This window comes from Monodelphis domestica, chromosome 2 (genome assembly GCF_027887165.1).
Source record: "Monodelphis domestica isolate mMonDom1 chromosome 2, mMonDom1.pri, whole genome shotgun sequence".
In the NCBI taxonomy this organism is placed as follows: Eukaryota; Metazoa; Chordata; class Mammalia; order Didelphimorphia; family Didelphidae; genus Monodelphis; species Monodelphis domestica.
In genome coordinates, this window is record NC_077228.1 from 65323724 (window position 1) to 65395812 (window position 72089).

Below are 72089 nucleotides of genomic sequence, written 5' to 3' on the forward strand. Positions count from 1 at the left end.
GAACTCCCAGACTAAACTTTCTTTGTCTTAAGCTGAACCAAGAACCATTAAGCATTCATTAAGCACCCAGAATAGGAGTGATAGAAACAATCAAGCCTTAAGTGCCCCTCTTGCCTTCCTAGACTCTCCTAGGCCACTCCCTGGTACCCCAACCTCTGGCTACAACCTCTTTCTCAAGTCTACATGTAACCAATCAGTGTATGTTTCCTTTCCTTCATTTTCCCAGAGGACTCCAAGTTCTTCAGTTTATTGGAAAATCCCCTTCGAGGTACATTTTCCCAGAGAGTGTTCCCAGTCGCAGTTTGTCTCTGTGTGGTATTTTGCACATGACTCTTTGTGTGATGTCCATTAAAGCATGGTCTTCCTTGTTTTGATTAAAGACTTGTTTGTTCTGACAACTTTGGTGGTTCTGTGTTTTTCAAGGTTGACACTCTAAACCACTAATAATGAGAAAAATACAAATTGAAACTACTCAGGTTATGCTGCACAACCATAAAATTAACATAGATTGAAAAAAGGAAAATGACAGATGGTACAGAAATTATAGAAAAACAGGCACATTAATGAACTTAGAATTGGGAATTATGAAAAAGCAATTCTGAATTATACTCCAAAAGTCACTCAACTGTGCTTACCCTTTGACCCAACGATACCACTACTAGGCCAATAGCCCCCCCAAAAAGCTTTAAAAGGAAGAGAAACAATATGTACAAAAGTATTTATAGCAGCTTTTTTTGTGTTAACAAAAAAACTAGAAACTAAAGTGGTATGCATCAATTAGAGAGTGGCTGACCAAATAATTATATAGGAATACTGTTGAGCTATAAGAAATGACTAAAATAATGATTGGAGAAGCCTGTGAAGATTTGTATGAACTGAATTAGGTGGAAACACACAATGCTAGAATAATTTATACAATAATAATATTGTACAAACAAATAACTTTGAAAAATCTAACTATTCTGAAAATGACCAATCATAGGTCAAGAGAATGGATTTTTGGAGCATGTTCCCTACCTCCCTTCAGAATGATGATAAATTGAAAATGCAGAATAAGACATATTTTTGGACATGACCAATGTGAGGATTTGTTTCACTTGACTATGCATTTACAAGGGTTCTGTTTTCCTTTTTCAGACTCTTGACACCCTTATTATGCTTCTACAACAAGTTTCAATCATAAACGATGGTTCCAATAAAGCCAGTTCTATGGGCTTCCTTATATTCTTCAAGTTATCCTCAGAGCCATATTCTTGAGGCATTCTAACATCAATTTGCAGTAGAGAGTAGAAGTTATTTAGTGTTCTAACTCCCTAGCATAGACCTTCATATTTAAGAACTAGTAGCTATAACCAATAGGACGGTAAGGAAGGTTCTGAATGTTTTGAATGTACAGTAAAATTATTAAAGGGTCATATTTCAAAATAGTCATTAATGACTCAATTTTAATTTGAAAGGAAGACTCAAATGTCAAACTCCAAGGTCTATGCATGGGACATAGCTTCATATGCAACTTCTAAGGCTTACTACTTATGTGATCTTGGGGAAGTCCCAGCCTTACTAGTTCTGTTTCCCTATCTGTAAAATGAGTGTGTTGAACCCGATGATTTCTTAAAAAGAAGAGATGACATGCTGATCAAATTTACAGATGAAACAAACTGGGAGCAATGGTTAATATGGCAGATGACAATAGTTTGGAGTAAAAAACATAGAAAGGATTAATCTAATAAAATAATAACAGTAAAAATAGCTAACATTTATATAATGCCTATTACATGATAGGCACAATGCTGAATGCTTTACAAATATCTCATTTGATTCTCATAACAACTGTAGGAGTTAGGTGTTATTATCTGCATTTGATGGTTGAGGAAACTGAGGCAAATAGAGGTTAAATAACTTGCCCAAAGTCACAGAATTAGTTAACGTCTGAGGCCAGAGACAGAGGTGAAGAGGGAAAGCATCCTAGGCATAAAAGAAATATTGTGCAGAGGCATGAAGCTAAGAGGAGGAGTGTCTTGTATGTAAAAACAGCAAGAATATCACTTTGGCTGGACCATAGACCATGTGAGATTGTGTGGAGGGCAGTAACATGTAATAATGGAAATAAAGGCTGGGGCCTGGTTCTGAAGGACTGTCAAATAGAGATATTTACAATATGGGGTTCCTGGAGATGTTTGATTAGATAAAGTTTTACCCAGGGCTCTTCATATATTATTTGATTTGATCTTGACAATGATCACGGGGGATACTTCCATTTTACATAAGAGAAAATTGAGGCTCAGAGATGGTGACTCATCCAGAGTCACAGAGTTAGTTTCTGAGGTGGGTTTTGAATTCAAGGTATACTGAATAGTCCAAATCTGTATTCAATATGAATGGAAAGGAAAAATGGAAGACTGATGAAAGCAATAATACAAGGTTCACTTTATTCAGTAGATAATTAAGAGTCCATTAGTAAGTTCTGAACAAGAGTGAGATCAGCATAAGGAAGATTAATTAGGTAATAGATTTAAGAATGAAAAGGGGAGAGAATAGAAGTTAGAAGACTGAGTAAAAGGCTTTTTGATAATCTAGATAAATTATAAGAAAACCTCTTAGTAGGGCAGCAGAAGTAGGAATAAAGGTGAGGATGCATGCAAGAAAATATTACAGTTGAACTTTACAGTCCCTAGGAAATTATTGGCTATTCAAAGAGAGAGGAATGAGTAAAAATTTAAAAAAAAAAAGAACTCTGAGGTTTTAAACTTTGGGAGATTGGGTAAATGGTGATACAATCATCAGTGATCATCTCCATCAGAAGGAGAGAACAAATTGAGGAGAGAAGGGGAAATTTTTTGGACATGCCTGTTTGAGCTGTTAATATTACCTTTTCCTTAAAGCCTTCTCTAATCACTTCTTCCATGCCACCTGGGAGTAACCAAAATGACCTTGCTTATCCATCTGTGCACAGGTTTTAATTCTCTGTCTCCCCATTGCAATCCACCTTCTGGTAACTCCTTCAGAACTACTAAATTCCCATGTTTAGCACCATGCTGCCCCAGATGTTTGCCAAAGGGGATTTAATTGAATGGAACTGATGATAGATTAGGCAAGACCTCTTGAATTTACCCTTTAAGCCCATAGTACTACTTTGTATGACTTGCTCTCTGTGGGAAGCATAGGGAGCTAAAGTCATCAAGTTCAAATGCCTATTGACATTTGCTGAGCAAATGGGTGGTGGTATACCATCCCCTTCCCCCCCACTCCCCAAAAAACTTTTCTTTATAGCCTAGTGCCATGGAAATGTACCAAGCCTATCTGGAAGTAGGGCCATGTAAATAGCTGACAGGTTATTAAAGGAATTTCTGTATTGGTACCAGGCCTTTTTATTATCTTACTCCAGGCAGTTGACAAATGCCATTATCTTTAACATTTGGTATTTATTGACTTTTAGTGAGATTTCCTAATTCTATAACTGAAGTGATTTTAAAACCTAACTTACATGAATGTCTTTATCCAGTATTTATCAGATGTTTATTTTTTATAAAATGCCATCCTTGTTAGTTATGTCCTTCAAAGATTATCCAAAATCCTACTCTGGGTTCTCATTACACCATATATGTGGCTACAGTTTCTTAAAGGCCATACCAGTGTCACTAATTAGTTCTCACAAGGGTCACAAGCTCAAAATCTCCCAGAGGAAGACAGAAAATGATCAGAAGAAGCTGGTCTATTACTCCACAATAAATACGCTACTATTAAGTCATCCACTACCATCTAAACCAAAGCCTAATTTCTCATCTCTAAGAGTCATTTCAGGAAATGCTATCTCTGAATATAATAAGGGAATAAGACTTTCACAGAAATTTCTTCAGCAGATGTCATTCATTGTCATGTCAATTGCCTGAAAGTTACAAAATACAAGATTCTGTATTGGATTAAAAAAAAATTGATCCAATAAAACATTCTTCTACCTAGAATTCTTCTGCTTAGATCTCTTCAGATTTTTTTATGGCTTTTCCATTGAATATCTTAGCTACTCTTTTCAAGTTTTTACCTTGATAAACATACCATAATTGCCTTTCAATTTTTCTGAAATGATTTGGAGGACAGAAAAGTACCTGTGGAATGCTGGTAGATAACATTTTCTCCAAGGGAAAAAATTATGACATTTCCATTTATTGATCCAAAAGATCCTCAGTGAGTAGAGCTCATCCACTAGAATTTTAGGATTTTGCTAATAAGTCTTTTTTTGGCAAGGCAAATAGCCAAGTATCATGTTCTCTTAACTCTTGGAATAAGTATTGGCATTTATATTGTTGGCATTTATATCTTAAACATGATTCTCTGGAAATTCTAGTTCATCAGTGTTCTAAACACATCAAAGAAATTAAGATGTTATATGATTCTGACTTTGGTTTGACCCCAAAGGGATTATTCTGGCATACAAATACTTAAATATTGTCTTTTGGTAGCTCCTTTGGCATTAGTAGAAACTATGTTCTAGAGGTCCCTGGAATAAGGAAATCCTTGTTGTAAAGTCCAAATAGGATAATGATTATAATGTGCTTAGCACAATGCCTAGCAAATAAGTGCTATAAATGTTACCTATTATTATGATTATAATTTATTATTATTAAAGACAGATAAAGAAGGGAGGTTTAATTGGGAAACAAGTAGAAATAGGAAACTGATTTGTTTCCTACCCCTCACCACACTCAACTGTGTTGTAGAGTTCCATTCATTCTTTGCTTTCTCATTTCTCCCAAGGAAGATGGGGACCAAAATAGGAAGGCATGTAATAAAAATTAACTTATCTACAGTTTTCCAAGCTATTCTTTAATGAAGTAATCAATTTTCAGGTGCCCCCTGAAAATTTCTCAGTCAGCACTAGAACCCTAAAGGAGATTGGAGAGTAGGAAGAATCTTCCCACACAAGTCAACTTCTCTTCCTTACTTGCTCTTTCCACATATCACTCTTATACACTAACATCCACTAGTTCAAATTCTCCTCCTCAAATCTGCTCTTATCTCAAAATGCCTGAAAAGTTATTCCTTTTGTACTCTTTCCCCATCAATAAAAATTATTACATCCAGTAGATTGTTAGCTCTTTGAAGTAGGAACTATTTTATTTTTCTTTGTGTACCTCCATGGCAATCAGTATAATAATTGACACAGAAGTTGGTTATAAATGATAAAATTGAATTGATCTTAGCTAGTTTTCCAACCTATCTTTTAAAATTACCACCAGTAAGATAAAAAATAACTGATTGGCTTATATCCCTTGAAGGGTATTTCAGGTTCACCAAAAAAAAAAAGATAGCTTTCAATGAGGGGATGCCCTTCAATTGGGGAATGGCTGAACAAATTATGGTATATGTTGGTGATGGAATACTATTGTGCTCAAAGGAATAATAAAGAGGAGGAATTCCATGTGAACTGGAATGACCTCCAGGAACTGATGCAGAGTGAAAGGAGCAGAACCAGGAAAATATTGTACACAGAGACTGATACATTGTGGTACAATAGAATGTAATGGACTTCTCCATTAGTGGCAAAGCAGTGATCCTGAGCAACTTGGAGAAATCTATGAGAAAAACCACTATCCACATTCAGAGGAAAAACTGTGGGAGTAGAAACACAGAAGAAAAACAACTGCTTGAATGCATGGGTCAAGGGGATATGACTGGGGAGGTAGACTCTAAGTGAACATCCTAATGCAAACACCAACAACATGGAAATAGGTTCTGATCAAGGACAAAAGTAATACCCAATGAAATTGCGTGTCGGCTGCAAGAAGGATGGGCGGAGGGAAGGGAGGGAAATAATGTGATTATTGTAACCAAGGAATAAAGTTCTAAATTGACTAAATAAATTAATTTTTTTAAATAAAAAAAATAAAAAGGTAGCTTTCAGGCAGCTTTTCTCCCTATATCCAGCTATCCATGCCTACTTCTCTTCCATTCCAACAAGGAAAGAAATAAATGATATTATCAATTTAGGTGCATGTAGTCCCTTATATCATTCTCTTATTCCAATGTATCTTTATAAATGATGCTTTACAACTTTGGGATCAATAAAGTCATAAGATGGTAATACATTTTAAAATACATATGCTTTCTTAAGTATGGTTTGCTGTGTGATAGAGAATGCTAGAGCTAGGAGGGACCTTTTAATAATTCTCTTAAGGTCTTCTTCATTTCACAAATGAAGAGATGAGGGTATACAAGGAAGATGAATGCTTTGTCCAAAGTGACATGGCAAGTTACTAGAACCCAGGTCTACTGGCTCAAAGTTCATTGCTCTTTTCCTATACAGATGGCCAATCACTGTCCATACATTTGGGCCTCAGATCAACATTAATTCCTTACTTGTTTCCAATTTAACAACCCTAAGTAAACCTAAAATGGCCTTAAAGACCTCAAATGTATATTTTTAAAATCTCTTTACATCTCTTCCTTCTCCAGTTTTTCTGAACTAGTGACTATGAGCAAATATGTTAGGCTCCAAATAGCAAGTCTGCAATGCCAGGCTAGCCTCAGCCATTTACAAGCCAAAAGGGAATTGATAGCCTCCCCTTCACACATCTAGTGTTTGTAAGGATACCGTGAAATGACTTCATACAGTCAATTATTTCTGGAGTGCATTGGCAGAATAAAGTCATAATTAAACAGTTACTCAACGGTAAATTCCAACAAACTAATGGAAACCATTTTAAAAAGGGTTATTTTGCCCAGCAATGTGCTCTAGTTAATTTTATCTTCATGCTTTTTCATAAACTTATGAACTTCATGTCTATTATTATTTAAATTGTGCTTTTGTAGGATAGTGCATGTTCAGAAGTTCAGAAAGTAGAATGGGGCAAAAAAATGATTTAAATAGGGAAGAAAAACCTAACAGAGTGTTTGCTGGTTCTCCTGTGCTAGGGTAGCTTCAATATTTGAAGCATTTATGATTTCCCAGATTAGGTACACCCATATTCAAATATATGTAGAAAAACATTCCCAAAGCCAAAATATCGTCCATTAAATTCTACTATTTGTGTGACATTTCACCACTATGTAGATTATCTGTGGCATTTTTATTCCCACATCAGCCTTCCCCCACTGGCCACCCAGTAAGATCTCCCAGCAGTCTGATCAGCGCACACTAGGGAGGACAAACTTGTTCCAATAAAGTAAATCAATAAGGATTACTCCAAAGATCATGATTCATTTCAAAGGACAAACTCAGGCAATTACCTACTTACAAAAGCACCCACAGACAATTCTTACTCTCCCCTCCCAGAGTTGCCAGAAGGCCTCACTCTGAATTTATTCTCACTGTATAATAGCCTCTTAAGCTTCCCAGAGGTTTTAAAATTTTTTAAAGACTATGCTTGTTAATCCAAATGAACCAATTATTGGTGGAATTTCAGGCAGCATTAGCAAGGTAATGTCAAAAATATTCTGACAGTTTCCTGAACACATTTTTTGAGTTAGATGGTACCCTAGACAGGGCTCTTTTGCCTCCCAGATCAGCTTGTGCAAGTTGTTCTGCATCATTTCTTTTCTTACTTCATTGACAAATGCTTCAAATTCTCTCCCCCCCAATCTGATTATTTTTCCTCCTACCCCCTCATCACCTGAATTCAATTCAATAACAAAAAACCCAAGTCCCATGGGGCCTAAGATACTTAGAGACTGAGTATAGCCAAATGACAATCCCTGCCCTCAAACAGTTTATGGAGTATGGGGGGAAATAGGGACAAGTTATAATTAAAGACATGTGTAAGGCATAGCAGGGAGAAAATGGAATAAAGAAGGCCAAAGTATTGCAGGACAATCTAAGGAGGAAGATTTAGGGGAAACTGAGCAGCTAGATAGTAAAGTTTATATAATGATGTCAGGAAGACATATTCCTGAATTCAAATTTGGCCTCATCATATATTTGCTAGTTGTGAGATCCTGGACAAGTCACTGAACCCTATTTGCCTCAGTTTCTTCCTTGGAGAAATGAGCTGGAGAACCACTCTAGTATCTTTGCCAAGAAAATCCCAAATGGGGTCAAGAAGAATTGGACATGACTGGAAATATCTGAACAACAAAAATCAGGAGAACACCCAGGAAGAAATTACAGAATATTGTATACACATGAAGAAGAATAACTGAATTGAGCTTTAAAAGAAGGAATAAATTCTGCAAAGCAGAGCTGAGATGAAGAGGGAATACATTCTAGGCAGAGATGCTAGTTTGCATAAATGCTCAAATACCTAAGATGGCATGGGTATAATACAAACTTTAGAAGTAAAGATGATATGAGATAAGTAAGATTGCAGAGATAAACAGAATCCAGAATGATCCTTAAATGACAGTAGTAAGAATATTAAAGTAATAGGCAAGCAGTGGATGGGCAGAGAGGAGTTTGCAGAAAAGGGAGGTAGGTTAAATCCAAAACAAAAACAAAACAGGTTCAATAACTCTGATGTTTCACTTCTCATCTAGAATTTTGGCAAAGATAAAAAAAGATGAAAATAGTTACTGCTGGGGGAGTTGAAGAAAGGCAGGCACACTTTTACACTGTTTTAGTTGTAAATTAGTCCAACTATTCTGGAAAGTAATTTGAGATTATACTAAGCAAGTGATGAAAAGTTCCATATCCATAGATCTAGCTACTAGTCAAATACACCAAAGATATCAAAGACAGAAAAGACTCAAATATACCAAATACAGTATATTTATAATGACCCTTTTATGGTAGCACAAAACTAGAAATAAAACAGATACCTATTGATTGGGGAATAGCTAAATAAATTGGTGGTTTATGAGTGTAATTGAACATGACAAAGCCATAAATAGGAGGAATAGGAAAGAATTTAGAAAACTAAGGGAAAATTTACCTGTACTGATACTTGTATTTGTATTCCAAGCATTTAGTAAATGCTTATGCTAGTACCTGGCACATAGTAAACAGTTTTTTAAAATGCATGTTGATTAACTAAATGCTGGATGAAATGAGGAGACCAATGAAAATATGTGATGGCTCCCCAAAAAAAGTAAAGAGAAAGAGTGATAAGCAAAATGAAAAAAAAATGCTATGTCATTATAATCACCAAGAATGACTCCAAAGAGAAGAGGACATCTCTCTCATTTCCTTCTTTGCTGTGGTAGGACACCATGGATGTAGTACACTGAATTTACTATCAGACTAGCTTGGTGTGCTTAGTTTTGCTCAACTGCTTTCCCTTCCTTTTCCTTTGTAAAAAGGGATATTTCACAGGATAGGGAAGGGGAAGAGAGGAATATGTTATGAAATAAAGATAATATGAAAACAAAAGATAAAAAAAATTTTAACAGGGGAACAAAATGTATTGCCCATTTTATAAGCCCTGGGGAAAAGGAAGAAAGTCCTCTCTCTCCTTCTCCCATCTTTTATCATTTATCCAAAACTCTAAAATTTTGGGTCCAAGTCTATGTCTATCTATAACACCTATATACTGTGGATCAATTCAACTTGCTGCCTATCCAATTGCATATTGTATTTAGGTCATTGCACAATTTTATTCACTTGTGCTTTTTCTAAAGATTGGGAGGAACTATGCAAGATAGAATGCCTATATACAATGAAGTTATAGTTAAAAAGGCCTGAGTCAAATCCTGGCTCAGACATTTAGTAGTTATATGACCTTAGGCAAATCACTTAACCTCTGAACCGAATCTTAATTTTTTCATCTGTAAAATGAGATAATAGCATATTAAATAGGGTTGAGGATCAAATGAGAAGCTACTTAAAGCACTCTGAAAACCTTAAAGTGCTATATGTCAGTTATTATTATAAACCTTATTTAGGAAACTACTGAGCTCAAGAACTTAGTTGAGTTAGCACAATGTTATCTAAGATGAACATCTAGAGAACCTCACTAGGTTTATCCATACATGTCTGACTTGTGGACTTTGTCTCAATAGGATGTCTTTTTCATGCCTTACTTGATAAGATACATTCAGGATTTTTGAAAAAAAGTTTGGGTGGTTTTTTTTGTATTTTCATATAACAAGAAACTCTATTATCTTAAAATGGCAGAACTGGCATAATGGCAATAGAAAGATGTATGGTAGTTTGTATAGATATGCGTTAGCTTTAATATTATTACTTATGCATATATAAAAGAGTAGACAAGAAAATGATGGGTAGATCTGGTACTAAGAGCAACCAGTAACACCTAGACAACCTGATTTATGGGAAGATATGCCATAATCTTACTAGGAACTATCAGAGAAAGAAATGAAATTTGGTCTTTCAGGCTCATGCCCAGTTCAGTACTCTTATTCCTATTCCTACCTCCCTCATTCTCAAATCATCTCATTACTTACCAATCAAGATCTACACATTGGGCACAAGCTTTTTCAGTTAATCCTCAACTATTTTCTATATTTCACAGCTTGTATCTCCCTTTGTGTTTCACAGAAATATTCCTTCTCATTTCCAAGTTTAGTTCTTCCTACTCCTCAATCTTTTTCTGCAGGAACTTGCTCTGGTCTCTGGAGCAACTTCAATTTCTTTGTCTCAATTAGATTTTCCTCTTCCTAAAAACTTAATCTGGCTTCCTATAAAACAAATATCTTTCTTTTTTAAGCAACTATGTCTGTACTAACAAAAATGTGTTCCACCACCAACTTTAGTTGCTTAGGCCCCATTTACTCTGTAATTCTAGGTAGCCTGGTTTCTGCTTATACTCTTGACCCTAATTCCTCAAAGGCCATTAGTGTCTTAATCACTAAATCCCATAGTCTTTTTCTCAGTTCTCATCCCTGTCTTCTCTGTAGCATTTGACATAATTGACTAATCCCAAAATCCATGAGAGAACAATACTTGTTTGTTTGTTGTTTTTTTTTCCTACTGAGTTCTTTGACCAGTCCCTTTTCTATCTCCTCTCACTCTTTTTTTTTTCTCTCAAAAGAATTTCAGAATTGGGAGCTTGGTGAATATCTAATCCAATCCAGATCCCCCAAAAGAATCCCTATTACAAAAGGCATGGGGTCATCTAGCTTTTGCCTAAAGTCTTGCTACTTCCCAAAGCAACCCATCTAACTTTGGGAGAGCTTCAATTGTAGGAAGTTTCCCCTTACCTCAAGCTGAAAATTTGTCTCTGCAACTTTATCTTCTGGCTCTTAGTTCTGCCTTTTGGGGTCAAAAGCATAAGTCTAATCCTTTGTTCCATCTAAAAAGCCTTCCAAGTTCTTTAAGACAACTAGTATACCATTCCCAATATCACAAGTGCCACCAACTCTTCTTTCTCCAAGTTATAGGTCCCCAATTACTTCACACAATCTTCATATGGCATGGGCTCAGTTCAACATTTTAGTATAGATATTTTCAGGCTTATTTTCCTTTTCCTTTCTAAAATGTGATATTCAAACTGAATTTAGTTTTCTAGATATGGTCTGACCAGGAAAAAAAAATAACAAGTCTATCACACCTCATTTCTGGAAGTTATGCCTCAATACAACCCAAGGTTATGTTGGTTCTCTTGGGTACCATACCACATTTGATTTTTATTGACTTTGCAATCTACCAGTACTTCATTTTTTCCCAACCTGCCTTCTGTGTCTTACAATTATGAAGTCATTATTCTGAAAAAAAGCATAAGGTTTTATATAGCCAAAATCCTAAATATCTAGGGTGCTTACTATTCCTCTTATCTCTATCATTTTTACATCTTATAAGCATGTCATATATACTTTTATCCGAATCAGTGATAAAACTATTGGAGTAGAGAGCCAAGTCGGACAATCTGTTGGAAACCTCTTTCCTGATATTACATGCAGACCAAACATCTGATCAATTCCAGGTCCATTTAATTTCACTATCTAGTCCACATTTCGTCACCTTTTCCATAAGAGTATGAGAAATATTTTGCTAAAATCTAAGTATGCTATAGCCTATCACATCAACCCAATATCCCACATCCTTTTCTACCTCTAGTCCTAGGAATGGATCACACCAACCCTGCCATTCCTGGAAAGGATTGTTAATCAATTACTCTATCATTTCACTCACCACCCCTGAAACTTCTGAACAAATGACCTTTCCCTGTCCACCTTTTGTCACATGCACTATTTTTTCTCTCTCTTAGAATATAAACGTGTTTGGGAACTGAATGTTTTAATTTTTGTATTTCTGGTCCCAATGCTCAACACAGTGCCTGACACATGGTAATTGCTCAATATTTTTTCATTCATCCATTGTGTTTCCCTGAGGCTTCCCCTATTCCTTAACTATAAACATTCCACTTAATGTTCTACCTTGGCTCTGCCTTTCTCCATCCTTCCCCATTGGAGATCTTATCTTTATCCTTATATAGCTCACTACTTACTACCTATGTGACCTTGGGCAAGCAGGTTACCAAATTCCTCATTTGGAAAAAATTATGGGGCCTGATTAAACTCTTGATAAGGTATGGCAGCCTAGGGCAACATTTGTTTAAAGTTACTAGCTTATTAATGACAAGTTTATAAACAGATCACCTTCACCTATGAAACACAATTGAAGAGAAAGTAATTAAAAATCTTAAAGCACTTAAGGTATTTGTCTGTTTTAATAATACACTTATATTACAAAAACATTTTTCCCTTCCCCTTTCTTGAGGCCTTCAATCAGAATAATCTTTTCTGGATAAAGTAATTACACTTAAGGCAATATAATGTTTGGATTTAATTTATATCACTATTCCTACCTCAGGGAACACATTCATTTCCTATATTAAGGTCATATTATGAATTTCTAAGACCCTTACCAGATTTATATGATCATCTAGCCTGACCTCTCTGCCAATATAGGATTTCCTTCTATTCAATTCAAAGAACCTAAGATGCTGTCTTAGGATTGTACCCCTCTAAAGAAAAAGCTGCAGAAAAATGATGAACTCCCTATCATAATTCATTAATTGTTAACACTTCCTTCTTTCCACTGTGTTTGCATATGTTATATTTCAGACTCAGAAAATCTCAGATTTAGAAGGGACTTCAAAAATCATTCATTCTATCAACCAGGATTCTCTTCTGAATATCTCCAAGTAGTCAATCCAAACCAGAGATTTTAAACACAGTCCTCTCATGTAGGTTGAACCAGATTAAAATAAAATTGGGCAATATTTGACAAAACAAAAATACAATAAAACATAAGTATCATATTTTAAAATTAAGTAAATATGTGGCCTGCAGGGATTCTTATATATGGATTAGCTATTTGAGTTTGACACCACTGATCTGATACTGCCTGAAAACTTTTATTGGCTTTGAGTCTCTATATCTTCTAAAGACACTCTTCCTTTTTTGGGCATCTCTGAAATAAAGTTTTTCCTTACATCTACTTCAAGAAGGTCTTGAAATTTTAACTGCTGGCCCAACTTCTACTTTTTGGAGTGAAACAAAGGGATCTTTCTTATGCTTGCAAACAACAAAGGTTTCCCTTCTATCACCCTTTTCTCACCAGAGTCTTCTCCAAGCTAAACATCTCAATGATCCTTGAATGCCACAGTTTTCACGGTTTTGTTTGGAGGACATTCTAGTTTGTTAATGTCCTTTCTGACACATGAGACCCAGAAATTAACCCATTCTCCCAGATGTGGTTTAACCAGAGGAGAGTACAATGCCACTATTGCCACTGCAGAAGAGATTCTGTATACAACATAATTGTAGCACATCAATGTCTTTTTGGATCCTTACCTTATCATCCAATATATTAGTTATTTGTTCCAACTTTGGTAGTACCTGAAATCAAAGGATGCTTGATTATAATCTAATAGAGCTAAGACTATATATAATATATAGGTATATATAATATATAGGTATAGGTAATATATATGCAAAAAGTCTCACAGTTACAGTCAAGGAATTCAGGAGTTCATTTTTGGAGAGTGATAGGGACAAATGACAAAACATTACAAAAAAGGGTGCCTTTAAGCTTAGCCTTGATACAGGCTTTTCTATAATTGCTGTTCTGATACCTATACATTTATTAATGGGCTAGCCACCTAGTCACAATCCGTGCAATATGCTTGTTGCATTCATTCACTTTTTCTGTATAGTTAAATATGTCAAAGTTTTTGAGTGACCATACATTCCACTAAAGTAGCTCTTTAATATTCTGGGGCTTGATGAAACCAGCATGTCTTTCAAAAAGGACCATATGGAGAACCTCTCCACCTACAGTAAATCTTCCTTCCACTTGGATTTTAAGGGTGTCATAGAAGATAGACTACTTATGTATCTTTGGTATCTACTGTGTGATTCTTAATACTGATTCTTGGGATTGGTGAAAGTTCTTACTGATTGAATCTTATCAAGAAATTTTCTATTAGAAATTTCTAGATGAATTTTAACATATGCATAGGAGATGCCTTTTTGGAAGAGAACACTACCAAGCCCTTTTCTTGCTCTATTATGCTGTACTATAGCTTTTTAAAAAATTTTAGGTAATCAGCAGATATTATGGAATCTTGTATTTTCTACATCCTTAATTTCTGACTATAAAGATATTCTTATGGAAAATAAGTTTTGAAAGCTTACATATTTCTAGTATTCATACTAGGTAAAAGTCTCAATAACTAAGAGTAAGTTTTTGGTTAAATCAAAGCTCTGCCCTTGCTATTTAGTGTTTGAGGTAAGAGTTTAGAAAAAGAAAAGGTTAGCTGGATTATTTATTTTATTTAGAAAATATGTATCATTTCACACAATAGATTATTACTGATATTTGGATAAAAATTTTATAATTTGAATCCTACTCTATAATCTTAATCCAACTGACTATTTTAAGGAAATAGGCATTAAATAGTCTGGTAAAACAGAGAAAATCCTTCTTCAATATCACCATTTACCTTTTTAACACGTGAATTTCCATGTATCCAGTTTTATCTAGATTTGAAACATATTTGCTAACAAAAATCCTTTTTGACAAATCTATGGAATATTAGTTCCTTAAGGAATTTCATTTTTTGTCTCTATCTGCAAAGCCTAGGAGTGCCTGACTCATAGTAGGTACTGAATAAATTCATGTTTGATTAAATTGTAATAGTTTGCTATTTAAAATATAATTCCAACTTACTTTCAAGAGGACATATAATAGTTTTCCAATTAACACAAGATAAAAATATCTAGAAATAAAACAGTAGACTGTCCAAAAGAAAAGATTATAAAGGTCATCAAATACTTCAGTTGTGCTAATTACTGGATTTGCCTCTTAAGTTTTCTAGCAGATAAGACAAAAAGTGAAATTTGGGTTTTGGTTTTCCTTTTCTGACAATACAGTAGTTTTATTGAAAACTTTTCCTGATATTGAATAATGCAAGAGTTCATTAATTTGGTCCCTAGATAAAGGGCAATGAATGGCAATACCTTTAACTAGTATTCACGAGAGTGAACATAATTCTCAAACTGATTCTTTCAAAAGTCCTAACTTGGTAAAACTGCTGTTATATGAGTTTGGGTTAATATAGTCAAGAATGTTGCTTTTTAAAAAAGAAATGTAAATCAAGGCTATAGATTTGGAGAAATAACCCATTTCTATAGTTCTTTAATATTTACAAAACACTTTTCCTTGACTCCACCCGATAAGGCAGATACTGGAAGTATCATGCCTGTTTTACAGCCACGAAAATGAAAACTAAGGGAGATCAGATGATATTACCAAGGCTAGTGAGGAAAACGTTGAGAAATTGAATCTAGATCCTCCTGCCTCCAAGTCCAACACACCTTTAATTTTAGAAAGCTTGCCTTTCATGGTAGAAGACAAACTACATAGCAGGCAAATAGATCATCAAATCTTTAGCTGATAGCTATCCCCAATGGGCCTACTATTGTGTTCTGTTATAATCCAGGTTCTCAGATAAGTTGTTTCCAAAAGGATCTATATTTAAGCTATAGAAGGTTTTAATAAATATAAATCAGTTACAGTGTTTTTATAGATTCATTTCTTTAAAAACTAGTAATTTGTCAAATAAAGTCATGTTTAACAAACAAGCTACTTCCTCCTCCAAGTCCTTCCAAGTCTCTTCAATTAAGGTACTCTTCAAATTACTTCGTGTTCAATTATCTTTGTACTGTACATATAACCCTCTAGCAGGATGAAGACTATTTCCTTTTTCTTATCTCCAAATATCAAGTCTAGTTATTAATTTATGGTAGGTACTTAGTATTAATATTTTAAAATCTGAATTGATATGCCTGTGCTTGAAGCTGTTGTGTAGACAAGTATCTTATTCATCATCAAAAAAAAAAAAACACCCCCAAAACTCATATTGGGAAAAAATGCAACAAATGTAGAATAAGTTTTATTCAGTGCTCTGTCCCAATTCACCAAATATATGGTCCAGAAGAGACTCTGTTTGTTTCATAGGGGTGGGAGGTGGAGTTTATATATTGTTCCTTCATTTTAGTTTCTCACATTCCAGCTCTCAGTTACATCCTCTGCAAATAATACTTGATAAAAGCTAAGGTGATTGTAATGAAAAATGTGATTCCTTAGAGTTAATAATGTTATTCATCTTAGACAATAATGGTAGGTGAGTATGTTCCCCAAACTCAAAACTAGGACAATGTGTTCTTACAAACAAAACTTATGTTTCAAAGCCTCAGATCTCTCTCTCCTCAAATTTCTCATATATGGTACTTTGGGCTTTCTTTCTTGCAAATCACACTCTCTTAAAGAAGTTATTTAAGGCACATATCTCCTCTCCCATAGACTTCAAACTACTCTAGAACAAGAGTCCCTGTTACAGTTTTGTATTATAGCACCTAGCTTTGTCTTGAACTTATTAGAACTTTAATAAGTGTTTTTTGTTTTGTTTTGTTTTTACCCTTACCTTCTGCCTAGGAATCAACACTGTGTATTGGTTTCAAGGCAGAAGAGTGGTAAGGGCTGGGCAATGGGGGTTATGTCACTTGCCCAGGATCACACAGCTGGGAAGGGTCTGAGGCCATATTTGAACCTAGTACCTCCCATCTCTAGGACTGGCTCTCAATCCACTGAGCTACCCAGCTGCCCCCAATAAGTGTTTTTGAACGAACTTATTTCCTTAAAACCAGACTGACCTAGAAAAACATGGGACATGTCACCGTAGATATAGGCATCTAAAATTGCATAAATATTCCTATTGTTTTTAATTAAAATCTATTAAGATAGATTTATAAAATAATAATTTGAGAATTTAACATCTCATTTTCCATTTAAAAAAAGGCAACGGTTCAGATGACACTAAAAACCTTTCACACACTCTTTTGGCACAATCAGTAACCTGAATTTCTTTTACAGCTTCTTTCTCCAAATAAGTCTCTCTTCAAATCCGCTCCTACCACACCCTCATTTACTCAACTAGAAGCATTCTTTTCTTAGTTTTCATGGTATTTTTTTTTTGGACCTCATAGCAATTATGGCATCAAAGAATGAAGCCGTTTTACAAATCATTTATTTCTGTCATCCTATTTCATAGATGAAGAAATAACTCAAAGAGGTAGTGGTTCATCCAGGTGATAACCAGCAGACTGAATTAGAATTCGGATATTCTCCCTCTTTCAAATCAACTAGACTCCCTGGAATAGACTTTATCTCCCATTCATGAAACTCCCTCTGTTAATTATTTCCTACTTTTTCTGTGTATGACTTATTTATACATATTTGTCTGCTCATTTCCTCTTCCTTCTGGTTGTTATCCCCTTTCCCCATATTTACATCCCCAGCTCAACAGCTCTGAGACACTTGAATATCGCTTGAAGACTTACAAAACGCTACACATCATATAGAACAGATGCCCCCTTAGACATTTTAAAAATGGCCGTGGCTCTCCCTCAGAAAGACTCAAAAGTCCTATGTTTTAAACTCAAAACAAGGAAGGGCAAGCAGAGAAAAGTGAGAAGAGTAAAGGGAAACAGGAGGCAAGAGGATCTTGGAGGCGACGGAAAGAAGGTGTTGGGTTATTTTTTTAAGGCCCAAGTCTAAATGAGGATTTCGATTCTGTCTACGATGACGTTCGAGGTAAAGTCTCACAGAGTTAAAACCAGACAGGTAAGAAACCTCAACAGCGAAACAGAAGACTCAATACCCTAAACCAGGACAACGCCTCAGCGCCGCAGGCCCCACAACTAATACAGAGCAAGCTTATTAGTCCCGCCCCTTCCGGTTTCTCTGGCCCGCCCCTCCGAGACACCCTGAAAATGCCTGCCAAGAAGCTCGATATTCTTACAAAATTCCACGAGGCTATTCATTTTATGGCCAATAGTCGGGATGAGGATGAAACGCTGGGGGAAGGTGAAGATGTATAAGATATGGTGGGGAATGTGTGCTGCAGTGATTTCCCCAGATATTCAATAAGGCACGTCCTAGGATACCTAAAGATACCGGCCGCAGAGTGAACGAGAAGGGACCATGCTTGAATGCCTTGCGTTTATTGGTTAAGCGGCTAGCTCCAGCCTGTCAAAGTTCAGGCTAGCTGGGGCAGTCGCGTTGGCAGACGGGGATCCTAGAAGACTCCGGGACCCCCGGGAAGCTTCGGAGAAGCCTGGCCGGATGGCGCAAGGATGGGCCGGCTTCTCCGAGGAGGAGCTGCGGAGGTTGCGGCAGAATAAAGGTAATGAGCCAGGAGGTGGCTCTGTCCGTTCGGTCTTGAATGGGATAGAGGGGGCGGGGCTGCGGATGGGTTCCATAGTGGAGACCCAATCTGGGCCAGAGCCCTGCTCCTAAGCATTTATTAAACTCCCGCTATGTACTAGGCACAGTGAGAGGTACTGTAAAAAAGGTGGAAACGTCGAGGTTTTATTAAGCGCTTGCTGAGGATACAAGAGCAAAAGCTAAATATCCCTGCCTTCAAGCAACTTACCTTCCAACTAAATTATGTATAAGTGTAAACAAAATGAAAGAAACGTAGGGGTGCTTAGCTGAAATTCGTCATGACATTTCAACTGAGATTTGAGAATAATTAGTGGCAGGAGGCCAATAAGCATTTACTAAATTCTTGCTGTGTGCTAGGGTCAGTGATAGATATAGTAGGTAGATAGTGCTTTTTTAAAGTACTTGCTGAAAGTACTGAGAATTTAAAGGCAAAAACTAGACATTCCCTGTCCTCGAGTCACTTACTGTCAAACGACAATATGTACACGTAGAAATATAGAAGTGCTTGGGAAATAAATACAAATAAAGGGGTGGGAGAGATGGTATCAGAAATCACCCTTGACATTTTAGCTGAACTTTGAAGAAAGTTAAGACTATATTAAGTACTTATCATGTTCCTAAAACTGTGTTAAGTGCTGAGAATGAAAAGAATGGCAAAATGTAGTCCCTACCCTCAAGATGCTTACAGTTAAATGTGGAGCATAAACAACAAGATACAAAAAATATATATAGGATAAACTGGAGATAATATTAAGAGAGAAAGCACTAGTATTAAAGGGGACAGGAAAGGCTTCTTGCAATAAGTGAGATTTTTAACTGGGACTTAAAGCAAGAGGCATTGATGAGGAGAGAAAGAGCATTCCAGGCATGGGGAGCCAATTAGTAGCAGTTCTTTAAGTGGGGAGCCAGAGGGTCCCATCTGAAGGTCATAAGGAGACCAGAGTAACTGGATTATAGAATATGTGGAAAGGAGTAAGGTATAAATGTTTACTGATTTAAAAAAAAAAGACTGGAAAGGCAGATTATGGAGGTATTTCAATGCTGGAGGATTTTATATTTAATATTAGAGGTCTTGGGGAACCACTGGAGTTTATTGACTAAGAGAATGTTATGGTCAGACCTCCATCTTCCTAAGATTGGTTTGTCAGCTGAACGTAATGTGGACTGGAATAGAAAGATGCTTGGAGGTAAAGAGAAAGTGTATTCTCTTAGGGGACATAGAGGATAACCTGGGCTAAAGCATAAGGGTGGAAAATTGTGGGTGAAGAACAGGTAGACAAGTTTAAGTGGAACATAAGAGGCCATGAAACAGTCATCATCCAGTGTCTCCTGTTTGCTAGGCTAGGCACTGTCTACTGCAGATTAAAAAAAAAAAAGTCTCATTTTCAGGAGTTTATGATCTAATGGAGGAGACAAGGAAACAAATGTGTTCAAATAAACTATATGTGAGATAAATAGGAAATGATTAACAGAGAGAAGACATAGAATTTTGAGTGATTGAGAAAGGTTTCCTGTAGAAAATGGAATGTTAGGACTTGAAGAAAAGAAGCTAGTAGACAGAGGAGGAGGAAGAACATTTCAGGCATGGAGAACAAAGCAAAGCAAATGCCTGAAGCAGAGAAGCTAGTAGAATACCAAGGAGGCAAATGTCATTGAATTGAATAGTACAGGGCAATACTGGAAGGATGGAGGGGACTAAGTTATGAACGGCTTTGAATGCCAAACAAGATTTTATATTTGATTTGGTTTTACATTTGAGGTTGTAGGGAGCTCCTGGAATTTATTGAGTAGGGGAGTGACGTGGTCACAGTGCAATGATCATATAAAGGTAATTTGGATACAAATTGTAAAGGATTTTTCATTAAAAAAAAAAAAAGACATCAGAGGCAGCTAAGTGGCTCAGGGAATTGAGACCCAGGCCAAAAGAGGGGTCTTGGGATCAAATGTGGCCTCAGGCACATCCTAACTTTCTCCAAGGTCAAAGTCACTTAATCTCAGTTCCCTAGGCCTTACCACCTTGAAACCAATACACAGTAGTATATGGTCCATAAGGGTTAAAAAAAAAAAGGTTTGAAATAAAGAAATGAAAGCGGTCATGGATTATAGGCTACCCAGAAGCATGTCCCAGTATGTAGTTTTCTTTCTTTAAAAAGGAGTTGGCATGCACAATTTCAGAAGCACATCATAAAATATACCTGCCAAGATGGAAGGGACTAATAGACATGTTAATTAGATGAGAGAACAAATATAGAATATTTGGACTGGTTAAAATTTTGTCTATTTCAAGGACCTGTGTGTGTGTGTGTATGTGTGTGTGTTGAAATAGAAAGCCCTTTGCAAATCCTAAAAGTTATATAAAATGTTAACTACTAGTATGTATGTGTGTCTATTCAATTTTTTACACTATGATCTTTGTACTCATACTTTCATACTTGTGTCCTATAACTCTTTTTAAAGAAAGAAAAATAATAATGTACTGGCTTGTTTCTTCTGAGAAGCCTACAAGCCATGGCCTCTTTCAATTCCAAACTATATTTGCCTGTGTATTTTTCTAAATATTGAGTTCACTGTTTTCCTCATTTCTATTTTCACTTAATAGCAAATATCAAAATGTATATGATTTTGTTTAGGTGATCTTATCAGCAATCTCTGCAGAGAATTTCTCTTTGTCAATGCAAAAGTCATGACATGAGATATACCCAATCAAATAAAGCTGGGATGATGTTACTAGGACTTACCTGGTCATGAAGTAATGTTGGGATCCTTAAAACCATCTACAAAGGCCCAGAATGGTTGTAATTAGTTTTAGTGGTGGGATTACTTACAGTGATGAAATAACAGATCTTTTAAAAGTATGGAGGGGGCAGCTGGGTAGCTCAGTGGATTGAGAACCAGACCTAGAGATGGGAGGTCCTGGGTTCAAATCTGGACTCAGACACTTCCCAGCTGTGTGACCCTGGGCAAGTCACTTGACCCCCATTGCCTAGCCCTTACCACTCTTCTGCCTTGGAACCAATACACAGTATTGACTCCAAGATGGAAGGTAAGGGTTCTAAAAAATAAATAAATAAATAAACAAACAAACAAACAAACAAACAAAGAAAAAAGAAAAAGTATGGTATTATATATAGCTAATCATTCTTTGATTAGATGTCAGAATTGGCTATTTGGGAAACTTTCATTGAGTACCAAAAGTGAGGCGTGAGTATTGTTTAAGACAACAAGAAAGCAATTTTTACCTTTTTGTATGCAATATAAAAGATAGAGATTGGGTTCTAATGAAGTGTTACTGCATTACTCTTTTTTATTAGAATGATTTATAATCTGCTCTACTCAAATATAACTGTTTTTGTTTATTCTATAGATCCATTTGAGCCCTCTGATAGGCAAAGGCGTTACCATATGAACAAAAGTCGTCAACAACTACAACGTGAAAAGGCCCTTCAGCAACAAAGCCAAAAGCTTGGACTTCAAGATGGAACTACATCAATACCTCCAGAGCAATTTCTTTCTGCACCAAAACAGAGATTTAACTCTCAACAGCGTCACCCATCTCCTCTCATCTCCCCTGCCAATAATGAAAAGCAGCAGCAGAACATTGGAAATCAACAGAAAAAGACAGGACTTGAGAATTCTCATAATGATGATAAAGATGAGATTCTTACTCCAAAACCAAACTGTAAATTGGAAAAAAAGAAAGTGGAATTGTTAGTAAGTCTATAATCATGAAAGTGATTCCATTTGTTTTCTTGGTTCGTTCTTGTATACTTGGGTGTTAGCATGTAAGCTTAATATATGTTCTGATGTGTTCTGACCTAGAAATAGCGAGGAAAAGAGAAGTTATTATTAGAACATTCAGAGCCCTGCCACTAGGAAATTTAGATGTCAGCTTTCTGACTATGTAGAACCATTCACTCTTCTGAATGGGCCTGCCTGGTATGGGGAAGGATGCTGTGGATGGCTGAAAAGGCAAAAGGGGAAAGAACAGGAAACAAGTGGACAGACACTGGTGATCTATTTCAAGCATATGCTTTGTTTTCATTGTATCATATACCACAATCTGAAACTAGAGTAGCTAATTTAGTATAAATGCTAAAGACCCATGTGGCTATTTTGTGACACAAGTAAGGCTTCTGATAATCTTAACTCTGGCACTTTAGTCTACATTCACTTTGTTTCTTATCTCTTTAATTTATGACCCCTTGGGGAGCTGAGGTGCCATTCATTTTTGTGTTTCATTTTCTTTGGATCTCTTATCATATTATTGTATTCCTCAGATCTTTTCCTGAGATATATTCCTATTTTGTAACATTCCCTCTGCAGGTAGTACTGAGTATGAAACAAAGTGAGTTAAATGTTTCTTTTCTTATAAGAGCTGATTATAATACCCTTCAGGGTCTACTTAGGTGAGGCTTAATTTTTTGCCTTGTAATATCCTCATGATGTGATCACCCAGGAGCCTCACCACAAAGATCTCTAAACACAAGAAATTTTCTACATTCCAAGGTAGCCCAATTCATTTTTAAATAGCTAAAATTGTTAACTTAAAAATAAATTCCATTAATGTCCTTTGTTTTTTTTTTAATCAATCATTTATGGGCCTAATTAAATCCACACCCAGGATAGAACCATTCTTTTTCATAAAGGTGGTTAAGGCAAAATAACCAAATGGTGATTATGCTTGAAAATATAAATAACATTCTTCTTTCATAGGTGACTTCTTAGTTGTCCCCTTCTTGCCACTTGACTACCACCCTAGGTCAGGGTCCCGCCCCCTTTCCCTTCTCTGAATTTGCCATCTCTTGCCTTCACAGATTCATTTCATGTTGTCCTTTCCTGACTATTTCCTGACCTTCCTTGAAGACTTAGCTCAGGTACCACTTACCCTGTGAAGCTTTCCTGATATAATTGTCCCCATACCTCTCTGTCTTTTTATAAAGATCTCTTCTTCTATTTACCTTGTATTGATATATCTGTTTATGTGTTTTATCCTTTAAATAGAAGAGAAGCTCCATAATAGCATATTTTATTTCTCATTTTTATATCTCCAGTGTTTTGTACATATTACCCTTCAACAAGAGCTCTGAGGATAGATATGTTATGTCAGAGTAATACATAGAGGAGAACACTGATATCATTGTTGAAGTATACTTGTGGAAAGCTGAGCCTTGGGATGGAAGCAGGGATTCTGACTCTAAGTGAGAAATTATCTTTAATTTATGACCCCTTCGGGAGCTGAGATGTGGCTAGATCTAAAGATCTAACCATATCATGGTGGTAGAGTGAAAAAGCATAACTTTGAGAATTGTTCAAATGTACTGGGTCTGTGGTATTAAATACTTGTGAAGTAAAAACCATTTCTGGTTCTTTACCTAGAGAGTTGACATGGTAGTGTATATTTTGGTGCTGAAACTGGGCACAAGGGAAGATTCCAGGTGGAATTTTTTAAAAACCTAGTTCTTTCTTACCTTTTCCTTTCATCCAGCCTTTGGGATTTAGCTGGATAAATTTTGTTCTGTGTAAATATTTTTGAAAGTGGACATATTGGAAGGAACCTGGAATATAAGAGTTGGGAGGGATTTCAGCAGCTTTTCTAGTTTCCCCCATATTTGATAGGAATCCTAATATAACATATCTGACATGGATTATCCAGGCTCTGTTTTGAAGATGTCAAATGAAGGAGATGTTCCTCCTCTTGAGGCAACCTGGCTTACTTTTGGATATCTGTAAGTTTTAGGAAGCTTTTTCCTGACTCAGAGCCTAGGTTTGCCTTTCTGCAACATTTTCCAATGGCTCCTGCTTCTAGTCTTGAAGACCAAACAGGACAAGTCTACTTTTTCCATAACATGATAAACTTTTAGTCCTTGAAGATAACATATGTATTCCCTTAAGTATTATTTTCTACAAGTTAGACATTTATTTTGGTCAAGCTTCATAGGGCATGGACTCAAGCTCCTTCACCATCTTGGTTACCCTCTTTCTGTGTATATTTTTATGTATTTCATCACCATCCTTAAATGATAATGCCTGGACCAAAATTTAACAGTGGTATAGTTGAACCTTTCCTTAGAAGTTATGCTTTTCATTGCATATGAATGGCTTTAACTTTTTGGTTTATGTTTTTATGTCTTTAACTTTTTGGGTTGCAATATCACATTGCTGACCCATTGAGTTTCCAGTCCACCGTGACTCATAGGTCTCTTTCAAATTGCTGTCTAACCAGGCCTCCCTAATCTTGTACAGGAGAGGTTCATTTTTTTTGTACTCAAAGGAAAGACTTTTTATCCCTTGAATTTCATCTTATTAATTCAGTCAGTGCTCCAAACTGTTAGGATCTTTTTGGATTCAGTATATTAACTAGCCCTTCTAGTTTTGTGTTGTCTACAGATATGATGACTATCCCACCCACCTATGTCTTTATCCAAGTGATTGATAAAGATGCCCTTCTGTTCCTCCACGGGGAACCTCCTGCAGGCCACATTTACACAAAATCATTAGCAGTCTAATTATGTTCTTGACTGGGTCACATCTCTCCACCTTCTCCAGAAGAATAAAATAATATACTTTATCAAAATCTTTGCCAGGATGTTGGAAACCTAGAAACCATTCTCCTCATATACCAGTTTTAGACAGTCTTTTGGAAAGGAAAGGAGACCAGTCTGACAAGATTTAAGTCTAGATGTAGTTATGCTTGCTGGCTCTTTAGGGTCCCCCTTCTTGTTCTGAATGTTCACTGACTAGTCATTGCTTAATGAATGTTTACGTGGCAGAAACTTTTATGATCGTGACCATATATCACAGTTGAAAAAAAGCACAGTGAGAAGCATCATCTTCAAGTCATTTTATTTGATTCTTTTTGCACCAATAGTCTAATGCCATATATCTGTGCTCCTACAAATAAGCCACCACACCCTGCCATCAGCTGTTTATTCCTAGATCACACATAGACAAGGGATTTCATGAGTCCAATTTATTTACACCTTTACTTCTGATCACCTTCTTTACTACTATCAGAACAAGATAATCAGCTACAGATATCTTCTTAAAAACCTTTAATAGGGATCTCTTAAAGGACCATTTACATAACTAATTCATTGTTTACATTGGGAAGGGGATTGGGGAGATGGGAATCTTTTATGTAAATCCGATTTTATTCTTGGTTACTGACCAGGCAGGAGAAATCTCATTGGGAAGTCCTCCAGGAAGAGCAACGACTAATGGAAGAGAAAAATAAACGGAAAAAAGCATTTTTGGCCAAAGCTATTGCCGAAAGGTAAGAAATATACTAGGGAACAATATTTGTAACCATATTGTTACTCTCCCAGTGAGTTTCTTGCCTGTTTTACTGTATTTTTTTTCCCTTAGGACAAAGCAGTGTTATTAATGTCTATTTTGTGAATGATAACTAAAATCCCCAGAGGTAGTGTTGTATGTTGGAGAGAGTTCTATCTTCTCACTTGCTAATTATAACATTAAACAAATTCTTTAACCTCTGTCATCTAAGCAACTCCCTAGCATTTAGTTGTGAGGTTCCAGTGAAATAACTTTATAATAACCTTCACAAACCTTTAAGTATTATATAAAGAGTCACTATTACTTTTATTAAGTAGCCAGTTAGCATTGGTGAAGTTTTTTCAAAAGGAATTCTCTACACTCTCGAAATACTAGGTCTGAGCCTGAATCATCACTACTACAGATTCTTGCCTTGAGAGTTTCCCAGGTGTCCATGAGGCTAGACCTCTGGGGACCAAAACCAGGGAAGATTAGGCCTAAAAGTAATGGGTTTGTTCACTTCATGTTTATATCTGCAAAGTGTCATCCATTATAAAATTCAAAATTGAACAGCTTTGTCAGGTAAAAATTGGAAACATTAAGATCTTGTATAGTTATATAGTTCTCTAGATTTAAGCAGTCTTAATGCCAAAGCTTAATCAGTTCTTGTTAGAAATATTTCCAAATTATATATTATATGATCAATGAGATACAAATTAAAACAACTTTTAGGTATCACCTCACATCCATAAAACTTAAAAAAATAATTGAGAAGCAATCAAACACTGCAGGTGGAGTTATAGAAAAAAACATTTCTTCCTGGTGTAATTGTAAATGTAAGTGTCTTTGGAGAGCAGAGAGAAAGTGTGAGAGTATGTATGTGTATTTGCATCTTTTGTCAGGGAGTAGTAAAAGTTAACAAATAAATACACTTTTATACAGTAATTTCTTTAGGTGGGGGGAACAAAACCTAACATATTCAAGGCAAAACAATCAAAAAAGAGCTGGTTATTCAAAGATGTCTTTAGTGACATTTCTGTAATTCTAAAAAAATGGAAGCAGTATAAATGTCCTATAGAAGGGGAATGGTTAAATGACTTATGATTCATCAATGTAATGACATGCCAAAATACAATTAAGACCAATCTGGAAAGACCTTTGTGAAACAATGCAAAAAGAAAAAATAGAACCAGAAGGAGAGAGTACCCATTAACTCTGACATGGTAAGCGTAAATAAATGCAATTGGAAAGGTAAAATTCTAATGAAAACCTAGAAGTAAGAAAAAAGTATATTTTGTGTGGAAATTAATTTAAATGTAAATAGTTAAAAAGCAGGTTTAATATGTTGCTTTGATGTTTATTATTTAGTTCATAATAAATAATTTAACTAAAAAATTCATTATATGATTCCAAGAATTCTACTCATAGTTTAAATATTTCATGGCAACTTATGGTCATCCTGATGATGCCCATAATTATAGTATGTGGTCCTAGGCATTTTAGTTCTTCTATTTCTTCCATCAGTGTCTGATTTGCTGCAGCTGTTACACATGCATGTTCTACTCTCACCACTCATTTTAGTTTGCTGTTTCTAATCAGTGAGCTTGACAGCCAGATAAGTAAGCTGTATTAAAATCTATATTAAATTTGAACTAAGATGTGAGAGCAATCTACTTTGATTGTATTTTACTTTATTTTTTCCTTTAGAATTCTGGATGTGTGTGGTTGAAGTTTTTAGGAAATCTAATCTTCCATATGAAGGCTCAAAACAGATTTCTATTCTGCCAGTGAAAAATCTTTATCTTGTAGAACATAAAAGCACATACTTCTGGGGGCAGGGAGATGGCTCAGAGGATTCAGAGCCAGGTGTAGAGATGGGAGGTCCTGGGTTTAAATGTGGTCTCAGATACTTCCTAGCTGTGTGACCCTAGACAAGTCACTTAACCCCCATTACATATAGCTTACTGCTCTTCTGCCTTGGAACAAATACATAGTATTCATTCCAAGATGGAAAGTAAGGGTTTATTTATTTATTTGTTTGTTTTAAGTTTATTTAATTAATTTGGAATATTTTTCCATGGTTACATGAATCATGTTCTTCCCCCCCCCCCTCCACCCCAATCCCATAGTGAAGGAGCAATTCCACTGGGTTTTACATGTGTCATTGATCAAGACCCTTTCCCATATTATTAATATTTGCACCGTGGTGATCATTTAGAGTCTACATCCCCAGTCATATCCCCATTTGACCCATGTGATCAAGCAGTTGTTTTTCTCCTGTGTTTCTACTCTCACAGTTCTTTCTCTGGATGTGAATAGTGTTCTTTCTCATAAATGCCTCAGAATTATCCTGAATCATTGCATTGCTGTTAGTAGAGAAGTCCATTACATTTGATTGTACCACAGTGTATCAGTCTCTGTGTACAATGTTCTCCTGGTTCTGCTCCTCTCACTCTGCATCAATTCCTGGAGGTTGTTCCAGTCCCCATGGAATTCCTCCAGTTCATTATTCCACAATAGTATTCCATCATCAACAGATATCACAATTTGTTCAGCCATTCCCCAGTTGAAGGGCATCCCCTCATTTTGAATTTTTTGCCACCACAAAGAGTGCAGCTATGAATATTTTAGTACAAGTCTTTTTCCTTATTATCTCTTTGGGGTACAAACCCAGCAGTGCTATGGCTGGATCAAAGGGCAGACAGTCTTTTAATGTCCTTTGGGCATAGTTCCAAATTGCCTTCCAGAATGGTTGGATCAATTCACAACTCCACTAGCAATGCATTAATGTCCCAATTTTGCCACATCCCCTCCAATATTTAAGGTAAGGGTTTTTTTTTTTTTTTAAGTACAACCTTATGTTATATCTCAGGAAAAGAAATAGACTTTTTGTCTGTGCAGTTTCCTCTTTACTCCAAGTGATCATGATCATAATATTTACACTGAGCTTAATTATATGGGATATTGCTAGGCTTTATCTAAAAGTTATAAACTTAATATTTGTTCTTGAGAATCTAATGAGTAAAACTAAAAGTCATTGAAATGGACACAAAGATAATAAGATAAAACATGAATGTTTGAATGTAGCAAAATATAAGCTATAAATATTAATTCTCCATATACTACATGAATGAAGGAGCTCATCATGAGGATATTCCCTCTAATGATGCAAATCATAATACATCCATGCACTAATCTTTTGAATTCCCTGTCCTCTCATAAGTTTAGCATAGAGGCATATCCTCTCCTTCCATGGAAAACAATAGAACCTAATGGACTGTTTGGCAATTAGCCTCACTCTTGCCTCCATACCACCCTTTGTAGTTCATTATTTTTTATATATTGTAATCTGTTTATACCACTGTGCACTTCTCTATTTCTCTCTAAGTTTAGATACTCATTTTTAATTCATTAGCAACATTAGTAGTTCATGTCTTATAGGGTTAAATAAGGTTTAAGCTATATGTATTTTATGAGAGACAATACAGTGATAAGAGTAAATAGATTTAGACAAAGGAATAGGTGGGTTCAGGTTTTTGCAAATGACATGATATGCAGAAAAAGTCAAAATACTTTGCAAACTTAAAAACACAATATAGCAATCCATTACTATTGTTAATTAGAGAATATATGGGAATACATAGTTGGGGTAGAAATCAGAAAGAATCCTTACAGGAAGAACTGGGAAATGTCATCAATAGGAGCTAGTTCTTAATTCTTGAACACCAAAGATGACAGCTTATGAACCCCCAAAGCAGTTTGTAATAGATTATATATAGGTAGTTCCCTTTTAAGAAAAAAAGTATATGGAAAATGTGAAATGTGATGAAAACCATTATATGTATGTAAATATGTTAAAGTAGTGTTGAATTATGTAAATAGTATAAGTTTTTTAGTAATTAGTAAATAAGAACAAGAGAAAATTGATTTGTGAACAGGAAGGAAAATTTAGGTTGGAAATTAGATATTTTAACTCTAAGAACGGAAATGTAGAATTGAGACATTGTATTCCTTGAGGAAATTAAGAGAAGTGAAATTAAGAGAAATGAAGGCTTTATTTTTTTATTTGTATTCAGCCTTTTCCATTTTCAGTTCTTTCCCTACAAATGAACATTCACAAGTTATTTCAAGTATTAAATCTGTAGCTGGCTATTATGTTCTCTTGTTTCTATTAATTTCATTCTTCATTATTTTATGTAGTTCTTTCCAAGTTTAAAAAAATGAATCTGCTCATCACTTCTTATAGTGCAGTAGTATTCCATCACAAACATATACCACAATTTGTTTAGCCATTCCCCAACTTATGAACAACCTCTTGGTTTTCAGTTCTTTGCTACCACAAAGAGAGCTGCTATTTCTTGGTATATATGAGTTCTTTTTCTTTTTCCCTGATCTTGGGGAAAAGACCTAGCAATGACATTGTTGGGTCTAAAGACATACACAGTTTTATAGCTCTTTAGGCATAATTCCAAATTGTTCTTCAAAAATGATTGGATAGGTCACAGTTTCACAACAGTGTATTATAGTGGTATATTTTTCCACATTCCCTACAATGTTTGCTAGTTTAGCTAATTTGCTGGGTGTGAGATAATACATCAGAATTGTCTTGGTCTGCATTTCTAGCAAAGTGTTTCTTCATGTACCTATATAAGGTTTTGATTTCTTCACCTGAGTACTGTTCAGATCTTTTGCCCATTTGTCAAATAGGGGATGGCTCTTATTGCCTTAAATTGGACAAAGTTCTCTGTATAATTGAGATATGAGATCTCTATCTGAGAAACTGTCTATTAAAATCTTCTCAATTTTCTGCTTTCATAAAGCTTTATGAAAAAAGAATACACTTGCATATATACCATACAGTTTACTTCAAGACCTATGATTTAACTCAGAATTGTATAATTACAAGAAAAAAGAGAAATTTCAGTATCATGAAAAGCCATGGATGCACTTGTAACTTGGAGAGCTCCCTAGTCTCAACCTTCACTCCATCTTCTGTAAACTAGAATCAACCCAAAAGCATAGTACAAAAATGTGCTTTACTATGTTATTATGAGAACAGTGTTCAAAATTAACTCTCTGTTTCCTATTTCCTAGATCTAAAAGGACTCAGGCAGAAACCATGAAACTACAGCGGATCCAGAAGGAGTTACAGGCTTTAGATGACATGGTATCAGCTGACATTGGAATCTTACGGAATCGAATTGATCAGGCAAGCCTAGACTATTCCTATGCTCGGTAAGCACTAATTATTTGGGGGGAAATGTATTTTGGGAAAGGAAAAAAAAAGCATCGAAACCAGATATTTTGATTAATGGACCTGGTCCCCATGTGATTACTTGTCTTCATTTAAAAGAATGGAAGGGTAGGCTCATTTTTTAAATATGCATTTACTTTAAAATATTTGTATTCCTGTCTTGCAAACTTGAAACTGAAACCTTTCCTCCCAGAACAGTTTTATTCATCCCAATCTACAGTGCACAAATTGCCTTGATATCATCATATTCCTTGGTTTCAGCCATTGGGTTTTTTGTTTTGTCTTTTAAAGAAAGAAAATATTGTGGCATAATTATAAAATGAACATAACACATGTAAAGAATTACATGGACTTTGCAAACAGATAAAAGAGTATAAAATTAAATCCAATTTTGGGGGTCTTCCATTCGTTTCAGCATTGCTTTAATCATTCCAGTTTGTCTCTTTTCACAAGGGAGTTCTGTGTAAATAATTCAATTGTGCATCATTCTCTGTAACACTAGAAATCAATCAGAATGCCTCATTAGTCTAGGGTAAACCACAGTTTCAGAATGTTTATATAACAATTTAATAAAGCGGAAATACTTGGTTGTAGTTTTCAACTCAGTGTTTAAGAAAGAGGCTTGTGGTTCTCCCTGTGATTTTTTTTTTGGTTCATTTACTATATGCCATTAGATATCATTAAGTTGACTTTGCTAATTAACTTACTGAATGAATATCAACCTGTAAGCATTTATCAAGCACCTTCTGTGTGCTAGGCATTGAGAGTACAAAGACAAACATAATAGTCCCTGCCCTCAAGGAGATTACATTATATATGGGGAAAACAACAGGAACACTGATGAATATATGTAAAGTAATTTCTTCAGGCAGAAGAGAATCAGATTAGATCTTGTGAAGGAATTGGCTCTTGAGTTAACCCTTAAACGATGATCTGGATTCTGTCAGGAGGGAAATGAGATAGGAATACATGGATACATACATGAAGATGGAACACACCCTATTCAGAGACATGGAGGTGATTGCTAGGATGTTGTATGTGAGCGGAGTTGGAACTAATTTATGAGAAACTTTAAGTTCTAAACAGAAGAGTTTATAATTTATCCTAGAGGAAAAGGAAAGCCGTTGAAACCTTGGGAAGCATAGGAGTGATACGGTTAGATCTGTGCTTTAGGAATTTCAATTTAGCAGCTGTATAGGGAATGGATTGAAGAAAGGAGGCAGGAAGACTAAATTAGGAGACTATTCTAGTTGTCTAAATGAGGTGATGGGGACCTGAACTGAGGCACTGTGAGTGGGGAAAAAGGAGGTAGATGCAAGAGATGTTGTAGGGTTGGAAGTGAGCAGAAGTAGCCACTGATTGGCTAGGTGGAGAGGGGCCACTGCTTTAGAGAGATGGTAGAGTTGAGTGCAGATGTTTTGGTGCTTACAAAATGAGTAACTAAAAAGATACTTGTGTCTTCAGCAAAAATAGGGAAACAAGAAGAAAGGATTTGAGAAGGAAAGATAATGTGTGCTGTCTGAAATATATTGAGTTTTTAGGTGTCATCTAGTTAGATGTTTAGTTTTAGAGCCTTCTAGTTAGAAATGTCCAGCAGGCATTTTATGATAGAGGATTGGATATAGGTTCTTCTTGAAGTTGATAGTTGAACCCATGAGAACTGTGAAATAACCAAGAGAGCATGTAGAGAAAGAAGTGTATAAAGTACTTTGCAAAGCTTAGCATATCTCATAAATATGAATTGTGAATATCCTCCTCAAGGAGGAGGAAATGACAGATGCTTTAGCTGAAAAGGATGAGGTCTGAGAAGGGACTATCATATTGGGCAATTTGGAGGTCCTTGAGGGGCAACTGAGTAGTAGAGTGGATAAAATGCCAGACCTGGAGTCAGGAGGACCTGGATGAATTCAAATGTAGCCTCAGACCCTCTCTAGCTGTGGGACCCTAGGCAATTCATTTAACCCCAGTTGCTTAACCCTTATTGTTCTTCTGCCTTGGAATTGATGCTTAGTAATGATTCTAAGACACATAAGCATTTGTGGAGTTGAGGTGGGAGGAGAAGTCATTCATTGGAAATCTCAGAGGGAGTAACTTTAGCAGAATTATTAGGCCAGAATCCAAATTTCAAAGGTATGAAAAGTGAGAAGAGCAGAATTTGATTGAGTGAGTGTTGATAGCTTTTTCCTTAACAATTTGGTTGTGAAAAGAGTAAGAGAAAAATAAAATGGCAATTTGAGGGGTGGGGGGGCAATAGTATTAATGAAAGGTTTTTTGTTTTTGTTTTTAAAGAATAGAAGGTTTTTTTTTTTTTTTTATGTTTGAAGGCAGAAGAGGAGCCAGTAGATTGGAAGATACTGAAAACTAGAGAGAGTGGATGTTTACCAGGACAAAGTTTTAGAGAAGATGGGGGAAGGATGGGTTCAGGTCTTAAGTGGAAGTTTTGACTGTGACAAATGTCTATTAAAAGATCACTGAGGAGGTGGCTAATATTTATTTATAGAGTAACACTAAGGCTTTATCAATTCATACTTTAAAGCTAATAAATTTGCCAAAAAATTATTTGTGAATTATATTCTTTATAAGGATATTCCAATTTATTTATTTATTGGATCTGGACCTGTGACTCATTGACGTGAGGAATTCCCAGTGCAACTGTCCTGCAACTTATAGACCTGGACAGTTACCTTGGAGCATGAAAAGTTTAAATAATTTGCCCAAGATCAGACAGCACATATGTTTCAGAAGTAGATCTTGAATCCAGGGCTTCTTGACCCTAGGACAGGTTCTTTCTATCCTATTATATGCTGCCTTTTAAAATATTGATATATTTTTAGGAATAATTTGTTACTATTTTAGTTCATTAAATTAGTTTTAAAATATTTAGTTAAATTAGTTTTTAAAAATTAGTTAACATATTAGTTTAGGAATAATTAGTATTAACAGAAAAATATTCCAAGTTATGCTTTCAGTTTTTCCTGGTAGCAGCTACATATGGAAAGAATGTCATTCGTGCTTAACATTAACAATGTAAGAAATAGCATCATTCTAGCTTTTGGGTATTTGGGTACTATAGTATTTGGGACTGTTTGGCATATAAGTGCTAAATTTCTGTGTTTCCAAGTTTTCTGCCCAGTTAAGGGGGCAGGAGAGTGTTTGAAGGGAAGAAAGTTGAGTGCTACTTCTTAGGGCTGAAGTACACATCCACTAATATATCCTTTTTATACAATACCTACAAGTAGAGATTCTGGTAGAGAGAAAGATGAAATGAAATATCTTTGTGAACCCCTTCTCTGGGGCATATCTGGGAGAAGACTTCAGGGGAGCTTGGTAATATGAGAATCCAGGGAAGAGACCCTCTGCAAGAGTACTTTGGCTGAAGTAGATGCTTTGCCAAGAGCTGAGAATCAGCAGCCTATGGTCAGTAGCCTGGTAATAGATTGAAAAATGAAAAGGGGAGATTATAGAAGTTAGAAGACTGAGTAAAAGGCTTTTTGATAATCTAGATAAAAGATAAGAAAACCTCTTAGTAGGGCAGCAGAAGTAGGAATAAAGGTGAGGATGCATACAAGAAAATATTACAGTTGAACTTTACAGTCCCTAGGAAATTATTGGCTATTCAAAGAGAGAGGAATGAGTAAAAATTAAAAAAAAAAAGAACTCTGAGGTTTTAAACGTTGGGAGATTGGGTGAATGGTGATACAATCATCAGTGATCATCTCCATCAGAAGGAGAGAACAAATTGAGGAGAGAAGGGGAAATTTTTTGGACATGCCTGTTTGAGCTGTTAATATTACCTTTTCCTTAAAGCCTTCTCTAATCACTTCTTCCATGCCACCTGGGAGTAACCAAAATGACCTTGCTTATCCATCTGTGCACAGGTTTTAATTCTCTGTCTCCCCATTGCAATCCACCTTTTGGTAACTTCTTCAGACCTACTAAATTCCCATGTTTAGCACCATGCTGCCCCAGATGCTTGCCAAAGGGGATTTAATTGAATGGAACTGATGATAGATTAAGCAAGACCTCTTGAATTTACCCTTTAAGCCCATAGTACTACTTTGTATGACTTGCTCTCTGTGGGAAGCATAGGGAGCTAAAGTCATCAAGGTCAAATGCCTATTGACATTTGCTGAGCTGAATGGGTGGTGGTGTACCATCCCCTTCCCCCCCACCCCCAAAAAACTTTTCTTTATAGCCTAGTGCCATGGAAATGTACCAAGCCTATCTGGAAGTAGGGCCATGTAAATAGCTGACAGGTTATTAAAGGAATTTCTGTATTGGTACCAGGCCTTTTTACTATCTTACTCCAGGCAGTTGACAAATGCCATTATCTTTAACATTTGGTATTTATTGACTTTTAGTGAGATTTCCTAATTCTATAACTGAAGTGATTTTAAAACCTAACTTACATGACTGTCTTTATCCAGTATTTATCAGATGTTTATTTTTTATAAAATGCCATCCTTGTTAGTTATGTCCTTCAAAGATTATCCAAAATCCTACTCTGGGTTCTCATTACACCATATATGTGGCTACAGTTTCTTAAAGGCCATACCAGTGTCACTAATTAGTTCTCACAAGGGTCACAAGCTCAAAATCTCCCAGAGGAAGACAGAAAATGATCAGAAGAAGCTGGTCTATTACTCCACAATAAATACGCTACTACAAAGTCATCATCAAATAGGATACGTAGAATAGAAAGGTTTGGGAATGGATACAGTGCAAAAGATATTGAAGCTGTAGCATCAGTATTACTCAGTGACTGATGAGATTTGGGGAAACCAGGTGAGAGGAAAGCTTCTGAAAAGAGCAGTACCTGCTACTCTTTGGTAACCTCCATAGAACAGTTAGTTCCCTCTGTCCATCTTGTTGGTTAGATGGTTATCCTTTGGTTCATCAGATGGACATAAAAACAAAGAAGTGATGCTTTTATTGATAATCATTGATTTCTTCCTTTTATCTGTGTAATTTTGCTGTTTCTTTCTTTTACTAAGGAAGTCCTTAGCTTAGCCTTTTTAATGCAGAAGAGTAATGGTAAGGATGGACCAGAATCGACATGTAAAATCCATGATGGTTTCTCACCAGTCATTGTGCACAGTTGCAGAGGCCATCCTAAAACAGTCTGACAATGCCTTAATAACCTGTGGTATTGTAGGTAGATGATTTCTAAAAAAGAAGTCCTGGCAGTCTCTGATTGGCATGGATTTATTTCCCTTCACAATAACTAAAATTTTTAGTAGTTTAGGATAACAAATACATGTCTAAAAATTGAGATTTTCATATAAATCAGTCAATTGGCAAGCATTTATTAACCAGGTATTGGGAATACAAGTACAAATAAAGAATCTCCACTGGTTTTAAGGTTTTTGTTGTTGTTGTTGTTGTTGTTGTTGTTTTGTTGTTGTTGGTTTTTTTACCAAAATTTTTTACCAAAATGATTTACAGTGTGTCCATTTATTCCATTTCAGCTTGGGTTGTTATCTGGGAAAAGAGAAGACTAGGAGAATTAGCTATTTTTCAGTCTGACACATTAATTGTTTTTCTAAAGGCACTCTCTATAGGTGTACCACGATTATGGATGTTCTCTCCACTAAGTTCAAGAGCTTCAGTGGCATTCTCTTTAGGACTATGCAGTCCCCCAATCTCCCACCCCACTTCTTTGCAAGCCTGTGGCCTTCCTTGTCAAAGACAATATGTAGAGATTCACTAGCTGTGCTTGAGAATACTGTTAAATATCTTAATGTTCCCAAATAGCTCTTACTCTAGGTCAAGTACTGAAGTGTTTGCATTTAATTGTTTTAAAGCTTAACACATATAATCTTATTCAGAGTCACTGTATTTAAAATCTCAATTAGCATTAAAATATTATTTTACTAATCTTGGAGTCAGTTAAATGATACCAAAGCATTGGAGGAGTACAAACAGTATAGAAAATATAGTGAATAAAGTTGATCTGGAGATACAGTTATTTTATTATTTTCAAAGATGAACTATCAGATCATTAAAGATGATCAGTTACTTAAAAAAGTGAATTCTAGTACCTGCAGCATGGCTTTGATGTTCGTAAGTCTGGGAGATTTTGAGAGTTTTTTTTTAGTAATTATTTCATTTAATATATTCTACATGCAGCTTTTATAAATTTGATATGGTGATGGCTTCATGTATCATCATCTACTGGAAATAACACTGGAGTCAGAAAAACTGCCTAAATTTTAATCTTAGTTCTACTACTAACATGAAAAATGTCTCATTTCCTCATCTTTTTAAAAAATGGGTCTGATAATGCCTTTTAGACTCATGTCATACATAAGAAAGTTATTTGGAGCACAAATGAATTAAGAATTTCTGATGTTTCCTCTCTGGGGGAGAAAGATATGATAATAGTCTGGCAGTATTCTAGCCCTGCAAGACTAATTTTTTAGGCTGCAAAACAAAATTCGTACTAGCTTCTTCTGTCTAATCATTTGTACCTCTCCCTATTGTCTATGACCTCTGGCTCTTATTAAAAGCATCCTCCTTCTAATCTAGAAAAAGAAAATCTTTTGCCCTTTTCATCTCTTTTTGTATGCCCTTCACAAACAATCCCCCACACCTACACTCAAGAACCTGAAAACATCCTCACAAAAAACAGGGAGAACAGAGAAATGCTGTAACAGCACTAGCAAAAAAAAGGTAGAAGGAAAAGGAAGTGCAAGAAGATTCCATATTAAGGTATGGGTCCTGGTGCTTTCACACTCATTGACCCATTTGTCTATCATTCAGTTTGTTTTTCCACTCACTCTTTGGCAGAATAGTGCTAATCTGGTTATTTCTCCATTTTGAGTTTGTTACAGTATTGTTTTAGGACCTTCCTCTAGCCCACTAGAGATTAAGGCTCATCTCTGTCCATGTGCTTGCAGGAAGCGATTTGACAAAGCAGAAGCTGAGTATGTGGCTGCAAAACTGGACCTGCAGCGGAAGACAGAGATCAAAGAGCACCTCACGGAGCACCTCTGCACCATCATCCAGCAGAATGAGCTCCGCAAGGCCCGGAAGCTGGAGGCGCTTACACAGCAGCTGGAAGTGGAAGCCGATGAGGAAAGCCTGGAGCTGGAGATCGAGGCAGAAAAGTCACCGCAGCCACAAGAGGAAGGAGGAAGGAAACAAACAGCTCTATCACAGGAGGCATCACAGACATCTGGGAATGGCGTCACTCTAGAAATGGTGGCCGAGGGGAGCAGGTGTCCAGATCCAGCTGCAGTGCCCCGTGGAGAGGACCAGGACACAAAGGTAGATGCTGACACCTGTCCAGAGCAAGGCAGCCCAGAGCAAGAAGCAAAAACTGCTGCAAACATGGTTTCCAACCATCTAGCTGCCTAAAGAGCGACATTTGTGCTGTCTGTGTGGTGCCCGGCTTTCTGCCATTGGGTTGTACCATAACAATGAAATTTATAGTAAAATCCCATTTAAAGCCATCTTTAGATCAATTAGGAATCACCGTTTGTGAAGTGCCAAGTAACAGTAATGGCATTTTTATTGTGAAGCATGAATTTACTTAGTCTTGCCTTAGTCTAGGGCATGTGCTTGGCCCCGAGTTGAGTTAACTGCCCCCCATTTTATGCCCTCAACATCTGACCATGCTGTGGAGCAGCTTAGCTGCTGGGCTCAGATCTCCTAGGGACTATGTTTTCTCACCTCCTCCATCTAGGCCTTTTTTCTGCAGATGTTTACCCTCCCCCACCTCACCTCCCGTTTTTTACCTCTTTTTCAGAGAAGTTGAATGACATCACTACCATTAGTCCTAGAGTTCTATTGACCCACTTTGTGGTTTCCCTAGCCATAATTGCCTTCTCAGGCCACCACTCCCCAATATGTGTTGTTTCCCACATTAAAATATAAGCTCTTTGAATCTTTCAGTAGAGTAATTGGCAATATTGTAAGTGCTTTGCATTTCGTTCACATTCACTTCCTTTACCATCTCATTTGAGGAGGCTGATTTGAAGAATGAAAAAAACAGTGTTTAACTTTCCTGTTTTAAAAATCGTTTTTCTGATGCCTATTAAAAACAACAGGCCTAGAAATAACTTTCAGTGTAATACTTTGTCTGAACAGTATTAAATTCTGCTGGGAAAATTGAATAGTTGTTCTTCATTAGCATAGGGTTTTCATTTGTTTGGGAGGGAGTGATTTGTTAGCAAAGCATCTGTTTCTTTCCTTGACTATTGTGTAAGATGGCGTCCCTCTTCTAAAAAGGTTCATTGTTGAATGCCTCATCTGATCTATAGCAGGTTTGTTAAACACTACTCAAGAGGTCCATATTTGAACTCCTCTGCTGTTGACTTACTTTCATTTTATGAATCACAATGGATAGAGCATATGATTTTATAGCATTGGATTGTTGCCCCGTTAAAGACTCTTGGGATAAGTACTGTATACAAAGCAATGGATTTCTACTATTACTACTACATTGCTTCAGTGCTGCTGGTTGTTTAAATTAGGAAGAAGACTCAGCTATTTAACATAAGAGCGAAAATGACATATAATAAGATGTATCAGGGAATAATTCTTTCAGTAAATGATTGCTGTTTCTAATTCTAAAAAAAATTTTGTTACTCTTTTCCAGTTTTGTGTGTTGGGAGTAAATTAACCTACATAATAAAACAGATTTTTAAATGTTATAGCTAATGTTGATTTGCTATTACTTTAATAGTTTTTCCATTTTTTACTGCCATTTGCTTGGCCAATATATTTTACTCCATGAACTTGTGTGTAAATAAGTGCTATAATTTCATCAGAAAAACCTATGGAGTTTTGGTTTTAAGTTATGATCAGTGTATCACATACCCTAAAAAGTGCAAGGATTTCTAAACTAAAGTCATTTTATTTGGAGAAAGGAAATGTGCAATACTAATAACTTCTCAGAAAAACTTAGAAACATCTTATTTAATGTATGGACTAAGAATTGTACTATAGCTTCATTGTTATTTTGTACTCCTGTGTATGTAGCTATATATTTGTATATTATGCAATATGATTGGAATAAAACTAAGTATTGTTACTGTCATCTTCAAAATTGCAAACATAGGTGAACAATTGCATTTAAATTTATGAATGGTATATATAAAATTGAAACCTTCCATGTCCCAAGTTAACTTTATTTTTCTAAAAATAAACAAATGAATTTACTCCATTATTTCTTGTCTACATTGGAAAGCTTGTTTGAAAATATGCATAGTGTAAGTACCCATTAAGGAGTATGCTATAATATTCTTCTGCCTTGATATGGTAGGTGTAATCACTTGCTCTTGCCTGACTACTTGAATAGAGACCTATTTCTGTTGAGAATAGAATGTTGACTTACCAATTATATGCCAGCTAAATATTAATTTAAATCATGATCCAATAAGGAAAACAGGAAGAAAAAAAATTGGGGAGATGGTTACTCCTAAAGAGTGTGAAAAGGTCAGCCTTCCTGTGGACTCTTTAAGACCAGAGGCCAAGTCATTTCTCTCTGGTGCTTCTCTTCCCTCACTTTTAGCATGAGAATAATGATGCTAACACTTAAGGCAGTTGTTGTGGTGACAGCACTTGATAACTTTAACAGGCTGTCTGTCTTTAAATCTAAAGTGCTGAATACTGCTCTTGATGTGAACTGGCCAAAAGTTCAGGCAGTAAAATTCATTACCTTAAAGCCAACTATTATAGTGAGTGGTGACTAAGTCAGTGGTTTCTAGTGAACTACTTTCAAATATGACTATAAGGAACAAATTCTATTAACTGGAGCTTGTATTTTTGAAGGAGCCCTTCCTGACTTTGCCTGAAAGGGGTATTATAGCTTAGGTCTATGATCTGATGGTCAGAGAGGCTTAGGAACATTCAAGATCAGCTAGCCTGGTCCTTTCATCTGTAAAAAGAGGAAACAAAAAATTGAAATTACTTGTCCCAAATCGCACAGCAAGGAACAAACCTAGGTTTCAAACCTAAGATCTATGACTTTAAGCTATGCTCCCTTTCTATTCTAGTATACTTCTAGTGACATGCAGTCAAATCCTACTGCTTCAGATTTATTCAAAGCCAGTTGTTCATATCTTATGCCTCAGAGGAACAAGAATAGAGAAAAATGGGACCTGATAAAGGAAGTTTCAATGCTAAGACTCTTATCCCTTTATTTATGCTAATTTTATGGCTAAAGCTTAATTCCATCATGGCATTCAAATTTGATTTCCAGTTCAGCCAGTGATGTGGATTGACTTTGTGTTCATCTACTCTGTGTCTGCCCTGGTTTGTTCACTTTTTAAGAAGTAATTCCTAGGGTAGGTGTTAAGAATAGTTTCTGTACTATAAGTCAGGGTTGTTCCTCAAGCTTTTTGTACTTAGTACCTGTACCCATTTCTCTCATAGATTTACTATTAATGTCAGACCTTGAGGAGCTCTGAGTTTCTGAGTCTACCTTAGAGCCATTTTGTACCCGAGTTTTAGAGAAGAACCTGAACATTTTAGAGCAAGATCATGCTATTTGTAAGAAAATATAAGATGTGTTTATTTTTAAATTCTTCACTAGGCTAGAGATGGGAGGTCCTGGGTTCAGACCTGGCCTTGGACACTTTTAGCTGTATACTGAATACTGTGTATTGGTTTCAAGACAGAAGTGCAGTAGGGGCTAGGCAAATGGAGTTGTAACTTGCCCAGGGCCACATAGCCAAGAAATGTCTAAAGCCAAATTTGAACCCAGGACCTTCCATTTTTAGTCTTGGTTTTCTATCTACTGAGCCACCTCATTGCCTCAAGATGTGTGTCTCTTTAAAAGGTACTTTTTAAAAAGTGAATTATAGGATTAAAGGTGGTAAGTTGCAGCACTTAGTGATAATGGCACAGCTGTTAAATGATTTAGTTTCTAGGCTCAGATGTTAAAGTCACTGACTGAAATCACTTAAGACACATTTCACTACTAGGTCACATTTGGGCTATAGGACAAATACATTCAACTATAGCTACATTATATTACATTATATTATGTTATGTTATGTTATAATATAACCTACCTAATTTTCTTTTTAAATGTTGCAATATAGTAGTATTCTCAGGTTTAGAGGCATCCTTTCTTATTTCACTGGCACAAATCAGGCTCTGAAGTAACAATCCAAACCCATTCCTTATGATCTGTGTGACTAGAACTGGCAGTCTTTTCTAAGCAAACTAATTAATGTGTTGGTTTGGTTTTGTTTTTTAAAGTATGGCCTAGGTCTATCCATTGAGCCACCTTGCTGTCCCTCATGTCATTAATTCTTTATCTCTCAAGATATAAAAGTACTCTAGTGAGTATACTCTGGAATGAACTCAGAAATTACAAAAAAAAACTTTCTTTAATTGGCACAGACCCCATTTCTGAATAAACCTAGGAAATCTCTTCTCCCCTAAGCTAGCACACCCTCATTCAATCTCAGAACCAGAATTTACAGTCTTAGATAATTACTCTTAATAGTCATGTAATTTATTAGCATCATTAATAATATATAGTGACAAGCATTTAAATAAGATATAGAAAGCTACCAAGGGACTCACAGCTAAAGAGAAAGGAATAGCTGCCAACTTGAATTCCTTTTGCCAACCACCAGAATTTACAATTGTTCTTAAACCAAATCTCAGTTCTAGTCCATTCCCACCATGAGTTTGTTGTATTTCTCTCCCATCATTCAGGTGTTCCTTTCCTTGTGTCTTGATCTCACTTCACCTCCTTTCCTGTCTGCCACTCCAAACCAAAAAGTAAAAATCTCTTTCTCAAAAAATACTGAAACCAAAATGTAATATTAGCTTGCTAATAGACCAGGACTCTCAAGAATTCTCTCTCCTGGAAAAAGTCCTCCAAAATCTTTATGATCCTGAGAAGGTCATCCAAGTTTTTGTGATCTGAGGAAGTCATCCAAAGGTTCTCTGTGATCCTAGTCTCAGCAGCCCAGGGCTATATATGGCAAATCTCTCTAAACCTTACATTATATATTTGCACCTTTTGCATTAATATATCCAACAATCACTTCAGATACCCCTTTGTTCTATGACCCTGGGCAAGTCACTTAATTCCCATTGCCTACTGCTCTTCTGCCTTGGGACCAATAGACAGTATTGATTCTAAGACAGAAGGAAAGGATTAATATATATATATATATATATATATATATATATATATATATATATATATATATATATATATATATATATACACAACAAGGACTGAATGACTAATTGCCCTATATGTTTTTAAAATTATATTTTTTTCAGATTGCTTGTAGGAACAATTTTTAATAATTGTTTTCTGACATTTTATAATCCATGTTCTCTCCCTTCTCCCTGAGACAGTAGGCAACATGATATGGAGTATGCCATATATACTCCCATGTTCATCATGGGAAAGAAGACACATATCACTTATACTAGAAAAAAACACATGAAGGAAATGGGGGGGTGGGGAAGATTGTAAACTTCAGACTCCCATCAATTTTGATAGATTGTCTTCCTCATCAGGAATCCTTTGGAAATTGTCTTGGATCCTTGCATCCCTGAGCTTATTTAAAACATTTACAGTTGATCATCGAACATTATTGCTGTTAAAATGTTCTCCTGGTTCTGTTCACTTCACTTTGTATCACTTCATCTAAGTCTTTCCAGGCTGGGTTTTTTTTTTTTGCTTTGTTTTGTTTTCGTGATCATCCTGCTTGTCATTTCTTACGGCACAATAATATGCCATTACAATCAAATACCACAAATTGTTCAGCCATTCCCCACTTGATGGACATCCCTTCAGTTTTCAATTCCTGATGGACATCACAAAAAGAGCTGCTATAAACATTTTTGTACACATAGGTGCTTTTCCTCTATATTTGGCCTTTTGAGGATATAGATCTGGTAATGGTATTACCCAGAATTCTGTTAAAAAAATCCATTCAGGTATAGGTTGAACTGTGTGGTCATTGAGGTTCCTTCCAATTCTGAGATACTGTTAACCCTCTCACCACTTAAAAAATCATATCACAGGGTATTCCTTACTGCAGGAGCATCAGTTAATTCATGGCAAATAGGAATTTAATATAACTTCCACTTAAAGAGCATTTTAAGATTTGCAAAGTATGCAAATAAGTTATTCAATCCATAACAGGCTCTGTAAGGTAGGTGCTAATTTTATCCCCATTTTACAAATGAGGAATTTTTAATCCTCACAGAAGTTGTAACCTGCCCAGCGTTATCTTTCCTTCCCAAGTCTGTTCTATGCCACCTACTTGTCTGGTAATTCCTGTCTATGGGATAAGAATATTATAAAATATACCAGAGAAACCAAGAATGGACTCAACATGGAGGAATGGGCAAGGATCCCATGAGAGAGGGCTTTCTGAGACCAAACTCAATTGTTGGGAGCTATAGCTTCAACTAAAAGAGGGCCATAATTCAACACTAATACGTGACAGGGAACACATTTTTCTGTGATTATAGTATGTCTCAGGGGGATATCTCCAGGCCAAAAATTCAAAAGAAAAATGAAATAACGACCCTGCAGTATATAATCTCATTACAGTTGGAAAAAAGAATGACGAACATGCCATCCCATAAATAAACAATGTCAAAAGGCAGCATTGCCAGGTATGAGGCAAAAAATGGTCATCAACCGTAACCAGTATTCTCAATCCATCAATATTAGCATCAGCCTTTTGGGTAAATTTGACATTGAGTCAAGGAACTTTTTTCTCATTTTTTTTTTGAGCCAGATGATAATCTAACAACAGAAGGACTTAAAATCCATAACAATCCATAGCCACCCAAGACCAGAAAGTTGCCTAGAACCTGCTTCTGAAAACTAAGGACAATTCAAGAAATCAGGCAATGACATACTGTAAATTCTACTTTATTTTTAATCTTTCTGCTTATTTATCTTACCAGTGTTTCTCAGAATGAAAGGATGAGTGACTTTACTACTAATACTGATCTAATTAGTATTTTATTTGCTCTAGGATCACCTATTTTTGAATTAGAAAGGACTTTACAGACATCCTGTCCAATCTTTTAACTTTTGAGATGAGGAAACTGAGGCCCCAGTGGGTTTAGGTGACTGGGCCAAAGTAATGTAAGTAGTTAGTGGAAGAGGGGAGATCTGAACCCCAAACCTTTGATTTCAGTGCTCAGAGTAAGCATTAGATAGGAGTCATGTTGCCTCTGCCCCAGCCATAATACTAGGAACAAGAGGGCAGGAAAGATATAAGGCTACATTCTAATGTTTATGACCAACTGAACCCTGCACCATCTGAAAGGGCATCCTACTCTTGGTCAGATCAGCAGGATGTTGGAGCATTACAGCATCCCTTTTGAACAGTGTTATCCATTTTTCTCTTATACAGGTATCCCTTCCACATCACAATAGTTAGGACTGCCCTGTGTTCTGGAAAATCCATGTAAATTTTTTGGTCTCCTTTCATACAAGAGAAGATTTCTGAATTTTTTTCTTTCTCTTTTATGGGATGTTTACTGTACCTTATTGAAAAATTTGAGTTAAGTATTTGGTCAGAAGCTAGATATAGTTTATAAACTTTTTCTATGTTGTCTGCAGCTACCACAAAACTTCCCCAAAATTCTCACCTAATTTCTTATGCTGATCCACAATATATTGAAATTGTGATGGGAAAAATCATATTGTGGAAGGGAAATGGCAGTACGGATAGAACACACTAGCCTTAGAATTAAGAAAACCTTGGTTTATTAACTCATATCCAGATATTTACTTTGTGCGGGATGCTGGGCAAGTCCATTTTTATTTCTTTCAACATTTATTAAGACAACATGCTATATACACAGATTTAAAAAAAATGTTAACTGTACCAGCCCTCCAAGAGTTTATTTATATTTTGGTAGGATTATGAAAAATGCATACAAATAACAATATTTCCAATTCAGTAAGCATTTTTTAAGTGCCCATATGTTCAAGGTACTGCTCTAGGTTCTGGAATGGCAAAGATAGCAAAAGATACAGCCTCTACCCTCAAAGGACTTGTTCTTTGGAGGGTTAGGAATTGATTATAAGTGTATAAAAGTTAGTCATAGTGACCTGAGAGGTTTAAGGTGGGAGAGACCTACTTCTGCTTGGAGGAGAGAGAAATCTATCAGCATTGAGTGCCTCAGTTTCCTCATCTGTAAGATATGGATAATTTTGTAACCTGATTAACAGTTTATTATGTTAATAAGATATTATATATACATATCAGCTATTATAGTTTAAAATTATTAGTTTACTTGAAGACAGAGACTATAGTTCTCTATAGTTCTCTTTTCCCCATTTTCTTTTTCTTTTTTAAGTTACACATGGTGGTGGCACACATCTGGAATACTGGGGAGCCTGAGGTTTCCAGATCACTTGAGTTTGGGAGTTGTGAGTTGTAGCAGGACTAACCAATATCAATTAGAAGCCTGTACTAAATCCCACCCCAATATGGTAAGCCCTGGGGAAGAAGTGGTCCACAAGGCTGCCTAAAGCAAAGCAGCTAAGGTTGAAAACAGAACAGGTTGAAGCTTCTTTGCTGATCAGTAGAAGGATTGTGCCTTTGCTGAATGACTACTGTGCTTACAGCCCTAATTTCCCCCCACCAATAAGCAAAATTATGTAGTAATTTCTTTTTCACCTTCAGTTTCCCCTCTGCCTTCTCTCTTCCCATCTGTGAAGTTTGGCCTCTTTCTCCATCAAAACTTGCTCTCAGAAAACTGTCAACTCTGCCAGGACTATCTGTGATTTAAACCTTCTCAGTAAAGTGTTTGCATCTTGTTTGTTTCTGCATTATTTTATTTTAACTTTAATTCTTTTTTATTTTTAACATTTTCAGACAATTTTTAATAATTGTTTTCTGACATCTTGTGATCCATGTTCTCTCCTTCCCTCCCTCACTCCAAAATGGCAGGTTTATAGGTTTGTACATACGTTATCATACAATACATATTTCCATGTTTATCATATGAAAGAAGACATATCATTTACATGAGAAAAATTCATGGAGGACATAAGGTAAAGAATGATACACTTTAATCTGCATTCAGACTCCATCAGTTCCTTCTATGACGATCCATAGCCTTTTTCTTCATGAGATCCTTGGCGTTGTCCTTTATCCTTGCATTGCTGATAATAATTCATTCATTCCTATATGATTGTTGTACATTATTGCTGTCACTGGATACAATGTTCTCCTGGTTCTGCTCACTTCACTTTGCATCATCTATCCTAAGTCTTTTCAGATTTTTTTGTGATTGTCTTATTCATCATTTCTTATAGCACAGTAGTATTCCAGTGTCTTTGCCTCCTGTTAAAGGAATTCCAAGCATCAGTAAATAGCAGGAAACTTCTGAGGGATATGGTGAAAGACAAGGGAGTTTTCCCAACCCACATGCCACTTGTTGGACTGATCTTGCACACAGGTCCCCAAATGGGAAATAAGAGAAGAGAATAAATTAATAAATAATAACAAAATAAAATAAAAAATAATAAAATTAAAATAAATAAATAAATAAATGAATGAATGAATGTTAAATCACCTATTATGGGCCAGGCATTGTGCTCATTGCTTTTTTACAAATATTATCTCATTTATTAATAACTCTTTTACCCTGCAAAGTAGGTTCTCTTATTGTCCCCATTTTAAAATTGTAATATAACAAAACCAACAACAATAATCACTGACCTTTAAATAGTGCTCTAAAGTTTGCAAAATACTTTGTATATCTCACACCACCACTGTGAAGTAGATACTAGAGGTAGTGTGATATCCATTTAATAAGTGAGAAAACTAAGGCTGAGAAAGGTTAAGTGAATTTCCCATGTTCACATCACTAGTGTGATTGGCAGCAATAGCCTAACCTCTGTCCTCATTCAAATTAGCCTAGTTTTTACTTAGAAGATTTTGAGACCGTCTTTGAGACTTGGTTGGTTCAGGAGACTAAAAGACTCAGAAAGCTCTCATCACTTTCTCATAGCCCAAATACAAAAACAGTGGCAAGGAACCCAGGAAGTTCTGATGCTTGACTGGCATCCCACAATGGGCAACTCAAGCAAAAAAGCATCATTTAGTTAATCAACTTGATGCATCTTCAATGGCTTTCCTACTTGGATATCCTCCTGCTTTGCTAAAGACTCCTGAGGATCTAATTTTGTTTCCATACCAAATTTAAATGCCCAGAAGACTGGCCTTATCAGAACCACTACTGAGTGTCAGAAGCTGACTTCTGGGCTCAAGCAAGTCTTCCTGAATTTAGTTGGGTGTCTCCATCCATTAGATACTTTGCTTCTTAAGACCTGGTTTCTAGTACATATTCCTAGAAGGCTTCTATGGTTGATTTCTCTTGCTTAATTGTTCATTTCTTTAAGTAGTATCCCATCAGGAGAACTTTAATGTACAGAGTTTATATTCTATTAGTTTGCATGTGTTTGAGGACTCGTTGGCTTTTTGTTGGTAGTAGCAGGGACAATGTCCTATCACCTCAGTTCTCCTGTCAGCTTTCAGAGGTTAAGTCCCAATTCTTCCATTTCTTTATAATATTTTAAGCCACTACAAAAACAACAACAAAAAATGCTTTGCAGAGAATAGGCTCTCATGGACAGGGCTTTTCATCTCATTCTAGCTAGCTAGATGGCACAAAAATGCTGAGCTTGTAGTTAGGAAGACCTGAGTTCAAATGCAATCGTAGACACTAGCTGTGTGAGCCTGGTTGAGTCACTTAACCCATATGCCTCAGTTTTCTGAAATGAAAAATGAGGATAATAAGAGTACCTACCTTCCAGGGCTAGCTTGTTTTACACTGCCTCCCAGGGTTGTTGTGAAGATGAAATAAAATAATATTTGTAAAAGTACTTAATAAATATTTTCCTTGTTTCCTTCCTTTCTTCTCTCCTCAGTTTGTCTACTCTTGAAATGAGAGCCAAATAGCTTCTCTATCTCATGGGGATCCACTTATAATAGCAACCAGGCCAATATCTGCTGTATGTTTGAAATAAGATTTTTTTTAAAAAAGTGAAATCTAACCACATTCACAACTTTACTGTAGCTTACATCTCCTGTAGGCAGAGAAAGGGTTAACTTGTTTTGTACTGCGTGTTCATGTACTCCTGACATGATATAAAACACTACAATTGTGGCTTTTCCATTTTTGCTGACATAGTTTAAGTTGATGAATATTTTGATTGGTGCCAGTCTCAGGCAGTTTTAAATGCTAGCCCTGCAGGAGTCAAGAAGTCCAGTCATAATCATAACAATATGCCTGTCACTCAAAAGTACCGGAAGGGAGTTTAGGTGCAAAGAAAGCATTTTCCCCCAAAAGGAAACAGGGCAATTGAAATCACCTCCTTTTCAAAGCATTGAAGTCAAAACTGTTACCAGGTTCATGGTGTGAAAATGCAGGTCCCAGTACCCCCTTGGTCAGGCTCCAGCATGTCCTGGGGCTATGCAGACAAGTACAAGTTGGAGTCTAGGTCTCCAAAGAAATTAAACTGAAGGAAAAGTGCAGCCATCAAGGCTGATTTCCCACTTGTTATTTGCCAACTGCTATTTCTGCAGGGAATATATAATGAATTCCCTTCTAGTCCCCCATTGAATGCACCTTGGGCCAGGTCTGCACAGCCAAACCAAGGCTAATTACCTAAGTAATTCAGGCAGAAGGAAGTAGTTTCCCCCCACTCAAAAAAGTAAGGCAGTAGACTTGGCCTAAGGGCTAGAATAGAGAGTAAATTAACTTGTTTACATTGTAATTACCAATCTTTTTTTTTTTTAAGTGAAAGTTAAACCAGAGGGGGATGGAATGAAAGTCCCATACTATTGGGTGGATGTCTGGAGGAGTCCCTCTGGGCTCAGCCCTGAGAGTGAGGTAAGTGCCAAACTTGAAGGAAAAGAAGAAACTCAAGACAAAGCCATGCGCCATCTTGAAGGCTCCCTTTTCTTGCTTCTTGGGGAAATAAGAAGGATGGCCCTTGAAACTGACGAACCTGGAAATTGAAGGAATGCCCATCAATTGAGGAACAACTAAATAAGTTATGACAGATGACTGTGATGGAATACTATTGAGCGTTAAGAAATGATGAATGGGTTAATGGGGGGAAAAGCATGGAAAGACCTCAATGAAATTATGAAAAGCAAAATGAGCAGAACCAAGAGGATATTATATGCAGCAAAAGAAATTCCATTTGAAGAAAAACGATGAATGTCGACCTCTAGAAAAAGAACTGATAAACAGAAACATACACAATATAGTTTTGCATATATATGTTTATAAACATATGTATATATAAATGATGCCTTCTCTAGTGTGGCAAGGGGAGGGAGGGAAATTCAATGTAAAAACAAACAAACAAACAAATGAATGCATTTAAACTGAAAAAAAATCATAGTCTGATCCTTTCTCATTTTATGGATTAGGAAAGCGAGGTTCAGAAACTTGTCCAATGTTACACAAGTAGTATATGGCAAAGCTGAGACATGAACTGAGGTACCCATGGCTTTGAAACTCATCACTCTTTCAATGTGCAAGCTAGACAACCAGGAGAACTGAGCTCTGATACTTACAAGCTGTTGAACCTGAATTAGTCCTGTCATATAGCTGTGCTTCAGTTTCTATTGGGGACAATAGTACTTGCCCTCCCTGTTTCATTGGATCCACTGGAAGGAAAGCACTTTGTAAACCTTAAAGTCCTCCCAGAGCAGTGCATTGCAATCATAACCCTGACATCTCATTGTTGAATTCATCCTTGTAAAATCTCCAGGATGGTTTTCAGCAAACAGCCCTACAGAACCCCACCACATCTCATAGGAAGAACATTGGACTCGGATACAAAATCACCTCAGAGAACAACTAGTCCTGTCCCTTTGTTTTACAGATGAGGAAACTGAGACCCAGAACAATTAAGAGACTTTCACACAGGGAGTAAGTGGCATAACTGGAGCTCAAATCCAAGTATCCAAGTTCATTCATGTTTCCATGACACTAGGCTGAACAAGGTTCATGGAAGTGAATTGGTTAAACCAAAAGTTGTCAGTCTGGAACATGCACCTTTCACCCCCCAAAGAACCCCACATGCTATGCTGATATTAAAAGAAGTTCCTCATGAGAAAGAGGGGAATCTGCTATTTCAGGGTCCACTGGGAACTTCAGAAAAATATGAAACAATGATGTCATATGGTCAATAAATTCCTGAAATTCTTCAACAAGTTTTATTGGCTGGATGTTGCTGTTTACCATTGCAAGTGCAGAAAGCTTCCACCACAAGTGGTCTCCACTAAGCACATGGAGAACAGATATAGAGTCCTAGGATTCTATTACTAGCACTTGACCATTTGTAGGGCTGAAAGATGTCATCTAGTCCAGTGGTATCAAACTCAAATAGAAATGGGGTCCATAAATCACACATAAGTTTCCATCATGCATTGACTTAGAGAACCATGTTTAAATATTTTCTTATTAATACATCAACATATTAAAATCAGAAAGGAACTACATTTTCATTTGTTTCAGCTAGACTCTGGACTATTATGGGCCAAATGGGCCACATGTTTGAAACCTCTGATCTATTCCAACCCACTCATTTTTTCCCTTTTTTAAAGTAATATTTCATCCCCACATTATATGTAAAAGCAATTTCCTTTAACATTGAGTTCCAAATTCCCTTCTCCCTTACTCCCTCTGCCTGTTCTCCCTCTTCCCTAAGAAAGTAAGCAATCTGATATAGATCTTAAATATATGTAAAACATTCCATTTTAGTCATTTTGTAGAAGAGATCTCAAATAAGAAAAAATGAAGAAAATGAAATATAGTATGTTTCAAGCTGCATTCAGACTCCAATCAATTCTTCCTCTAAGGGCAAATGGCATTTTTCATCATGAGTCTTTGGGATTGTCTTGGATCATTTACATTGCTGAGAATAATTAGGTCATTCACAGTTGTTCATCAAAAAATATTGCTGTCACTGTGTACAATGTTCTTCTGGGTTTGCTTACTTCACTTTGCATTAGTTCGTGTAAGTCTTTCAAAATATTTCTGGAATCATCCTGCTTGTCATTTCTTCTAGCACAATAGTATTCCGTAATTATCATATACCACAACTTGTTCAGCCATTCTCCAACTGATGAACAATCCCTCAATTTCCAATTCTTTGCTACCACAAGAAGAGCTGCAATAAATATTGTACAAGTAGGTCCTCTTCCTTTTTTTTTTCTCTTATCTCTACGTAACTCAGTCATTTTCAAAGTCATTTTCAAAACATAGATCCACAAAAATAAAGGGACATGCCAAACATCACTCCAGGATATATGGTAGGACTGGGTTTTTGAAACCAGGTCCTCTGACCCTAAAACCAATTATTTGCTTATTTTACCATATTTCCAGCTAATTAGTTTTAACTAATTATAAATTATATTAATATGTTAATTATAAATACTGTTAACATAATCCTTAATTTTACAGATAAAGTAATCAAGGTCTAAAAAAGGTAAAGTTACTTGGTAATTTGGCAACAGAATTGTATTTTACATTTCTTTGCCCATATTTCCCCCATCTTGTTAAAAAATCATTCCACATACCTGAGTCTGGGATTTTTAAGTCCATCCAAATATGACTTCTGTTAGAGAAGGTGGTATGGTACATTCAGTACAGAGTTCTGGATTTGGAGTCAGAGAACCTGAATTTGAGTCCTGGACCTGCCACTAAGCAATCTTGGGTAAGTCACTTACTCAGGCCTCAGTTTCCTCCTTTGTCAAATGAGAGGTATGGGCTAAATAACCATGAAGGTCTCTTTCAGCTTTTATTCTATGATCCTAATTCTCTGAGAAGCAGGGTGGCATTGTGATAGAATGCTGAACATGGGGTCAGGTGTTTAATACAACCTTTGGGGCCATGTAAAAGTTCTTTCTTTCTTCTAAGCTTCAGATAGTTCTCTAAGATTATCCGTTAACTCAGAGATGGATGGAGTTCTACTTTTGTCCTTCCTTCATTGATTAAGTGCTTTCTCTAGCTTTTATCCTTCTGGTTCCCTTCCCCTATATGCTTCCCCAGATTTTACTGTCTTTGTGAAATTGATGTCCAAAAATTTAGAGCTAGAAAAGAAAATCAAAGCTCTTCTAGTCCTAGTTCTAGTCTTCACTCTAAATTGATTTCCCTAGGATCACATCATTCTGAAAAAGCATGTGCTCATTTTACTATTAATGATAATTTACAAGCTATTCCTACTTCAATGCCCATGGCCAAATATGTACAAATCTTACAAATAACCTCAGTTTAAGAGTTTTTAAAAAAAAACCCAAAGCAAAATCTGCCACCATGAAGCTGGTTTTGTTGCTTCTGTTTTAATACTAAGGCTATTCTTGTTTGTACCAATAGTCTGAGATCATTTCCTTTCCTCAAGACTAAGAGGAGGCAAAAGAGTTCAGAAATTACAGAAGGATGTTCAGAGTACCAGGAATCTCATCAAGTATCTTTTGGCGCATCTACCTAGCTGGGACTCTTGTCTTATCACATCAGCAATTTTTCACCCTGTAGGGCATCAAATATTAGATCTGAGGGATCCTGATTGATCTCTCCTGATCAAAACCTTGGAGTGTCTCTGGATTTTTAGAGCAGATTTTCCCAAGCTAAAATATCAACCACCCCCAAAATCATGTCTCTTGAGGTTGACTTTCTTTTGGCATAATAGGAAACACATGGCTAGTTGAATGTCTTTCCCCAATTTGCCCATTCCCTACCCCATTTTGTGCTTCCAACATTCCTGATGATCTGGGCACGTGTTCTTTTGAAGATGAGGGAGGCGTATCCTGATTTATGCTTTTGCCCTGGCCCTCTCCAGACAGGGTGGAAAAAATTTAGTAACCAGAGAAGCAACAAGGGTGAAGGAGTTTGAGAAGGGGGAAGAACACTTTGTAAAAGCTAGCAAACTTGACTTGTGCATCAAATCCTTGCCCTGGGCAATCTATTCATAACAGGGCTTAAATCATGCTACAAGCTTAAATCAGATAGAGAGTGAAAGGTTCTGTAGTCTTGTGAATTAGAAACTGGATTGCATAGGTAAAGACATTTTCCAAGAGCAAAACATAAATCAATGATAATGAGGCACCTGTGAGCACTAGGCAGGCTTAATGGGTTCCTCATCACCTTCCCACCTTCATTCCACTCCCATTAGTTCTTAGAGCACTGCCCCACACTCCCCACCCACCCCCTTACACCATTCCCACCTGTTTCTATGCAAAACCATCAATTATTTAATTTTTCCATGCCTTTCTTTGATACATATCAAATTTTATTATCTCCAATTGTGTGCTGGAGTCTGGGGCTGGGGGAAAAGGAGATCAGTGGACAAAGGATATATATATACCCAAAGTTTATATCATATCTAAACTAATTCATGTGATTGTCACTAAAAAGTGTTAGTGCAAAGAATATGAAAACAGAAGACAGGAAGATCTAAATTCAAATCTTGTCTCTGGTATTCTCCAGTCATGTAATCATAGCAAAGTCAGTGCTGCTTCTCTGAGCTTTAATTTTTTTTTACCTGTAAAATGGGCATAATAATACTTACAGTTATTGTTATTTTTGACGGGCAGTTGTTAAGCACAATTGAGATGATATATGTAGAGTGCCCAAAACTTGAAGTACTAAATAAATCCCCACTGTTCTTATTAAATATTGAATACTGTGAAGAAAAGAAATCCAAGTTAAAAGGCATTTAGTAAGTGTTGTGTGAGGCACCATACTTAGCATGGGGAATGCCAATGAATCAAAGGTTATTGATAAATAAACAAGCATTTACTAGTGCTTACTATGTGCCAGACATTGTACTAAGTGTGGGGAATACAAAGAAAGACAAGACAGTCCCTGCCCTCAAGAATCCCACATTCTAAGAGGGACCACAAGTAAATGTATGTGCCTACAAGATGAATTCAGACTAGATGGGAAGTAACCTCAAAGATCAATGACACATATAAAGCCTAGTGGAATTATGCATTGGTTATGGGAGGGAGGTGGAGATAGGGGAGGGAAAGAACAAGAATCTTGTAACCATGGGAAAATATTCTAAATTAATTAATTAAATACTTTTTTTAAAAGGAGGCAGAAGTTAAGGAGGGAGAGAATGCCAAGTATTTGGGACAGCCAGTACAAAGAAACAGAGATGACAGATAGAGGATCATCTATGAGGAATGGTAAGTAAACTAGATCATGTAGTGGAGGGGAACAAGATGCAAGATAAGGCAGGAAAAGATTAGGTCATGAAGAACTATAAATGCCAAACAGGAGTTTCTAACTGATCCTGGAGGTAATACAAAAACTCTAGAGATTAACTCTTAGAAAGGTGACATGGTCATCGTTGCTTCAGGAAAATTATTTTGGTGCCCAATGGAAGACAGATTGGATTAAATAGAGCCTTGAGATAGAGACAACAATTCAAAGACCATTACAATAATCCAGGTGGAAATGATACGGACCTGAACTAAGATTGTGCCTGTCTTAATAGAGAGAAAAGGACATAGATGATAGAAGAGAAACATTTTCAGAATCATGGTGGTCACCAATATTTAATGGACATAACATGGAAGAAAAAAGCAGAGAAGGCTGAGAAGGATCAGCTAGACATCTAGGAGGAAAACAAATAGTATCACAAAAATCCAGGGAAGAGGGTTTCCTGGGTAAGATGATCCATAGTATCAGATGATTAGAGGGTCAAGAAGGAAGAAAAATAAAAGGTTATTAAACTTGGCAGTGTCGTTGGTAGCTTTGTAGAAGAGAGTTTAAGTTAAATGAAAAGTTTAAAAGCCAAATATCAAAGGATTTAGAATGGAGTGAGAATAAGTGGAAGCACCAAATATATATGTCTTTCTCAAGGATCTTAGCTCAGAAGGAGAGAGGGAATATAGGATGCTAGCTGATGGGGATGATTGGATCACGTGAGGATCTTTTTAAAGGTGGAGGAGAAATGGGCATCTTTGTAAGGAACTGGAACGCAGCTAGTATATAGGGAGATATTAAAGTCAAATGAGAAGACTTCTAGGGGTGGAGACAAGATGGTGGAGTAGAGAAAGCTTTCATATGAGCTTTCCCAACATTCCTCTCTGAACAACTTTAAAATAACACCTCAAATTGAATTCTGGAATGTTAGAGGTAACAAAAGGTTAGAGTGAGATATTCTTTTTTCCCAATAGTGGAGGTTGGAAAAAAAGATTTGTGAAATGAAGAAGGAAGATGGTCCAGAGCCCACTTAGATGAAACAACAGTTGGAAGACTAGGTGGTGGTGACACAAGCAGCAACAGCAGCTTTGGGAGCTCTCAAGCCAGAGATGGTAAGGAGGCCTGTCATCTGGTCAGAAATTATTGGATTATTGGATTTAAATGTAAATTATTGGATTACCTGAAAGTCATGATCAAAGAATGAGCATAGATATGATATTTCAAGAAATTATTAAGGAAAACTGCCCAAGTGGCTTAGGTCCAGAAAGTGAAAAAGAAATTGAAAGAACCTACCAATCAACTCCCAAAAGTTTCCAAGATGAAAATTCCCAGGAATATTATAGCCAAATCCCAGAGCTCTCTGGTCAAAGAAAAAATACATCAGGCAGCCAGAAAGAAATAATTCAAATACTGTAGATTCACATATAGGATCACAGAACATTTAACAATTTTTAAGGAGCATAGGGCTTAGAATATGGCTTACAAAAGTAAGGCAAAAGAACTGAGATTACAACTAAAAATAACCCCTACTCAAGAAATCTGAATATCATACTTTCAAGGTAAAAAAAAATGGATTTTAATGAAATAGAGAACTTTCAAACATTCCTAATGAAAAGACTAAAGATGAATAGAAAATTAGATTTTCAAATACAAGACTCAAGAGAAGCATAAAAAGGTAAATAAGAAAGATAAAGATCTTTGAAGAACTTTGTCATTATAGGGCAGTTATAAGGATTCTACATAGAAAGAGGGTATGGGAGTGAGTTGATTAAGTTAGAATTATATTTTAAAATGGATAAGCAAGTGAATTTTACCAAACAATTAAGGAACAATTGAAGCCAATACTACATAAATCATTTGAAAAATAGGTAAACAAGGAATTATACAAAATTCCTTTTTTGACACAATTCCTTTTTTGGTACCTAAACCAAGGAGAGCAAAAATAGAGAAAGAAAAGTATAAACCAATTTCCTTAATGAATATCGATGCAAAACTTTTAAAATAAAATACTAGCAAGGAGATTAAAGCAATGTATCAAGAAGATCAAATACTATAACCAGGTGGGATTTATACTAGGAATCCAGAGCGAGTTCAATATTATAAAAACCTTCAGCATAATTAATCAAATAAATAATAATAACAACAAAAATATATCAATAGATGCAGACAAAACCTCTGACAAAATATAGCCCCGATTCTTATTAAAAACACTAGAAAGCATCTTAGAGTAGTCTTTAAATAAGAATATCCATCTAAAGAGCAAGCATTATTTGTAATTGGGATAAACTTGAAGACTTCCCAATAAGAGTAGAAGCAAAGTTCATTATCTCTACTTTTCTTCAATATTGTCCTAAAAATGCTAATTACAGCAATAAGAGAAGAAAAAAAGTAAAAGAATAAAAATAGGCAATTAAGAAAAAACTACCACTGTTCCCAGATAATATTAGAGAGTGCTATAGAATCAATTGAAAAACTAGTTGAAACAATTAATTTCAGCAAATTTGCAGGATATTAAATCATCAGCACTACTATATACTTCCAACAAAATCCAACAGAAAGGAATAAGCAGAGAAATCCGATTAAAAAAAAACTATAGACAATATAAAATACCTGCCAAGGAATCTACCTGCCAAGACAAACTCAGGGATAATATGAACACAATTACAAAGCACTTTTCTCACATATAAAGACAGAGATAAGCAATTGGAGAAATATTCATTCCTCATGGATACCCTGAGCCAATACAATAAAAAATGACTCTATCCTACAATAATTTAATTGTTTGGTGCCATGCCAATCAAGCTATCAAAAAATTATTTTTATAGAGCTAAAAAAAGTAGTAACAAAATTCATCTGGAAGAACAAAAAGTCAAGAATTTCAAGGGCATTAATGAATCAAAAAGGGTGAAAAGGAAAGGAAGGTAGCCTAAGCAGTTCCAGATTTCAAACTATACTATAAAGTGGTAATCATCAAAACGACTTGGTACTGGCTAAAGAATAGAGCTGTGGATCAGTGAAATAGATTAGGTATATAACACAGAGTAGTAAATGCCCATAGTAATTTAGTGTTTGAAAAGCCCAAAGGTCCAAGTTTTGGGGATAAGAACTCAAAATTTGACAAAAAATTACTAGAAAAACTAGAAAGTAGATTGGAAAAACTAGACATAAACCAGAATCTAAGACCATACACCAAGATAAGGTCAAAATGGATAAATGATTTAGATATGAAGGGTGATTTCATAAGTAAATTAGGGAAGCCTGAGAAACATGCCTTCAGATATACGAATAATTAAAGAATATATGACTAAACAAGAGATAGAGAGGAATATGAGAAATAAAATAGATAATGTTGATTACATGAAATTAAAAATCTTTTGCACAACAAATTAAAAAAAAAACTAATGCAACAAAAATGAAAAGAACAGAAAACTTGGAAAATTTTTATCAGCAAGTGTCTGATAAAAGGTCTTATTTATCAAAAATATAGGAAACTGAGCCAAATTTACAAAAATAAGAGCTATTTTCAAGTTAATAAATAGTCAAAGCATAGGAACAGGCAGTTTTCAGAAGTAGGAATCAAAGCTATTAAAAGTTATATGAAAAAAATGCTCTGAATCACTATTAATCAGAGAAATGTGCATTAAAACAACTCTCTGGCATCACCTTACACCTATCAGATTGTCTAACAGGACAGAAAAGCAAAATGATAAATGCTAGAGAGGAGGTGAAAATTTGGGATACCGATGCACTGTTGGTGGAACTGTGGACTAGTCTAACCATTCAGGAGAACAGTTTGGAAGTATACCTAAATATCTATAAAATATGCATATTGTGACCCTGTTATACAATGGTCAGTGTAATCAGGTCTATAGCCCAGAAAGATAAAAGGGAAAAAGACCCAGCTGTACCAAAATATTTATAGCAACTCTTTTTGTGGTGGCAGAGTTGGGAAATGGCTTACTAAATTGTGGGATATTATTTTGATGGAGTACCATTGTGCTAAAAGAAATTATGAGGGGGTATGGCTTCAGAAAATATGACAAGGCCTATATGAACTTATGCAAAGGGAAATTAGAGGAAGTCAGAGATCATTGTGCACATTAACAGTAATGTTGTAATGATGATTAACTGTAAAAGATCAATACAATGGTCCAAGACTATACCAAAGGATTCATAATTTAAAAATGCAACCCCTCTTCAAAAAGACAACTGATGAACCCTGAGTGCAAATTAAAATGTAATTTTATCTCTCTCATTTTTAAACATGTCTTCCAGGGCTATTTCCAGTCTGGTATCACAGATTTCTTCCTACCTTCTAAGTTGTCTTAGGCTGGAAAAATATCTCATCCTGACCCTTTGTTGGCTCTGCTGCTTCAAAGTTTGATTTGAGGAATTATTTTAAAGTTGTTTAGAGGGAAAAGTTGGGAGAGTTTGGCTGGGTCCTGGCCAGTATTCAACCATCCTTGCCTTCCCATCTCTAGCTTATCTTCTGCTAATTTCCTTCCATTGTTTATTTTTTTGTTGTTGTTTCAAATGTGAGACCCTACTACATTTGAAAGATTCTTCATTGTACATGCTAAGTTGCCTAGTCTGTTTTTGTCTTCATTATTTTAGCTTTGAGAACTCTGAATTCCAATACAATTCCCATTCTGATATCCTCTTTCACAAGGTTTATTTCTCCTTGGAACCATTCTGGAATTTCTTACTTTGTTCCATAATGTCTAGTACATCTATGGAATTCTTTGAGGGGTTTGGATTCATTTTTCTTCATGGTGTAATATTCCACTGTATTATGGTCTTCTAAAAATTTTTCACTCATTTTCCTTCTGTCTTTATGAGTCTCAAAGTTAGATTATCTGCTTGTAAGGAGTTGATACTTAGCCTGTCTTTTTTGTACTTTCAGCCTTTTTCTCATTTTTCTAGTAGCTTGTCTCTGCCTTCTCACCTTGTTCTTTGGCTTCCTCTCTCTTCCACTGTTATAGCATTCATAGACACATGAGGTTGTGTCTCTAATGTAGAGCAAAACTGGTTGCAATCAAATTAGATCTTATCACTATATTCCATAAAAACCAATTACTATATATGGTATAGTCCATGATGGCATTGAGCCTCTATCTCACCTTTCCTATCCCTTCTAACAGGTTCAAGACTGAATCCCTCACAGGTCCTTCTCTATATCTGGAGGAAAGCTAAGAAGTCTCTTCCCAGGAGATGGGGACAGGGAACTGGGGAGAGACTGGGAAGGAGAAAGGAGTATAGTGGCAAGAGCTCTTATCTATACCACATTTTTACAGTAGCAAAATCTTAGATTTTTGGTCAGAGGATATGACTTTAAATTGAAGGACTGCTTTTTCACACACATACCCATGTATGTTTATGTATGTATGTATGTATAGAGGGAGACATAGAGAGAGGAATTGAGATCCAGAAAAAATTAGAATCTGTGTGATTTTAGAAGTTTCTTTCTTCCCCTCTGGATCTCTATTTCCCTCTCTGTAGAAGGAAGTGGTCAAACAGGGCAATCTCATGGATCCCTTCCAGCTCTAAAACCTATGGTTCCAATTCCATTAAATAAAATTTTGATTGAATGATATTTAATAAGACTCTGCATAAGATAAAGACAAGCTTCTCAACGTTTAGAAGAAGCTAAGTAATACAAAGATTGTTTGATTTTTTGGAATAACTGACTTTTATCTAGGCAAATACATTTCCCCAATAGATAGCAACCCTCTTCATTTCTATCTCCAACTTCCCAGTTCTTTGTATATAGTATGAGAGAAATGCCATGTAGAGAAAATTAATGTCCTGAAGGTCAATCTTCTTTTGATGAACCTCTTGGAACTTTACAACAGCTGGCCTCAGAGAGTAGACAAGTCCATTGTTAGATCTTTTCTCAAAGCCCTTTCCCTCTCTTCCCCTTACTGGAACCTAGCTTTGATCTGTTGATACACACTTAGAGAATCCATGTCCACCTCTACAATGGTAAGGCATTGGAGCCTTAGCCAAGTAATAGAAATTCCTTCTGGATCTCTTAGTTTAGATCCAGAATGGTGGGCATGGAACAATGGAAAAGTGCTCTACATGGAGCCAGAGAACCTGAATTCAAATCCCAGATCTGATCCCTGTGTGACCTTGGGCAAACCCTCTTAGCCTCCAAGGACTTTAGTTTCCTTTACCTAAAAAATGAAGATATCAGAGTAGAAGATGGCTGAGGTTCCCTTCTCACTCTAAACCTATGATTTTAAAACTGATACATATATCTACATATTCACACATAATATATACAAATTAAATTAACTCACTTTTAATCATCTTTAAAAGAGTGGCAGAAAAAATGCTTTTAGGCAAAAACATCCTCATCCCTTCCTCAAGCCAATCTCTCCCAAGGGATGGGATTATTTCAATCCAGTGGAAGAATGAAGAGTGGTTTTTGTTTGTGTCTCTTCTATTTGTCATATTGTTTTGGTTTGAAGTTCTCAATGGTTAGAACTCAAGACATTTTCTTCTTTTCCATTCTAGCTTTTCAGCGGTCTGGCAAGGATTCTCGTTTAATTTTAATGTTTGGAGAAAATGATCTTCCTGTTTCATATTCAAAGATAAAAATACCTCCCAGCTGAAGTGATTGTGAATGCCAGCCCAGGTTCCCTTTCAGGAATTTCCTCCCTGAACTTGGCCTTCAACTTCCGAACTAACAGTTGTTTTTCTGCTTTTTTTAAATCAAAATATTTACCAACAGGGTTTGGTTTTACAACATCCCATCTCATTCTCAGGCCTGCTGGGATATTTACATCAGCCTGGCTGACACTGAGCAGGGGAGCAGCCAAGAGAAAGCCTGTCTGTTCAAAGAGGGTGGCTGAGAGGGAGGGAGAGAGAGGGTAAAGCAAGGAAACCTGTTTTGGTTATTTGACGTGCGCATCAGAATTTCAAAACAGGCCACAAGGCCAAATAACCAAACAGAGAGGAAATGTGTATCAGATGAAATGCTGATGCTTTGAGCTGATTTAGAATGTTCTCCCCTGTGGCAGGAGCCAGTCTGCTTTAAGAATCATACAGAGACTGGTGTGCTGTTGACATTCAAAGAAAGAACAGCGAAAGACTAGAGAATCATAGAATCTTACTGGTGGAAGATATTGTTTAATCCAACCTTGAACTTGAGGCAGGAATCCCCTTTAAAACAAAGTGTCCCTGAGGAGGGGTCAGCAGGCTCTCAGGGAACACTTCCTGTGATGGGAAGGTCACTGCCTCATCTGAAAACTTGTTTCCAAATAGTTTTAGGAACTTTTAGATCATTTACACTGAGCTGAAATCTTCCTTCCTATAACATCCATTCATTGGGTCCTAGTTCTCCCCTCTGGAACTACACAGAATGCATTAAATCCTTCTTTTATGTGTCAGACAGTCCTATACGTGGCTTCGTAGAATCTTAGTTGGAAGAGACCTCACAGATTATCAGTTAGTTCAACCTGATTTTAAGCAGAAATCCGCTCAACAGACACCATAAGTCATCATCCAATGCCTACTCAAAGACCTTTGAAAATAAGAAATGAACTTTTTTTGTGGGGTGGGGGAAGACCATTCCTGTAATTTGATAGTTATTAACTCTCTATACTGTATAGATTTAGAGAGATGCCCAGGGCACAAAAGGTTAAATTAATTGTACAACTATTATATATGTAAGGCAAGACTTGAACCCAGTTCTGACCAAATCCAAGGCCAATTGTTTTCTATACCACTTTATCCCTCTATTCACCTTTCACCCCACTGGCTCAATTCAGCAAGCATTTATTAAATGCAGACCACTATCTCCCAAAGCAGCCCATTCCACTTGAAGATATCTCTAACTATAAAACAGTGTGCCAATAGATTGAGCTAAAACCTGCATCTCTTCTCTCACCATCCTTACTGCCTTCCTTTATACATGTGCCAGCTTGTCAATAACTTTCCTAAAACATAACTGGAAATAAGACCCTACTCCATATTTGGCCCAACAAAGGAAGAGGACAGTGGAATGATCACTACCAGGATTCAATCAACAAAACACCTATTATGTATACTGTACTTTAGTACTTATACTGAGCAGTAATCCTCTCCCGATGAGTCTTCTTCTCTAAATTAAACACCTTTACTTTCTTCACAAATCTTCAAAGAACATGGCTTAAAGCCTGCTCGCCATCCTGGCCTTATTCCCATAGATGTAAATCCATGGCAGAGCAAAGGTTCACCAATGTTAGCCTGCTACTAAACGAACTCCAGTAGCTCCCTATTACCTCCAGGATCAAACATGAAGTCCTGTTTGCCATTTAGAGCTCTTATAACATGTTCCTTTCTTATGTTCCTAATATTTTTATACTTTACTGGCTAAACAATTTATGATATATTAATGTAATGGAATATTATTGTGACACAAGAAATAATAAGGTGAACCATATTGGAAGCAATTGAGAAGGCATTTAATAACTGATGTTGAACAAAGTGAACCAAATAGAATAATTTATTTAATGGCAACATTGTAGAGAAAAACAAATACAAAAGACTTGAGAACAAATATCATTGTAGTCATAAATCTTGAATCCAGAAGACTAAAGATGAAAGACACCATCTTCCTCCTGCCAGAGAAGAGAGACAACAAGCAAGTCTTATACATATAAAATACATACAGTGCAAATGGAAGGTAATCTTAAAAGGAAGGCACTAGCAGGTGGGTGGCTAGGTAGGTGGTGGATAAAGTTAGACTTAGATATTCTTTGTGCTCTAGTGGCTCTTTCTTACTTCCAGGATCCCTTGGAGAAAGAAAGAAGGAAGGAAGGAAGGAAGGAAGGAAGGAAGGAAGGAAGGAAGGAAGGAAGGAAGGAAGGAAGGAAGGAAGGAAGGAAGGAAGGAAAGAAGGAAGGAAGGAAGGAAGGAAGGAAGGAAGGAAGGAAGGAAGGAAGGAAGGAAGGAAGGAAGGAAGGGAGGGAGGGAGGGAGGGAGGGAGGGAGGAAGGAAGGAAGGAAGGAAGGGAGGGAGGAAGGGAGGGAGGGAGGGAGGGAGGGAGGGAGGGAGGGAGGGAGGGAGGGAGGAAGGAAGGGAGGAAGGAAGGAAGGGAGGAAGGAAGGAAGGGAGGAAGGAAGGTACTCATAATTTTAGCAACACATACCACACATCCTAGTGGCTCTTTCTTACTTCCAGGATCCCTTGGAGAAAGAAAGAAGGAAGGAAGGAAGGAAGGAAGGAAGGAAGGAAGGAAGGAAGGAAGGAAGGAAGGAAGGAAGGAAGGAAGGAAGGAAGGAAGGAAGGAAGGGAGGGAGGGAGGGAGGAAGGAAGGGAGGGAGGAAGGAAGGTACTCATAATTTTAGCAACACATACCACACATCCTTAAACTGTTATTTATTCAGTCAGATCTGTCACTGTTTTGAACCTTAAAGTCAATTGTAGGTTGCTCCCTCTCACCTTCCCATCCTGCATGGATTCTTTTGGTTTAAACCTAATTGTTCTTCAGAGTAATTTATGTTCCACAAAATGAACAATTTCAAGTATGCCCATGTGAGGATGCAGAAAGTTTCTTTCACCTCGAGCATCTCAGTCTGTAAATGACCGCCTTGGAAACTGTGAGGGAATTCAGTCAAAGAAATCCCCTGCCATGACTCAGGCTCCCATTCCCACCCCACCAATGCCTCGCTTTGCCTCCCATAAGAGAAGTTAAAGGAACCATGGCCTTTTGTTTCATGGGATAGATTAAAAATTGCTGGATTGCACGGAGGGAGTGAGGACTTTCTCATGCTGTAACATGCTGAAAGTGTTGAGAGAGAGTGGTTATGTAACACCATATTTTTTAATACAACTGACAGTCTGTCTTGAGATTTAAGTGTTTTTTGACAGTTTTTATGCACCTGTTAATTCAAAGCTCTTAACATATGCCAGTTAAAAAGAGCCAGGCACTAAAACATTGAACTTTAGAGGCTAAAATATGGCTCAGCTGTAAACCCAGGGAGGCAGGCAAGCAGGCAGACAGACAAGCAAATAGGCAGGATGATGGGAATGATTCCTTTATCTAAGAGAGAAATCAGTTGTAATCTCCTATCTCATTCCTTAGCACATTTTCCTTGATGGGTTGTGGAATTTTCCAACTGATTTCTTAGGGAATAGTTATCAGAATCTCATTGATATAGAAGTAGAGACCATATTAGCAAGGATCACAATGGATTTAGTAACTATTTGGCTCCTCTCTCGTCCACTTCTGTCTTTAGCTCCCAGTTCTGCATACCCTAGAAGAGCCACTATCAAAGCAAGTTGAATATTCTGACTTTCCCTATAGAAACTATACTGTATATAGGACAGAAGTCATCTACAATTGAAGCTAATATTGACATGGCAATATTTAGATAGAATGTAATGAAGTGATGCTAAAGGATTTAGAAGTTTCTTGCCTAAGGATTAGAAGAAATTGTGTTTCAGAGTTGGATGCCAGTAATAGCTTTGGCTTAATGGTAAGGGAAAAAATGGAGGGTATATGTATATAAACTCTAACTGTGCTTCCTTTCTGGCTCTCTACCAGAGGGTACACCACTCCTTTTCATTGGTACTCGCCATATTTCTTCTCTTCTTTTTTCTGTCTGTATATTTTCTAGTGGCCTAATCAGAGATCATATTGTTCCATCTGGATCTGTCTCCCACCCCAATCTTGTAAACAGTTCATTCATTCTCTCTCTGTCTCTCTGTCTCTGTCTCTGTCTCTGTCTCTTATTTCTTTCAGTCTATCTCTCTGTATCTCCCTTTCCTAAAGACAGTCTTTCCTAGTACACAGTCTATTTCTTCCCTTTTCTTTCTGGCTCCCAACCAGATTCAACTACAGCTTTTCCCTTTTCTATATCTTTACTAGATTTGTATCAGTTAGACCATATGACTTCCCATCAAGTAAGACATCTCAGTAAGGCTCTAGGAAAGGCACTAATTTACAGTTTAATACAAGTCCTTATGCATGAGATGAGCTCTGGGTATGTGTCTTTATGATTATTCTTAAGTATTATACTCTGAATTTAGAGTAGCCAGATTTTGAGACTTACATGTTTGTAATCCATTAAAATTGTCCTTGAAAACATATGTGTGTGCTAGTCTTTAATAATGTAGTTCCACCCCATCTCCAAAGTATTTATAATAGCCCGGGAGAAAACGGTTTGCATTATTGAATGAGATTCAGTCAGGTCATCATTCTATTGACTATTTGCTAAAAGATCCTGAAAATAGTTGGCTGCAAAGGTAGTCAATTGAGCACCGAAATCCTTCTAATGTTCAGAACAAATGATGGACAATGTGAAAGTAGTGCTTATAACTAGTATAGAAATTTAATGCATTAAATATATTCCTCCAAAACCCAAAACAAAACAAAAATATCTAAAATCTAAAACCTGAAAATTCACAAGTCTTGGAGGACAGAGCGTAGTCAATCCATTTCAAACTTCACATGTATTTTTTATCTAAGATAACACCATTCTATTGAAAACTAATTTTTCTATGCATTTTTTCAATTGTGAGGAACAATTTCTAAAAAGAAATCCACATTCTAGGATCAATTGATTAGGGGGAAATCAAAATTACAATAGCTAGTTGACTTGTATGCAACCAGTTAACCCAGTTCCATGGATAATTTGAGCGTGTTAAGTCTTATTTTACAAGCCAGAGAAAGCAACAATATGTGCTCATAAATAAGCACAACATTAAAAATTCTTAATCATGGGCAAACATTTCAGACATCCATTACCACCCAAGCCATCAGTGGATTAGGTCTAATAAGTCAAGCATTTGCAGACTTCAGGCCTGCGGGCTGTTGGACTATCCAAAATTGTGTGAAATCAAAGTTGACTGGCAACATGCCCAGATTTCTGCTTGAAATAACTCCTCTCCCTTGTTTGCACTGGATTGAATGAAGCTAATCAGGCTCCCCCCCCCCCTCCAACTTCCCAAAAGGGGTATTAACAAGCAAGTTGAAATATGGTGGGCCCAAATAGCCAGGATTGGACATTTGGATAATCTAGTATATGCACAACTATGAATTCAACATGTGAAAAAATTTAGAATTACATGGAGGAGGATAGGTAGGTTTTTTGGATATGCTCTCAAACCATGGTGATAGGAGAGAATGGATTGATCTTTTTCAGGAAGGGGCAATTATGAAATATTCTTCCAGAAATAAAAATGAAACCACACACAGAAGAATACAGACAGTCTCCCTAACAGACGCCAAGCCCTGCTCTTTAGCCATGTGAATTTTTCTCTCGTGCATTGTCAGCCTAACTCTGATCCATTTTATTCTTTCCTCATTTTACGTCTCAGTCTGGTCTGGTTTTAGTTAGTTGCTTCTTGGCATGGCTTCTGTTGGGCCTGAGATTGCTAAGGGTGTATGTGTGTGTGTATTTTTTATTCCTGGTGTTTTTCTTTTGGGTTCTGCAGTGGCTCTTCAGAAAATGCCAAACCCAGAACAAACAGAAGATGTGTCACCAGAGCCAGCCCTGTCCAAATCTATCAAAGATGTAAGTTATGTGCAAAGAACAGGCTCAAATGAGCGTGGCGCTGAGTGACACGTCATGTGTTCAAAATGCACATCATGAGCATTCCATGTCAAGTGGGGAACCTTCATCATTTACCCCAAATTATCTAAATCAAAAGAAACAAACAATATTATCACCCACTGAGGGGAGGCATTTCTTATTTAAATGATCCTCTTCTACTCATTTGAGACAACAGTTAGTGGTTCAGTAGATAGAGCACTGGGCCAGGAGTTAGAAAGAACTGAGTTCAAATCTGATCTAAGACACTTAGCTGTGTGACCCAGAGGATGTCACCTAACCTCTGTTTGCCCCAGTTTCTCAACTGCAAAATAGAGATAAGAATAGCACTTAACCTTGAAGGGTTGTTTTAAGGATGAAATAAAATAATATTTGTGAAAAGCACAGTACCTGGCATATAGTAGGTGCTACATAAATGATTATTTTCTTCCCCCCACTCCACTACCCATTTGCTTTCAAAAGTTCAATTTATGAGATATAGGTGAGAGTTATTAAATTCAATTTACTCCCAGTGCAAAGTTAATTTATTGGAACTATTTTAATGTCTTTTTTCACATGATATTAAAGAATGTTCACAGGTCCATAGGATTAAGAGAGTTAGAAGTAGAAGAGATCTCAAGAGATCTCAGAACTAGATCTCTAGTCCAACAACTTCATTATACAGAATAATCAGTATATTTCCCTAAGGTTATTTATACAGGGTGTAAGTAGTAGATCTGAGATTCAAATCCAGGCTCTCTGACTCTAAATCTAATGTTCTGTGGCTACTTCTTGTCAAAACAACCAGTTTGAAGGTAAAAATTCAGAGTAGTCATTTTGCACTATGCATAACAAAAAGCCTCATGGCAGCTTAGAAATACCAGAGTCAGGCAAAACCAACTGTGAAGGCAGCTAGTGAGTTTTCTTTTTTAAACACAGGTCACGTACGAATTTTTATACTGTAGTCACTGTTTTACATGTCTTTGATTAATGAGCAATAGCAATTTTTGTGAATATTTGTCAAAATAGCCATGTATGTGCATAGTTTGTGCATAAATACATTTATATATGTATATAAGTGTGCATATGTTTGTAAATTATATATAGACACACAGGTATGTATATGTATATAGCATGGGTAGATCGGCTGTGAGGACCCATCCTGGAAGCCTGAGCCTGGTTCTAATTGAAGACACTAAGTAGAAATTTGGGAGCTTATTTTTGGCCATGCTTGACTATGGGGCTGGTACTGTGTGATGACAAAAAAAGTCTTCTGATTGACTGCAGAACCATAACTAATGATTCAGGTGCTGCCAAGTGAAAAATGTTAATGTGTACAAAAAAGGTAACATATCCTTTCATGGAGTCTCTCTCTCCCTCTCCCTCCCCTTCTCTCTCTCTCTCTCTCTCTCTCTCTCTCTCTCTCTCTCTCCCTCTCTCTCTCTCTCTCTCTCTCTCTCTCTCTCTCTCTCTCTCCCTCTCTCTCTGTGTCTCTCTCTCTCTGTGTGTCTCTCTCTGCCTCTGTTTCTCTGTCTCTGTCTCTCTCTGTCTCTGTGTCTCTGTCTCTCTGTCTCTGTCTCTGTCTCTCTCTGTCTCTGTCTCTGTCTCTCTCTGTCTCTGTCTCTCTTTGTCTCTGTCTCTGTCTCTCTCTGTCTCTGTCTCTCTTTGTCTCTGTCTCTGTCTCTCTGTCTGTCTCTCTCTCTCTCTGTCTCTGTCTCTGTCTCTCTCTCTCTCCCTCCCTCTCTCCCTCTCCTTCTCTCCCTCTATCCCTCTCTCCCTCTCTCCCTCCTCTCTTTCTCCCTCTCCTTTGAGTTGCCTCCCCAGAGCCTGGCAGAAGAGGATTTCCCCACCTAGCCAGTGACAGCTAGGAGCACACAACCACATCTGTCTCTCTTTGTGTTTGCTTCCTTGAATTAATGACAAAGCAGCATTCTTAAAATGGATGTGCCCAGCAGCAGCCCTGTGTGAATATTGCAAGTTCTGGAGGGACAGCAAGACGGGCATCCTCCTCTCCCCAGGAATCTCCCCAGGGAGAGGATACCAGTAGCATCAGGGTAGCTTGTCCCAGCAGAAGATCCTGTCTTTTTGAGCACAACAACTCATCCACCACAGATACCATATATCACAGTAAACTTTACAAGGACTCTACAAAAGGAAAAGAAAGAACTTATAACACCAGGAGTGAGGGATGATTTTTGCTACAAGTGTTCTACATGTGTGCCTCACTACTTTTATAGTTTAAGTTTGAGCCCACCATCCTCATGGATCTTGTGTATTCAAGGGGAAAATGAATCCTGGTTTGAGGGAAATGTTTTATATCAAATGGTCTTTCTCTACCTTCTCAGGAAATCCCTTTTCTGAAAGCCAATAGAATCAATTGGTTGATTGTTAATGGAGAGTACATCAATGGGGGTTCAGGAGCAACAGAACTAAAACCATAGTGTCTCAGATTTATCCCTAAAACTCTGAGAAAGAAGTAGTAGTCAGATGCTCTGAGGACCCCAACTGAGGATAGGAGGAAGAGAACAGAGGAGTGTTCATATGTGTGTGTGTGTGTGTGTGTACACATATATGTGCATAAGTATATATTACATATATACACATAAACACATGTACATGTGTGATAAAATTATGTCAACAGCAATATACATATAGGTGTGTATACATTTATGTACACAAGGCAGTTAGATGGCTCAATAGATATATTGTTGGGCCTGGAGTCCATGTACCAGGAATAATGTTACCTCTAATATATAATGGCTTTGGGACTATGGACAAGTCATTTGATATCTCAGTGTCCCCCAGGCATCACTATTTAATAATTTAATAATAATGCTGAAGATTCAAAGAAAAGCAAAAAATAGCTATTTAATAGTTTAATAATAATGCTGAAGATTCAAAGAAAAGCAAAAAATAGCTATTTAATAGTTTAATAATAATGCTGAAGATTCAAAGAAAAGCAAAAAAAAAAATAGTGATGCCTGGGGGATACAGATATCATGTACCAGGAATAATGTTACCTCTAATATATAATGGCTTTGGGACTATGGACAAGTCATGTGATATCTCAGTGTCCCCCATGCATCGCTATTTAATAATTTAATAATAATGCTGAAGATTCAAAGAAAAGCAAAAAATAGCTATTTAATAGTTTAATAATAATGCTGAAGATTCAAAGAAAAGCAAAAAAAAATAGTGATGCCTGGGGGATACAGATATCATGTACCAGGAATAATGTTACCTCTAATATATAATGGCTTTGGGACTATGGACAAGTCATGTGATATCTCAGTGTCCCCCATGTATTGCTATTTAATAATTTAATAATAATGCTGAAGATTCAAAGAAAAGCGAAAAATAGCTATTTAATAATTTAATAATAATGCTGAAGATTCAAAGAAAAGCAAAAATTAGCTATTTAATAGTTTAATAATAATGCTGAAGATTCAAAGAAAAGCAAAAAATAATAGTGATGCCTGGGGGATACAGATATCATGTACCAGGAATAATGTTACCTCTAATATATAATGGCTTTGGGACTATGGACAAGTCATGTGATATCTCAGTGTCCCCCATGCATCGCGATTTAATAATTTAATAATAATGCTGAAGATTCAAAGAAAAGCAAAAATTAGCTATTTAATAGTTTAACAATAATGCTGAAGATTCAAAGAAAAGCAAAAAAATAGTGATGCCTGGGGGATACAGATATCAAATGACTTGTCCATAGTCACAAAACCATTATATATTAGAGGCAAGATTTGAATCTAGGTCTTGCTGCCTCCAAGACTAGTTCTTTATTTTATATAACATGATGTTTCATATTGGAAATGTCACTGGTGCTATGATTTCTATTCTCCTTCCAAACAAGCTCCAAGAAACCCATTTGATACCAAAATGCATTTATAGATATTCTCTAGACTAGGTACTTTAAAAAAAAGACAAGACATCCCTTAAATGGGCATTTAATAAGGAACAGAAACCTGACCATCTTTTCCTGTCTGATTTCTCTCATTTGCACAAATCTTCTGTTCTTTAATAGGCCTAAAGCTAAGTCCCTGTATTTCTGGATGACTTCAGAAGAAGACACGTTTGCCCTCTTCATCAAAGGCAGTGCCCAAAGATAAAGGCAAGCACAGAGCTAGCTGTGTTCCCCCCTTAGGAGTAGGCTAGAGGCAATGAACAGGACTGGGAGGAGAATGAAAATCTCAGGGTTATGTGCCTC

General features: G+C 36.5%; 1 protein-coding gene across 1 annotated transcript; it reads left to right on the plus strand.

Annotated features, from left to right (window-relative positions):
- Positions 1-18186: 18186 nt before the first annotated feature.
- On the plus strand, positions 18187-40320 carry GORAB (golgin, RAB6 interacting). The gene is made up of 5 exons (XM_056815517.1): positions 18187-18581; positions 21987-22329; positions 25794-25895; positions 30989-31129; positions 38048-40320. Exons 1-5 carry the CDS (start codon positions 18521-18523, stop codon positions 38505-38507), a joined length of 1107 nt encoding a protein of 368 aa, XP_056671495.1. The 5' UTR covers positions 18187-18520; the 3' UTR covers positions 38508-40320.
- Positions 40321-72089: the final 31769 nt, after the last annotated feature.

Excerpts from the sequence above, each read along its gene's own strand:
- GORAB (XM_056815517.1), top strand. The coding sequence starts at position 18,521 with ATGGCGCAAGGATGGGCCGGCTTCTCCGAGGAGGAGCTGCGGAGGTTG. Across the intron at positions 18,582-21,986 it reads GAGGTTGCGGCAGAATAAAG|ATCCATTTGAGCCCTCTGAT; the intron begins GTAATGAGCCAG and ends TTTATTCTATAG. Across the intron at positions 22,330-25,793 it reads GAAAAAAAGAAAGTGGAATT|GCAGGAGAAATCTCATTGGG; the intron begins GTTAGTAAGTCT and ends GTTACTGACCAG.